Source organism: Eucalyptus grandis, chromosome 10, assembly GCF_016545825.1.
Source record: "Eucalyptus grandis isolate ANBG69807.140 chromosome 10, ASM1654582v1, whole genome shotgun sequence".
In the NCBI taxonomy this organism is placed as follows: domain Eukaryota; kingdom Viridiplantae; phylum Streptophyta; class Magnoliopsida; order Myrtales; family Myrtaceae; genus Eucalyptus; species Eucalyptus grandis.
In genome coordinates, this window is record NC_052621.1 from 37,709,569 (window position 1) to 37,773,640 (window position 64,072).

The following is a 64,072-nucleotide window of genomic DNA, read 5'->3' on the forward strand; positions in this document are numbered from 1 at the left end:
ACCTATCCTCATTCTTGCTGTTCCTTTTTTCTTGATGCAACTGATATAAATTTTGTTATAAATATTTGTTGCTGAAAAAGAAAAAAAAAAAAAAGAAGAAGAAGAAGAAGAAGAAGCTAATGTGGGTTAGTGTCGCTTTGTATTAGTTGTTAAAATAATAGCTTTTCATGGTATTGCTAATTGAACTTCAGAGAAGCTAAATAAAATATGATTTATAAATGCAGTCACATGACATGCCACAATCGCAGCAGTACTTATTGACACGAGCATGTCACGTGCGGCGTTAACCTATGAACAATTTTAACCTAGTTTTATCTTGAAAATCTCATTGGAGGTGGCGGCGCACTATGGCATTTCATCCCTTATAAATACCCAAATGTCCTCACTGTGTCAACTCACACATCGCACCTTCAATAATCTACTAGACTGATCTAGCTTTTATTCTTCGTCCTAGGTTTTGTATTTGTTTTGTTTGAATTGAATAATTTGCTGAAGGGCTCTGTTGATAAAAAATCCTTCAGATATAGGAGGAGTAGTACAGTTTATTGTCCAAAAGCAAGCAAGAAAGAGTTTGCAGAAATTTGGTTGGAGAAAGACTTGAAGGTGAATGTCTTTGTTATTAGGCAAGATACATATCTATCTTCATTCTCGTTCGTCGATATGTTACTGTGCTGATCACACTATTTTTCAATCTCTCTCTGTTTTAAATGCCTTTGCAGGAATTCTCCTTGTGTTACAAAGATAAGAAGAAACTCTCTATGAGGAGGTATCTACTATTTTTTTAATTTTTCAATTTGGAAAAGGAGCAGAGAGCTTTTGTTTATTAACAGTGCGCCATGCATATAAATTGCTATTGCTTCCAATTTACATTGAGATCACTTGCAGATCTAATTGTTTTCAGAATATTAACATGATGTAAGAACCAAATCTAACAGCTGAGACCACAATTGTGATTTTTCAGGATTTGTGAATCTTTTACACATGTTCTAAGTCTGAATGGAAATTTGGAACTGGAGGTCACGTGCATCTCTAAGCAAGAAAAGAATCTGATTGATTGAGACTATTACTGTCCATAATTCAGTAACTGAGGAAATTGATGTGACATATAACATGCACCTTGGAATCTTCATAACGTAGCTTATAATCTAGAGATGAATCTGATTGAAAGTACAGTCTGAAAATTATACAATTAATAGTTCATTGGTTTTCTGATATGCCGACTCACTAAGGTGAAGGTTAGTTTATTTTTGTTTTGTTTCAGAAAGGCAATAACAAGTTAAACCCTGCTATTTAGGGGTGTGGAGTTTATGCAATGCGCTGCTTGAGCTTAAAAACCTGGACAAATAATGTTTAATTTCTCATTTACGTGCTCTATATGTTGATTGAAGTTGAGTGGAGATGGACTGGGATCTAAACTATCTTTAATTTTGAAGAACTTTGAGCCAAGTTTGAGATGGATGCAATCTGAATTGAAATCTGGTTGCTTTGTCATGTTTATTAGCAATTTGCATCATATCCTCTGACTTTATTTAGAGCACAATTATTGCACATGGTGATAATGATTTTGTGTGAAAGAAGAAAGTCAAAATCGAATCAAATCATTTCAATCATGAGTCATTGTGCTTTGTTCATGTTAAAACTTTATCTGTGTTTGTGGTCATTGCTGTACTTATCTCCAATTTGGTTATACCATTGTCTGTTCAGAACTATCAGCTTAATACCAATATTCTGGAAAAAAGAAAAATTATAAAGATGTTGGATGGAAAGACTGTTCATGCTAAGTGGAGTTGGTCATATGAATCCTTTTATGTTCTTTGCATCTAACCAATATTAAGACATGTATATTCGCATGAATTAAAATCTAATGCATTAGTATTCATGAAAAATGCGCATTGAACCAAATATCCAAGTCAATTATTTGTTGAGTGAGTTCCAGTACTCATGAGCAGCTCGATTTGTTTGCACTCTCAGGATTGGCAAAAATGAAGCCTGGAGCAACCAATTTTGGCAGAAAGTACTTGATGGCAGAGACCTCATGTGATTGCCAAAATAATTGGAGAAGCAGTTTGTGTGAGTTTCCTATTTTTCTCTTTTAGCGTTTTATAAATATATTGCATTTGGTAATAGATCAAATAAGTTAACCATAACCATGATTTGCCAGTCATTTGAAAATGCATCTGAATCAAATCCTAGAAAGCCGTTCCTTCTTTACCCTGACCAAATTTTTCTCCTCCTCCAAAAGAAGAAAACATAATCTATTTGATATGATTTCAACCTTATAAGTCAGTCAGCACATACACCAAATTGTAATACTTGCATCTGTTCACGTTTGGCATAAAATGTCAAGCTGAAATGGTGGTGCCTGCCAATACCCAAATATTGTACATGGATATAGGTATATCACTGTGATTTTTAATAACTGTTTCTCAAAAAAATAACCCAAGGATGTAATAAAAAAATTTGATTTGCTTTTGCATAACAATCTTTCAAAACTTGAATTTATTGGTTGCATGTCTAAGTCTTTATTTCATTGATATAATACACTTTGTTCTTTTTTGACAAGCTCGCATCATATCTTATGGATTTTATGATTCTGTCTCGGTTGTTAATATATAGATCCCATTTTCTCTTTTTGGTCAGTCTATAGAAACCAATATTGAGCAGGTTAATAATTAGGAAAGCCAGAAAAATCAAATTCTGGAGCAATTTAAGAGTGATTAGGTACAGAATCCAGTGCACAAGCCAATGGAATGGCAAGTAATTGATCCTCCTAAGTTCCCAAGATATGAAATACCATTTGAAGCTATCATGTTCATTTTTGTCATGATAGCAAAGAGCACACAGTCAGACCCCAACCAAGAAACCAAAATTGACAGCTAAATCAGAAACCAAGGAATAAGACCAGGTTCATAGCAAAGGTGGAAACTTACTGTGTTTCCGTTTTGTCCTCTGAATTGCCAAGTTTTGTTTTCCCTATAAATTGTAGATGTGTTTCTGCCTACTTTCTGTGCAAATCTGCAATAGCATACTAGTACTCTCTGTGTTCATTTGAGCTGTATAGCGTGTGTGGCCACCCAAAGTAAAAAGAGAATAAAATGGCGTCATCTTCTTCTTCTTTCGAGAGGACTTTGGCAGTGCAGCTTAGATTGGTTGGCAATGGCCTCCTCAATGCCCCTTCTTCTGTTGATGAACTCCTCACTCTTCTTGATGTATGCTGCCTCGATTTACCACTTCATGCATACAATGATTTACTGAGCCGTGAAGCTTTGCTTGCATTGGGATTTCTTATTTGTGTTTCATTGGGATAAATATGAATGCTTGAGGATGGTTGATGTTTGTTTGGGGGATGATTGATTTTCTGTCTTTGGGCTTATCATCAATTTGCTCTCATCATGCATCTTTGTTGTTTTAGTTGGTCTATATATGCTAGGCATCTAGTTCATATGGAACAGGAGAGTGAGTTCATATAATGGCTTTCAAACTCCTTTCTAAACTATAGAACTTTGGTTTCAGCATACTACATTAAGCGAGTTAAACGGATTTCGTTTAAGCGTTGCTCCTTGTACTTGGTGTTCCTTGCTGTCTACTTCTCCATCTGCTGGTATTCTTGTGCTACCATGAGCTTCAAAGTCAAATCTCTAGTTTTATCTTTCCCGCCCCACTTTGTTTGACCTCTTAAAGGACATACATCACCAATTATTGAAGCATCTGAAAGGGGTGTTCTCTTTCTACATTTCCAGAAACATTTCTGTACTCTTTAATGTTGCTTATTTAGATGTAGAAACTGACTTTTGCTTTCATCTACACATCCCCCCTACACAGAATGCTGAGGATGTCTTGGTGAATGTGGAGCAAGAACCATCGGACTTCCTCCGGGATGCCCTTCTTCCTGTCATGAAGGGTCTCATAGCTGAAGCTCTGTTCAAACATTGTAATGAGGATGTTAGAGTTACAGTGGCATCTTGCCTCAGTGAGATTCTGAGGATAGCATCACCGGTTCAACCATATAATGACGATCAAATGAAGGTATATAAAACAAAACTCTGGAGATTTTCTAATATGATGAACTCACTCCTCCCTAGATAAAATTTTGTTCTTTCACAGTTTATTGAGTATCCATTCATGGGCAGGAAATTTTTCAACTGATCGCGGAGGCTCTTTCAAAGCTATCTCAACCGTCAACACGGTGTTATGAGAAGGCCCTTTCCATACTTGAAACCATTGCAAGGGTCAAGGCATGCCTGCTAATGCTTGACCTTGAATGCGAGGCACAAATTCTTCATATGTGCCAACATTTCTGGGTATTTACTAGGTAATATTATCATTGGTAACATTTTACGCCCTTTTTTTTTTCTTTTCACATAAAAGTTTACCAGATATCATAAGAAAAGGACGGCTTTCTAAACCTTTGACCAATAACAGTAGTTAATGGAAATTGCTCTTTCGAGTTTAATTTTAGTTTTTGGGATTATCATAGTGTGGCTTGTCTTGCTGTCTAGTATCCTTTCTAATGACTCAAAGATGATAGTTGTAGTTAGTTAATCGCGGATAAGTTTCCATGAACATCAGTGTTCATTTATAGGTTAGTTTGCTTTTCATGATTGGATGAATCTTTCGACTGTTTCATGTTGGTTTTGTTTTGGTACTTTAAACCTTTCAATTTTGTTGAAGAATCTCCTGCTAAACTCAATGTTTTGCTTGGTGTAGCAAGGACTTTTTATGTAAGGTGTTACACTGCTATCTTTACAAGAGAGATTGAGATTTAGCGATATCTGTGCAAGCTCTTGACCTTGATTCTAGGGTAGGGAAAAATAATGGCACCTAAATGGCTTTCTGGTAGTTGGATTATAACTTGACTTAACAGTTTTGTTACGACAGACCGCAACAACACTCTTATGACTTTACTAAATGATAGTTCTCAACATCTTTTTATTTTTGACATTTTAGCATTTGCCTTTTGATGCTCTCTTATATCTTGATGGGTGCTTTCGTTATTAAGGTCAAATCAGTCTGCTGATGAATGCTGGGCTGTGGAACAAATAATGGCCGACATCCTCGCTGAAAGGGATGATATCAGCTCAGATCTTCTGATCCGTCTCCTGGATAGTGTGCTCAAGGAGAATGAGGTTACTGTCAATTTTTATGTTTCTGCTGGTTTAGCTTGGTTTTGTTTTGTTCATTCTCTAATAAGAGATATACCATCTTGCAGAAAGTGCCACCTTCCAGTTGGAAATTGGGAGAAAAACTGATCTTGGATTGTGCAGCAAAGCTGAGACCACTTAAGGGAGCACTTCATTCAATAGGCACCACTTTGGATGATTATTCTTCTGTAGTGGCTTTGCTATGCCAAAATGAATGTACTACAGTGAATAATGCTACTAGTGGTTCTCCTGAACACGGCATCGCTGATCTCCTAGGCTCCAAGGGTTCAATACTTCCCAGAAAAAGGGAACCAAAACCCAATTCACTCATGAGACCTGAGGAAGGTTATGTTCTTTCTTGGCTGTACAGAGAGGGTCAAACTACTGAACAGCGCCATAAAAGAAGGATCTCCATGAGCAGAACTGATCTTTCAGCTATGCCCACAGTTTCTACAATAAATGTGGAGACTTTGCAAGGCGAGGCAGCTCTGCTCCCTGTTGATCTTAGAGATCAAAAAACGAAGCTGCCAACTGAAGGAGGAAATGACACGAGTAAAGGCACCTCAAGGGTATGATTGTAACTGTTGCAGTACACTTTTCATATGCTAATTGGATCTTATCTTATATATCTACTACATTCTTTGTCGTTATATTATTTAAGTATGCCTTCTTCAATTTTTGTTATTATCATTGTCATTATTATAAAAACGAAGTATCTTGCAAAGCTCTGCTGAAATTTGTGTTTACAGTTAGTAAAGAGGGTTCGCACTCAGTTTATTTTTTGCTTTTTCCTAATTGCAACGATGCATAGTCTTTGTGCCTTTTTTTTAGTTTTCATAAAGTCATGTATTTTTTCTTAAACAATTTTCAGGATTCTGAGGTGCTTGCCGATGGATTAATTGGTCAGAGAATAAAGGTCTGGTGGCCGTTGGATGAAATGTGAGCACTCTAGGACCCTCACTTGGAATACTTTGTTTCTGTTTCGGTTGTGCATGTTATTTTTCAATTCTCATCTCCTTCTTGCACTTGCTACTGCTGTTCCTTCAGTGATGGCTAGCTGCTGCCGTCACTTCAGTGATTGTCTGCAGCAGTAGGGTTGTTTATATCATTTTCTTTCTATTCCTAATCGGTTGTTTTACAGGTTCTATGATGGCCGAATTCAATCTTACAACCCTCTAACAAAAAAGCACAAGGTGCGATACTATCATAGTCTTTGAAAGTTTATATAACTGTGACCTGCCATTTGTTTTGATCAGCTCAGTTAGCTTCTTGGGTGTATCTGCATTATGCGGATCAGTGCTTTTTTTATCCTCAAGTCCCATCTGATAGCTAATTTTCTACAAATTATGTAATTGTTTGAGCTGGCGTCTCTTGCTCTATTTGCTGCTACCTCTTTCCTTTAATTGTGAGATCTTGCAGCTGCATTTTCTTTGATATTGTGCTAAATATATTTGGCCTGATTGGGACTATAGGTTTTGTACGATGACGGGGACAAAGAAATCTTAAACCTTGAGAAGGAACGGTGGGAGTTCATTGAAGATGATTTGCCAGATGAAGTAAGTACTCACTTTTTTTTTTTTGGTCTTGTAGCAAGTGTTGACTTTAATTTGTTATCATTCCGTGTTTTGTATCATTAAATTGGAAATAACTTCTTGCTTATGTGTTTTTGGATATCTTGTAGCATCAACAGGTGGCTGTTAATCCCAAACCATTACATCATCCGTCACGTAAGTTTTGCCTTTTTTGATATTTGTGCTTGCATATGTTTCTTTCTTGTCCTAATGAAACTACCTGTCTTGTTTGGTCCCGATTGTCATTATCAGACTGAGAAAGTTGAATGGGAATGAAAAAGTTTTCAGTCAACGAAGATATTGAACAGCAAAGATGATGTTATAAGGTTAGATTTTGATGCATATGATTTTACAAATTTTATTGTTTGCGCTGGCTGCAAGCTTATTTCTCATGTTCTTATTAGGGGTGGAAGCAACCACCGGATTGCTAGAAGTTGAAGAAGCTCCAAATATGGGCAACAAAATTATAGGTCAAGGTGAGTCCAGTAATGATGAAAGCTCTGAGGACAACGTCTTTGAGTTCCGGGCTCGATCAAAGGATGTGCAACTTCAAAATCATAGTACAAGCACATCTGATGGTGACGAAAGCTCCGAGAATAATGTCTTCGAGTTCAAGGCTCGATCAAAGGATGCCCAGGTAGAAAATCCTAATATGGGCACATCCGATGATCGACAGAAGCTAGCCTGCCAAGAGTGACCAGGGTTGGATCAAAGGATTTGCAACTCAGAAATTTGGGTACAAGCATGTCCGATGATTTGACTCCAGAAGCCAGCCCGCCTAGAGCGATCGGGGTTTGTTCAAAGGATGCGCAACAAGAAAATCCCAGTACAAGCACATCAAACGATTCGACTCCAGAAGCCAGCCCACCTAGAGCGATTAGGGTTCGATCAAAGGATGTGCCACTAAAAAAACCTAGTACAAGCACATCGGACGATTCGACTCCAGAAGCTAGCCCACCTAGACCTTGGGGACTGATGCGGAGCCAATTTCGGCGTCACTAACTTGGAAGCTAGGGGTGCAGAGCAAGGAAAACAGCTATACTTTGGGTACAATAATAGATGTAATAGATCTTGAGAAGGCATCGATATGATAGAGCTTACAATTAGGCCCGTGTACAAAGATACAGAGGTTAAAACAGAGGTTAAAGTTCCTGATGTCTGGGAGCATTTAGTTATAGCCATCCTATTGGCATAGGTTTTTTCTTGCTTTTGTAAATGTATGATGATTATAGTCCTTAGCCACTACAATAGAAATGCAAGCTTGTATATGGATTACATTTATATGGATTACATTCGTTTTGTCTAAAATGAAAGTTACATTCTTTTATTGGTCATACGCTGGGAACTTTAAGTTGACTCATTTAGTCATTACTCTCATCCATCCCTGGTAATAAAACAAATAATGTCCGAAAAAGGATATAGCAACTCTACATTCTCCTCCCTCCTGCCCTCCAGCTCTTTCATGAAGTTGTGGTGTCGCTGGAAAGAGGGACTTGATGACCAAAAAGAGAGAGAACGAGGAAGATAGTCATCACTTCGTCCCACCCTTAATTCTCAGTTTCTTTATTTTCTATTCTTGAGCTTTACTGGTGGCTCTCTTCGACAACGTGTAATTTCAAAGAGGGAGCCAAACTCAAGAATTCGCAGGTTCTTATTCTTCGGTGATGGTACTGTATTATATCCTTTTCTTGCATTTTACCGGTAGCTTTCTTCAATCACAGAAGATTCAGAGAGCGAGGGGATGTTAAAGAATTGCCACCCCACACGGTCATCTTTGTTCAGTCAGATTGTCCAACGATACCATATGCATTAACGTTTTCAATAGCAGATTAGAAGTTGATCATCCATCTTGTTGATGTAGGTGGTTATATCTATGGAGTCGACTTACTATCTAATTAAATGGTGAGGCTAGTGCAGGAATATAACTGTGTACTTTGTACCGTATTATATTAATGCGTCCTCTCTTTTTGTCATATTACATCATTTTTCAATCCTTTTTTCGCTCCTGTTTATATCTTCTCATATTCACATGCCGATCTAAAAGTCACGTAGCTATTACGAGAAAAAGTTTTATGTGCTTGGTCTCTAAAAACATTCTCCTCTCTAAGTGCCCTGTATGCATCAGCTGCTGCTAGTTCTTATTAATCTCAGGTTTTCACGCCAGCCCCAAGCCTAAAAGCCAAACTTCGAGTATGGCCAACCCCAGAAAAACAGGGGGAAAGCAGCTCCTCTTACTTTAGCCTCGTGCTTTGACTTTTCGGTTTAAGAATAGATCATGTCATATGACATGCACTAATTATATTAATGAGGTAATTCTCTAGAAAATTAGATTTCTTTCTTGGACTCTAAGATAAATATTCTATTTTAAAAACCGAAAAAAAAAATATATATATATATTCTATTTTAGCATATGTTTGATAATCATTCCATTGGCAATAATAATTTCTGTTCAGAAATAACTGTTTTTTATTCTGCGCCATTTCCCATGGGCTGTGTTATGATCTGAACTGGCCCATCTACTGAAAATACTAAAAGATTCAAGAGAGTCTCGTCCTCCACTCCACAGTCCCTGCTGCTCTTGCATGAACTGGTGGCGTCTCTCAGAAAAGAAGATGACGATGGCCGTAAAAAGAAAGAAGAGAAATGATGGAGATGATCTCGGTCGACTGCTTCGTTCCTCTCTCTCTCTCTCTTATCAGATTCGTATTCATCTGTGATGGTTGTCGATCCTTTTTCCTTTTTTCTCTGTTTGTCGATTGGCATTGCCAGCTTAGTTTCATCTGCGTCAGGTACTTTGGAATTTTCTTAGTTCCTTTGTCTATAATAATAATAATAATAATAATAATAATAATAATAATAATAATTCATCTTAAAAGATACCACTATTCTGCTTAAATTTTGCCTTTTTTTTTTTTGGCCATTTGCAGGTAAAAGTAGGCTTTTGCTACTTATTATTGATAAAGCTAAGCGGCAGACTTTTCTTTCCAGTATGCTTCAACAAGTACGTGTGCAAGCTTATGTTGATTTTGGACTTTTCCCATTGAGTTCGATGAATTTTTTTCTTTTTGTTTTCGCGTTTGTATAACTCGTCGATGGAAGCTTCGTCGATTGCAGACCATCAGCATTTGTTTTTTCTTTTCCTCTGAGCAAAGGAACTACACCCATATAGGTTTCCCTTGATATGAATAATCATAATTGGATATATTTCCTTTGTGGATTGATGTTTTGCTTCTCAAAGTTAAAAGTCCCTTCCTCTGTTGGCTGTGTTGCATATGACTTTTTTTTTTTCTGTGAATTATGACATCCCTTCTCACAGTAGTATGGATTCTGGTTTTTTTCAAATGGTTCAAGGAAAAGCTGATATGAGTCTGTAGTTTGGCTAGTTTAGTAGTATCCACTGTCCTTACACCGACCTATTATGGATAAATTTTTGGGTTGGAGTGGAGACCAAAAAGAGTCCTCCTGATCACCGGGTTAGGGTTCGACTCCCAAATGCCGCCACAACTCCCAAAGTAGTTCTGTGACTTAAGTGGGGGGGCCTGGCTGGTGGGTTAGTCTCCCCCGAGATATGTTGGTGATGTGCTCCCGTAAAATGAGCTAGGCCAGGTCCTCGGCATAAAAAAAAAAAAAAAAAAAAGTCTATCCAAATTTTCTATTGAACTGAAATCTATTGCATTTTCAGATGTCAGTTTCAACAAACACCTGATAAATCTGGTTCGTCGATAATAACATTTAAACCAGCCAGTGATCTCGCAGAGTTAGTAGTAATTGATGCCATGGGACTTGACCCGGAGAACAACAGTAAGGCACAAAGCTTTAGATTGAAACTTTTGCAGCTAAGAGACATTTACTCATTTTTCCAGTTGAACTTGCTTTTTTCCTCCTACAAGCATGGCATTGTTTTCAGAAATGGCATTCGGCTAATCTTGAGATCTCTTTTTTTTGGTCACAAATTAGCAGAAACTGTGAAATTGGAACGTCTGGTGAACTTTAATAGGGGTTAATCGTCAATGCACATTATTTGCAAATTGTTTGCTACACCAGCTACCTCCAGCACCTTGATATAGGTTGCATATCTTTTGGAGTTTACCAATTAATGATGAGGCTTGAGGCTTGTGTAAAACGGCAGTTTGAACATATTGCAGTGTCCGATATTTTCACTCAGATTACATCTCCAAATATTTTTTTCCAAGTATTTATTTTTTATTGTATCTCAAGTATTCATGCTCCATTTTGGATGACTTCTAGCTATTATGGGGAAAATTTTTTCCTTGGTATCCAATAACGTTCTTTTCTGAATAAGAGCCTTGAATGTATCCCTCCAACTTCTTCTGAATTTTAGATTCTGTAAGCCAATTCAGACCCATGGGCCAACCTCTTGAAAGAGACAACACCAGATAAATAGGAAGAAAGCTGCTCCTCTTATCGAGCCTCGTGTTTTGCCTACTACGCAACACGAATTTCTATAAATGGTCAATGCAAGAGAAAATGTAATACTTATACTGCCACTTGGCTAACTGTAATCCTTCCTTCCTGCCACTAGCACCACTGGTCTGCGCTAGTAAGATGTGTCCACTAGTCAAGTCCTCCATTATGCGGCTTTCCCTCTGTACCATTGCTTCACCACTCCTATGCACCGATATTCTCCAGAATGATGATTTTGACATCACAAACCTGTGATGTTTAGTTTTGAGGTCATGGGTTTTAAAACTGTGACATTGTATGGCCATATCAAATTTCCTGCAATTAGGCCAAGTGCCTCACACATGGTTTTGTAACAACTTATTGGTGGTTTGTTCCCAAGATAGCCTATTTTCAATACTTTGAAAACACCCGTTTTTGAATCATCGACTATGCATATTCATTTTTGTATGTTGTATTTAGCATATGGAATTTTAAAATAGAAGATGTAAAATTGTAATTGAATTGAAGGTCCACATGGAAGGTCACAGGTTTATATATAGGTATACACATATATAATATATATGTATATGTATGTATACATATGGAACATAGAGAATTTAATCTGATTGCTTTCCAGGCATATGTGAAAAGGAAAATATTAATTCGAGCTTTTTCCAGTTGTAGATATTTAACACCTTCTTGATATGCTTATGTGGTTTTCTCAATTTTGTTTTGCTAGTAATGAGGTATCATTTTCCAAATGAGTTGTATATCCAAACCGTCACCCTCATATTAGATTGCCATACATGTAAAGGGAAAAATATTCAGATATTATACTAAAATGAGAAGTTATCTTTCCTTTTGACACCTACGAAATAGGGTAAGTTAGAAATCAACCATTGATGGACCTCCCAAGAGTAGATAGTGGATAAAGTTTCTTTGATGCGGCTTTCAAATTTTCCATAAATGATGAGATTTTGTATTTTAATTGATGGTATATTTAACAAACATTTTTTTACCAAAAAAAAAAAAAAATATTTAACAAACATTTCCTTCTAACACACTTCTTGCCAACAAAAGGCTGGATTGCCAGTCTTGCACCCTTGTGAGACTTTGTCACCTTATACTTGCTGACATCTTTTGTAATGAGGTTTGCTAGTAATGAGATTTCATTTTCGAAATGAGTTGTATATCCAAACCGTCACCCTCATATTAGATTGCCATACATGTGAAGGGAAAAATATTCAGATATCATACTAAAATGAGAAGTTATCTTTCCTTTTGACACCTACTAAATAGGGTAAGTTAGAAATCAACCATTGATGGACCTCCCAAGAGTAGATAGTGGATAAAGTTTCTTTGATGTGGCTTTCAAATTTTCCATAAATGATGAGATTTTGTATTTTAATTGATGGTATATTTAACAAACATTTCCTTCTAATGCACTTCTTGCCAACAAAAGGCTTGATTGCCAGAGTCTTGCACCCTTGTGAGACTTTGTCACCTAATACTTGCTGACATCTTTTGTAACGAGGTTTGCTAGTAATGAGGTTTCATTTTCGAAATGAGTTGTATATCCAAACCGTTACCCTCATATTAGATTCCCATACATGTGAAGGGAAAAATATTCAGATATCATACTAAAATGAGAAGTTATCTTTCCTTTTGACACCTACGAAATAGGGTAGGTTAGAAATCAACCATTGATGGACCTCCCAAGAGTAGATAGTGGATAAAGTTTCTTTGATGCGGCTTTCAAATTTTCCATAAATGATGAGATTTTGTATTTTAATGGATGCTATATTTAACAAACATTTCCTTCTAATGCACTTCTTGCCAACAAAAGGCTTGATTGCCAGAGTCTTGCACCCTTGTGAGACTGTCACCTAATACTTGCTGACATCTTTTGTAACGAGGTTTGCTAGTAATGAGGTTTCATTTTCCAAATGAGTTGTATATCCAAACCGTTACCCTCATATTAGATTACCATACATGTGAAGGGAAAAATATTCAGATATCATACTAAAATGAGAAGTTATCTTTCCTTTTGATACCTACGAAATAGGGTAAGTTAGAAATCAATCATTGATGGACCTCCCAAGAGTAGATAGTGGATAAAGTTTCTTTGATGCGGCTTTCAAATTTTCCCCAAATGATGAGATTTTGTATTTTAATTGATGGTATATTTAACAAACATTTCCTTCTAATACACTTCTTGCCAACAAAAGGCTGGATTTCCAGAGTCTTGCACCCTTGTGAGATTTTGTCACCTAATACTTGCTGACATCTTTTGTAATGAGGTTTCATTTTTTAAATGAGTTGTATATCCAAACTATCGCCCTCATATTAGATTTCCATACATGTGAAGGGAAAAATATTCAGATATCATACTAAAATGAGAAGTTATCTTTCCTTTTGACACCTACGAAATAGGGTAAGTTAGAAATCAACCATTGATGGACCTCCCAAGAGAAGATAGTGGATAAAGTTTCTTTGATGTGGCTTTCAAATTTTCCATAAATGATGAGATTTTGTATTTTTATTGATGGTATATTTAACAAATATTTCCTTCTAATACACTTCTTCCCAACAAAAGGCTGGATTGCCAGAGTCTTGCACCCTTGTGAGACTTTGTCACCTTATATTTGCTGACATCTTTTGTAAAATAAACAAAAAGCAGTAAGAAATTGTATCATGAAAATGTTTATACAACGTGTATAGTAAAGAAGATAATCCCATTCAACAAGTTTAAGCTGTGAGGCAAGTTTTAAAATTTTTTAGCATAAGTTTGAATAAAATTATAAGGCGAGTCGTCCAAATTTCACCGAAATCAAGGCGTAAACAGTTTGGTCAAGCATCGTCGTCTAAATTTCATTGAAAATCATCTTAGGTTGTGAGGCAAGTTGAAAAACTTTTTGACCCAACCAACGAAGGTGCTAAAACTAATCTGTCATAAGATTGAATAAAATTATTATCGACGTTTGGTGTCATCTAGGAATAGAAAGACTAATCTTGCTACTAAAATTTGTCGATGAAATCCACTAAAGGAGGATGTCTTGTTTTAAGAATTGATCGACTTCTTTCAGAAGTCACTATCATCTTGGCTTATGATCTTCAGAATTTCTCCAATCACTCCTTATGCTATGCTTTCTCCCCAACGTTCAAAACCTATCCTAATTCTTGCTGTTCTTTTTTTTTTCCTTGATGTAACTGATAGAAATTTTGATATGCATAGTTTTAACCGGGGAAAAAAAGCAATAGATACTGTGGGGTATTGTCACTTTGTGATAGTTGTTAAAAGTAATAGCTTTTCATGGCATTGCTAGTTAAACTAAAAAGCTAAATCAAATATGATTTATAAATGAGTCACGCAACATGCCGCATTCACAGAATTGCTTATCGCTTATTGACATGAGCATGTCACGTGCGGAGTTCACCAACAAACAATTTTAACCTAGATGTGTCTTGAGAAATCACATTGGAGGTGGCGGTGCACTATGGCATTTCATCCCTTATAAATACCCCTATATCCTCACTGTATCACCTCACACATAACACCTTCGATAATCTACAGGACTGATCGAATTTTAATTCTTCATTCTAGTTTTTGTATACTTTTTGTTTGAATTGCATAATTTTGCTGAAGGACTCTGTTGATCGAAAGTCATTCAGATATAGGAGTAGGACAATTTATTGTCCAAAAGCAAGCAAGAGAGAATTTGCAGATATTTGCTTGGAGAAAAATTTGAAGGTGAATATCTTTTTTATCAGACTAGATGCACATCTCTTTTCCTTCTTGTTCGGTAAAATGTTGCTCCACTCATCACACTGTTCTTTTTTATTTCTCTCTGTTTTAAATGCCCTTCCAGCAATTCTCCTAGTGTCACAAAGGTAACAAGAAACTCTCTATGAGGGGGTACCTCCTCTTTTTTGATTTTTCAATTTGGAAGAGGAAATAGCACAGGGAGCTTTTATTTATTAAAGATGAGCCTTGCATATAAATTGATATTGATTCCCATGTACATCAAGATCACTTTGTACATCAAGATCACTTTCAGATCCAATTCTTTTCAGAAACTTCACATGATGTTAGAACCAATCTCGCAACTGAGACTAGAGTATGATAATTTGTAAATCATTTACACGTGTTCTGAGTTCTAGTGGAAGTCAGGAACTTGAGGTCGTGTGCATTTCTAAGCAAGAAAAGAATCTGATTGATTGAGATTATTACTGCCGATAATTCAGTAACTGAGGAAACTCAGATGACATGTAATATACACATTAGAATTTTCATAGCATAACTTAAAATCTAGAGATGAATCTGATGAGAGTACAGATCTGAAATTTATACAGTTGAATACTTCATTCATTTTCTGATATGCGATTCACTGAGGCAAAGTTAGTTTATATATGTTTTGTTGCAGGAAGGCAATCACAAGTTAAAGTCTGGTTCTCAGGGGTGTAACAAAGTTGAGTCGATGCACTGTGCTGCTTGAACTTAAAACCTGAACAAATAATGTTTGATTTCATACGAGCTCTGCTCGACAGTTTAACTTGACTTGAGATGGACTTGGTTATCTTTAATTTGGATGAATATGAGCCAAGCTTGAGATCGACCACTTCTGAATTTAAATTTGGTTGCTCTGAATGGAAAGCCTTTTCATGCCAAATGAGTTGGTTATATGAATCCTTTTATGTTATTTACTTCTTACTTATAAAAGTCTAATGCATTAGTATGCATAAATAATGTATATTGAACGATAATCCAATATTTTAAAGTAAATTATCTAGTGAGTTGTAGTAGTCATGAGCAGCTCGATTTGTTTGCACCCCTCAGAATTGGCAAAGTCAGCGTTAAGTGCGGAGCAACTAATTTTGAGAGAAAGTACTCGATGGCAGAGACCTTCTCATGCAATTGCCAAAATAATTGGAGAAGCAGCTTGTGTAAGTTTCCAGAAATTTTTCTCTTTTAGTGTCATAACATATATATAGCAGTTGTTGTTAGATCAAATGAAGTAGCTATTACCTTGATTTGCTCGTCATCTAAAAAAGTAGGAGATGAGAGTTTGTTGTGATTGAAACCTGCATACTTTCTCTTTATTGTTTGTCTGCAATCCTGGACATACCTGATAAAAGGGACGAAGGTTGAGCTGTATTAGGTTGGAGAAAGCTGTATGAAAAAATGCTGCAGGTACTGGGATCGCTTAAAAGTTGCTGCATAGAACTTTATCGAAGCTTATTTAGGCTGTCAATTTTTCTACTGATACAATTATATATAATACTTACCTAGATTAGTATGTGATATATTTCTTCAGAATCAGTTAAAAGGGCATACTGAAATAGCAATTGACTATAATGGTAATTGCCTCAGGACAAGTTGTTTTGAAATGGGGGAAATGTATTCTTTCTATCTCATTCAGGAATATAGAAACCAATATAGAGCAGGTTAATAATTAGGAAAACCTGCAATTGAAGAGTTATTATATACAGAATTCAGTGTAAAGAGCAATGAAATTGTAAGTAATTTTCCTCCTAAGTCCCCAAGATTTGAAATACCATTTGGAGCTATCATGTTTAATTTTTGTCAAGAAAGCGAAGAGCACACAGTCAGAGCCCAACCAAGATACCTAAATTGACAGCTAATTGAGAACACGAGAAGTAAGACCAAGTTCATGGCATAGGTGGAAACTTACTGTGTTTCCGTTTCTTCCTTTGAATTGCCCAGTTTTGATTTCCCTATAAATTATAGATGAGTTTCAGATTACTCTGTGCAAATCTGCTTGAGAATACTTGTACTTGCTGTGCTTGTTTGAGCCTTTTTTAGTATGTGTGGCCACTCAAATTAAAGAGAAAAAATGGCGCCATCTTCTTCATTTGAGAGGACTTTGGCAAGGCAGCTCAGCTTGGTAGGCAATGGCCTCCTCAATGCCCCTTCTTCTGTTGACAAGCTTCTTGTTTTTCTCAAAATGGTGCCCAATATGCCCATTCATGCATTTGCAAATGATGATCTGATGTGCTGTGTTTCTTTGCCCTACTTACGGTATGCTGTGCTCCTTGGGATAAAAAGAAAGCTTGATGGTGTTTGATAGTTGTTTGGTGCTGTGCAGTATTTGTGCTGAATTACTCATCAGCATTCTTTTCCTTTGGAACTGATTTTCATTTCTGTCTTAAATTTTTTTCGATGATACCTCTTTATCAGATGTACTGTTTCTTCGTATGGTTTTGTAGATTGTCCTTTTCCTCCAAGATTTCTGCTTTAAGCTCATTTAATCACTTTTCTGGCTACATACGATATCTCTTGTCAGCTGATGTTGTTGCTCTACTTAAAAAAATCAACAGTTTGCTTTGACTTACATGTTCCACTGCATTTCAGGAGGCGGAGGATTTGTTGGCTAACATGGAGCAAGGAGCATCAGAACCTCTGCTAGATTCCTTTCTTCCAGTCATGAAGGCACTAATTTCTTATTCTCTTTTGAAACATTCTGTTGAGGGTATAAGAGTTTTTGTAACATGTTGCCTCACTGAGCTTTTGAGGATAAGTGTACCTCAAGAAATGTTCAATGATGACCAGATGAAGGTGCAACATCTGTTATCCTACTCTATAATGGCTATTTTGATGCGGCCAACACTATTCATTCCAGTAAAGATCAGCCTATTGGTATTGAAAGGTTTTCTCATCAATTCATTTCATTGACGTTCAGGTGATTTTTGAGTTAATTGTGGAGGCAATTTTGAAGTTATCTCAGGCATCCGGGCAATATTATGAAAAGGCCCTCTCCATACTTGAGACTGTTGCACAGGTCAAAGCATGCCTTCTTATGCTTGACCTTAAATGTGATGCACTAGTTGTCCAGATGTTTCAAACTTTCTGGGAAATCATTAGGTAAAAGGCTTACCAGTTGCATTTATTTTCTAACTTACATTCTTCTTTCAAAACAATATGCGGAATTTTTTTGAAAGACTGAAAGCTCTCCTATTGATGACTCTTATTTGATAGGACTTGTGCATTAAGTAGTGATCCTATTCATCTCGGAGAAAGACGTTACTTTCTAGTGTCAATATATGTCAATTTTCTTCCTATTCCTGATCGTTTGTTTTACAGGTTCTATGATGGCCTAATTCAATCTTATGACCCTCTAATGAAAAAGCACAAGGTGAGGTGACTATCAGTCTTTGAAATTTTATCTAACTGGACTTACCATTTTGTTTTGATCAGCTCAGTTAGCTTCTTGCGTGTATCTATGGAGATCAGTCCTTTTGTTATCCTCAAGTCCTATCTGTTAGCTAATTTTTTATAATATCGTAACTGTTTCAGCAGGCGTCTCTCGCTCTATGCTCTCTGTACCTCATTTTTTAACTCTGAGATCTTGCAACTGCATTTTCTTTGATCTTGTGCTAAATATATTTGGCCTGATTGGGGACTATAGGTTTTGTACGATGATGGGGACAAAGAAACCTTAAACCTTGAGAAGGAAAGGTGGGACTTCATTGAGGATGATTTGCCAGTTGAAGTAAGTGTTCACTTTAATTTATTATCTTTCCATGTTTCGTTTCGTTTTGTTAAGTGACATAACTCCCTGCTTGTGTGCTTCTTGGATATCTTGAAGCATCGACATGTGGCTGATAATCCCAAACCGATTACTTCACCTGTCATGTAAGTTTTTCCTTTTTCTGATATTTGTGCAGCGTGTTTCTTTTTTGTCCTAATGAAATTACCTGTCTTATTTGGTCCTGATTGTTGTATCAGACTGAGAAAGCAGAATGGGAATAAAGCAGAATGGGAATAAATGGGAATAAATGGGAATAAAGGAAGTTTTCCGTTAATATAAAATTAAAAAATATGTTAAGAGGTTAGATTTCAATACGCATTATCTTACTATTTTTATTGTTCTCTTGGCTGCAAGCTTATTTCTCGTGTTTCTTTCCAAGGCCGGAGCAACCACTAGATTGCAAGAAGTTGAAGAAGCTCCAAATTTGGGCAACCAAAATATAAGTCGAGACGAGTCTAGTGATGATGAAAGCTCTGAGGATAATGTCTTTGAGTTCTGGCCACAATCGAAGGATGTGCAACTCAAAAATCCTAGTACAAGCACATCTAATTCAACTCCAGAAGCCAGCCTGCCTAGAACGATCAGGGTTCGATCAAAGGATGTGCAACTTGAAAATCCTAGTACAAGCACATCCGACGATTCAACTCTGAAAGCCAGCCCACCTAGAGCAATCAGGGTTCGATCAAAGGATGTGCAACTAAAATATTCTAATACAAGCACATCAGATGATTTGACTCCAGAAGCTAGCCCGCACCTTGGGGACTGATGCTGAGCCAATTTTGGCATCACTAACTTGAAAGTTGGGGCTGCAGAGCATGGAAAACAGCTATAGTTTGGGTAAAATGATAGACGTAATAAATCTTAAGAATGCATCGGTATGCAAGAGCTTCCAATGAGGCCCCTGTACAAAGATACAGAGGTTGAAGTTCCTGATGTCCAGGAGCATTTAGTTATGAGCCCTTGTATAGGCATAGGTTTGTTCTAGCTTTTGTAAATGTGTGATGATTATAGTCCTTAGCCACTACAATAGAAAGGCAAGCTTCTATATTTGATTACATTCGTTTTGTCTAAAATGAAAGTTACATTCTTTTATTGGTCATAAAATAGAACTGAGAGTCAACTCATTCAATCATTACTTTCCTCTATCCTCCTGCGTAGTTGTGGTTGTGGACCATAAACAAATAATGTCTGAAAAAGGATAGTAACTTTACGTTTCTCTCTCCCTCCTGCCCTCCGGCTGTTGTATGAACTTGTGGAGTCACAGGAAAGAGTGACATGATGACCAAAAAGAGAGAAAAAGCACAAGGAGGAAGATAGTCACTGGTTGACTACTTCGTTCTACTCTCAATGCTCAGGTTCTTCATTTTCTTTTCTTGAACTTTACTGAGAGCTCTTTTCGACTACAGGAATTTTTTCAGAGTGAGCCAAACTCAAGAATTCCCAGGTTCTTATTCTCCGGTGATGTTACTGTATTCTCTCCTTTTCTTGCATTTTACTAGTAGCTTCCTTTTTTTTATTTTTTATTTTTATATATCAGTCCTACTCTATTCCTACTTTTAACTCTTACTCTCAAACTTTTACCATGTCTCCTTGCAGGGCGTGAGAGTCGAAACCCACACTTGAAACTAATTCGTCCCCACCCCAATCCTTCTGAGAATGAGGGATTCGAACACTCCACCTCCCCCTTCTATGTTGAAAGGGTGGCCATTGGGGCACTGGTAGCTAATCACCCCAAACCCAACGCTTCACCTGTCATGTAAGTCTTGCCTTTTATTCAATATCTTTGCCTGCATTCACTTCTTGTTTTGTATGGGGATGTAACCTATTTTGTTTGGTTCTGATTTCCATCAGCCTGCGATACAAAAAGGGCAGTGGCAAGAAGTCAGAGTCACCAAGGAAAATACCGATCGAACAGAACGTTGAAAGGTCTGATCTGGATACTGTGTATATTCTGTTTTTCACTCCACTTGGCTGGGGGCTTATTTCTAATGCTTTCATTCTAGGGCTGAAGCATCCTCCAGATTCCCAAAAGTGGAAGTTCCACATTTTGGTTCCCAAAATGTGGGCAGAGATGAGTCCAGTGATGATGAGAGCACCGTGTTAATCAGTATGAGATAAGGTGCCGGTCAAAGGATGTCTAGCCCGTATATCCTAGCTCAAGCACGTCGGAAGATTCTACTCCGGAAGCCAGCCCACCTGGATGTATTAGGGCGAAATCAAAGGATGTTCAACTACAAAGCATATCCAGTGAATCAACTCTGGAAGCCAGCCTGCATAGATATATCAGGGCGAAATCAAAGGATGTCCGACTACAAAGCACATCCGATGATTCAACTCCAGAAGGTAGCCCACCTAGAGCTTGGGGACTAGCACGGAGTCACTTTCGATATCCTTAATTTGAAAGTCGAGGGTTAAGAGCATAAAACAGCTATAGTTTAGGTAAAATCATATAAGTGAAAAATCTTAAGAAGGCATCAATATGCAAGAGCTTACAAGTAGGCCCCTGTACAAAGATACAGAGGCTGAAGAAGTTCCGGATGTCCTGGAGCTTTTAGTTATCTGCCCTTGTATAGGCCTAGATTTTTTTTCTTGCTTTTGTACATTTGTGTTGATTATAGTCCTTAGGAACAACACAAAAATGCAGGTTTGTAATGAGCCATGGCTCGTAATAAACATTGTCTAAAATGGAATTTCATTCGTTTATTCCGTCATTGCTTCCAACTTCCTCCCTGCATAGCTGTGTTGTGGATCTTGAGATGATCCCTGGCAACATAGCCAGGGGCTTTGAGAATAATGAAGTCCTTCCCTGAAAAATAATAACATTAATATGTATTATCTAACTTATTTCCACATTGATAATGTGAATTCACCTTTCCGCGCCTTCCGGTATGTACCATTTCATTAAAAAGAATCCCGGAACTTTGGGAAATTAGTAGCTCTCGTAATTAGTGATTTCTCCAAATGGCAAGATATGAAAATGAAGAATAAGAAAGAATTCCAAAATTTTAATTTTTTTTATTGTGATTAACATTTTTATAATGAGAGTTTTGGTATTAACAATAAGTGAATTTTTATACATGATCAATAATTTTGAACTAGAAAAAAATCGATAAAATTATGTATAATCAATAATAAATAATGCCATATTAATGATAGTAACTTTTCATATGAAAGAAAAAAAATAGTTTAACCACTTCAGTATTCATAGTGAAGCTTATTATACCCCATATTAAAAAATTCATCTCTCTCTCCAGGGCTATTGCACGAACTTGTGTAGTCACGGGAAAGAGAAACATGATGGCCAAAAAGAGAAAAAGAAGGACAAGGAAGATGGTCATCGATTGAATTCTTGGTTCCGCTCAGAATTCCCTGCTTCTTATTCATGGGTGATGGTCATGTATTGCCTTCTTTTCCTGAATTTACTGGTAGCTCTCTTCTATTACGATAGATTTAAGTGAGCGAGCAAAAATCAAGAACTGCCACCCGACTCAGTCATTTTTTAAGTTTTATTTTGGTCTCGCCTCAATCGTTTTGTCTTGTTGAATGGTTTTCTATTTATTGACAGAACATTGCAACTTTGTTTTAGTAGACTGTCCAAGGATTCGATATAAACTGATGTTTTGCGTAGCCCGTTAGAAGTCGGTCCTTCCTTTGCAATCCATATTGCCCATGATTTTTCCTGACAACTGCAAAATCCTTTTCGTAAAAACCGTGGACAATTGGTAGTCCTCACAAATTCAAATGGTTTGAGGAACTTTTGGAGTTGGTATGATTCTGTCGGTTGGCTGCTTAATCAAATGCCTCACTTTTGTTCTGAACTTTGGAGTTGGTTTGATTCTGTCGGTTGGCTACTTAATCAGTAACATTCTCTTCTAAGTGCCTTGTATGCATCACCCGCAAGTTCTTATGTGTTGCAGATTTTCAAGCCAACCCTAACCGAAAAGCCAGACAGTTTATGGCCAACACAACATAGGTAGGAAGAAAGCCACTCCTCTTATTTTAGCCTTGCGCTTTGACTTCTAGGCAACATGAATATATGAAAATGGTCAACCTTCGTTTAACAACAGACCATCTCCTATGTTATATATGATATACGCTTCCATATTATTTGGGAAAAATTTCACGGAAGCATCTTCTTAGGGGTTAGAACATCTAGAACATCTAGATTGTTTGGATATTGATGCATATGGGGAATAGTCGGAGACTAAGTGGGAAGGAATTTAAAGGTGCAAGATAAGTCTTGTATTTCATTTTCATTTTCTCATCTTCTTCTTCTTCTTCTTCCGCAACCGAGCCATTTTGTTTCAATACATAATGTCTCTTCAATTGGCGGAGGAGGAGGGCAACTTCTTCTTTAACAAAACAATAGTGGTCATGAAGGTGAAATTTCTCAAATATTGCAAGGACGTTCACAATTTTTATTTTTATTTTTGGCATCAACTACTGTATAAGATCCCGCATTCAAGTTAGAGGGACTCAAAGCTTTACTTATTCCACATTACAGGAATTTGGGACTTGATGAAAAGAGCCAAGCTAACAACAAATATTGATGCAATCTTGAAGTTGGCGAGCGTCCAAATATAACCCCGGAAAATTGATAAATAATAATCTACTGATTAAACTTAATATCCAACACGCTGCACTTCCTTCCACCCCCAAGATTGTATCAATACTTGCATCTTTCGTGCGCCAAACCCCCTACATTTTCCAGTGCTGTCCCAGCCAAGAAACATAGGGTCTCTGCTACAGAATTTCTGGCCTATGGGCACTCCTCAGCACTTCCTACGATTCAATGAGACTCCCAGTCCTTTAATTTCCTGCTTCCTTTGGGATTCGATATGGGAGCATTCATTCCAGCCATCTTCGCATTGTACTTCGCCTTGAGAGGCTCATTATAGGTCCAACTGCATCACAAGCAAACGTCAAATTAAGTTCCTATCAGCATCATGAATCGGTAATAAATTGTTCTCTTCGAACTTCCTGTCTCAGGTAACAGAATGTTGTATTCAGAGAAAGGTGGTATCAATAAAACCAAAAGGAGCTTCACCCGCAGTTAGTGAGATCGGGGCTCGCTCGAAGGATGTGTAGCTGGAATTTCCTAGCTGAAGCACGTCCGATGATTCGACTCCTGAAGCTAGGCCTCCTAGACTTTGGTGGCTGAAGTGAAGCTTCGTCGTCATCCACTTGGAAAATTTTGAGGCTGCATCAGAAGTAAATAGCTTTATGTATTGGTAGAACTACTAAAAGTAATGCGCAAGATCTTATGAATTTGGTTCCATCCACGAAGTATGAAGGTCTACGTGCAAGAACGTGCAGGTTTTTGGCCATTGTATAGGAATCGGTGGTTTTTCATTGCTTCTGTAAATGTCCGCAATGATGGAAATACAAGTATTTGTGAGGCACTTAGACGAGCGATGGCTTCAATTCATATAGCTATGTCGATGCCAAAAAAATGACTTACTTTTGATTAGTAATAGACATAGCGAATAATAGCAAATTTTGATGAATAATAAAAATCATTAATGAATAGAATACTCGATGACTTAAAGAGTATCGAGAACTCACGATAAAATTATCAACAACAAATATCAAATATCATGAGAATTTTCACTGGGTGAGCATGGGAATCAAACCAAACTGAATTGACTAGTTTATGGATGATTTTCAATTCCTAAAATTTAAAACCGGTGATAATCGATCCGGTTTCGAGGTTTCAGGTGTAAATCGGACCGATATATATATGTTTTATTGCCAAAAGGCCGGAGAAGAGAACAAAAACAACATTCATAGACACACTTGCATTTCGCAAGAGTGTTTCATTCCTTACAGGAGTTAAGAAACAATGTTCTTTCGAATCCCTTATCTGTTTCAATATTCCGCTCCCCACTAAGGAGTAGGAAAAAGAAGAAGAAATCACGCCGGTTCTCAAATCCACTCAGGAATTTGCGGACCAAGTGGGCCAGTTTGTATTTTTCCAAAATGGGAGTTGGGTCCTTCAGATTTGGTTTCCGATTTCTGAATGAAATCAACCCATCCTGAAATTAACGGTCTGGCCCATCTGCGAAAAGTACTGAAAGATTCAAAGAGATTCTCTGTCCCTCCACTCCACTCAACAGTCTCTGCTGGCTCTTGCATGAACTTGCGGAGTCTCTCAGAAAAGAGGAAGACGATGGCCAAAAAAGCAAGAAAAAAGATGAAGATGGTCTCGGCCGACTGCCTCGTTACTCTCTCCCTCTATTCCCAGGTTCGTATTCTTCTAATGATGGTTGTCAATCCTTTCTTTCTTTCTTTTTTTCTTTTTTTCTTTTTGGCTCCGTTTGTCGGTTGGCGTTGCTGCTTGGTTTCGTCAGTGTCGGGTGCCTTGGTGTTTCCTTAGCTCCTTTTTCTAGGAATAAGAGGAACAATACATTCATCTCTTTATGGTTCAAGGCGAAAAGATACCTGTGTTCTGTTAAAAATTGTTGATTTTCTGCCATTCGGTGATAAAATCAGGTTTTTTTTTCTAATTATTGACAAAGCCCATCTGCAAAACTTTCTAACCGAGCATGCTCCTACACGTACCTGTGAAAGCTTAAATTGATTTTGTCATTTTCCTTTTGAGTTCGATGAAGTTCTTTCCTTTTTTTTCGTTTTCGCGTATGTGTTAAATGCCCTTGCAAGCGATTCTGCTTCCGTTACAAAGATAAGGAGAAAATCTCCATGAACGGGTACCTACTATTTTTCTATTTTTCCAATTAGGGAAAGGAAATAGTACAGAGAGCTTTCATTTATCGACAATGCGCCTTGCTTATAAAATTGCTATAGCTCCCAATGTACGTCGAGATAACATTCGGATGTAATTGTTTGCAGAAACTTAACATGATGTAAGGACCAAATCTCACAACTGAGACCGGAGTTATGATTGTTCAGGATTTGCACATCATTTACACGCTTTCTGAATTCCAATGGAAGTTGGGAACTTGAGGTCATGTGCATCTCCAGGCGAGAAAAGAATCTGATTGATGGAGACTATTGGTGTCCACAATAAGTCGGTAACCGAGGAAATTGAGGTGACATACAATATGCACCTTTGAATCTTCATAACATAGCTTAACATCTTGAGACGAATCTGATGAAAGCACAGCTCTGAAAATTATATAATTGAAAGTTCATTCTTTTTCTGATACGCGACTCATTAAGGCAAAGGTTAGTGTATTTATGTTTTGTCGCAGGAAGGCAATAACAAGTTAACTCTGCTTCTTAGGGGTGTAACCGTGTCAAGTCACTGCAATGCGTTGCTTGAACTTAGAACCTGAACAATTAATGAAATCAAATTAAATTGGCACGTGGTAAGAATTATTTTGTTTGAAAGGAGAAAGTCAACATCGAATCATATCATTTCAATCTCAAGTCATTGTGCTCATGCCATTTTAAAAATTGTATTCACGTTTGTGGTTATTGCTATATTTCTCTCTAATTAGGTGACACCATTGTATGTTCAGAACTATCTGCTTGATACCCATATTCAATAAAATCCAAATATTAGAAACATATTTAATGGAAAGACTTTTCCATGCTAAGTGGAGTTGGTTATATGAATCCTTTTTCTTTGCTTCTCACCTTAAGACATATATATTCATGTAAATAACGATCTGATTTAATGCATTAGTATGCATAAAAAATACATATTGAACTATAATCCATATGCCAAAGTCAATTATCTGGTGAGTTCATTTAAGTAGTCATGAGCAGCTCGATTTGTTCACAGCCCTCAGAATTAGTAAAGTCAGCGCAAGGCATGGAGCAACTAATTATGGCAGAAGGCAGTCGATGGCAGAGACCTTGTCATGGGATTGCCAACATTATTTGAAAAGCAGCCTGTGTGAGTTTCCTGAAATTTTCTTTTTTAGTGTCATAACAATAAATATATCGTGTTGCTTGTCATTTGAAAAAGCAGCTGATGTAAGTTGGTTGTAACTGAAACCACAAATACTTTCTCTTTATTTTTCATCTGCAATCTGCCTGGACATACCTGAAAAAGGGATGAGTGAAAAAAGCTGTATGGCAAAACGCAGCAGGTATTGGGATCACTAAAAAGATGCTGACTAGAACTTCACTGAAGTTTTGTTAGGCTGTTGATGTTCTGAGGACATGATTATATGCGATACTCACCTAGCTCAAAATGTGACAAATTTCTCAAGAATCAGTTGAAAGATGTACTGAAATAGTAATTGACTACCATGATAATTGCCTCAGAACAAATTTGTTCTTTGACTCGCACCATTGTAAAAACGATGAAAGTTAGAAAAACAGTTTAAAGATGAGCTCCAAAACAACATAAATCTACTGATATCTAGATATTTTAATTGCTTAGATTCATGGTTCTTAGGACTTTGCAATCAATATTATGGGAAGTTCAAAACTAGTGCAAGAGGTATTCATTCACAGTTTTTGAAGCATATCTAAGCTATATGATAGGGCAGGTTGATGTCATTCTATTTGGCTTTAACCAAAACCTTAATATTTGTTGAAGCCCACTATGTACAAAAACCAAGAGAAAACCTGTTTGTTTAGTATTAAGTAAAAGCATAAAGCACATTTTTGTTTCCTGCCTAAATTTAAGACATTATCCAAATTTTTAAAAATTCTGAAGAATATATATGTGGATCTCTGTGTCCACATTTGAATTTATTAAATTTTGGGTGTTACAGTCTAAAAGATATTCATAGTGTGTTTGTTGCAAATTTAGACTTGCAAAAAGCAAACTGAAAAGCCTATCCAGACAGACCCTGGAATAAGACAGTCCAGATATGAAGGAATGGCACAAATTGACAAGAAGAGAATGGTAACCTCCTAGTAAATGACTTAGAAATATTTAATACATCCCTAATCATGTAACTCCTCAAAGTTTGTTGGTTTTTGCTAGTGTTAGGGCGATTTATGTGTATGCTTTGCTTTTCAGGTTATAGAAGAAGGTATTTTACTTTTGAATAAAAAATCCAGTCATTCTGATTATGATGCTCAGTTAGCGGAATAACACAAATCAGTCCCTCACAGAAAATGGAAATTTGAATTGTTATTGCATATAGTTCTCTTGGTAATAAAAAAGTTTTCAAGCTGTTTTAAAAAATGGATCAAGAATATACAATCTTAAGCTAAATTTGGAAGATTGGTTCTTGTAATTCTATGATGGGTCACAGAGCATGCATAAAACTTATCCTGTCATATTACATCTAAATCAAAACCTAGGGACTTTAATGCCTTTCCTACTTTACCATTACCAAAATTTTCTCTCCCTCCAAAAAAAGAATTTATAATCTATTTGATATGAGTTAAAAAAATGGAAATAATCTTGCACCTGTTCATGTTTGGCATACACCAAATTGAAATACTTGCACCTGTTCATGTTTGGCATAAAATGTCAAGCCAAAAAGGTGTTGCCTGCCAACATTCAAATATTGCGCACGGATATGGGAATATCACCGTAATTTTTAATAAATGTTTCTGGAATCTTTTTTGACAAGCTCATATTGTCTTATGATTAAAAAATGGAAATAATCTCTGCTTCAGCCTTGTAATATATAGAAACCAATATAGAGCAGGTTAATAATTGTGAAAACCAGAAAAATCAAAATCCGGGGTGCAATTTAAGAGTGATTGGGAACAGAATTCAGCGCAAAATCCTAATAAAATGGCAAGTTATTGGTCCTCCTAAGTCCCCAGGATTAATACCATTTGAAGCTATAATGTTTATCTTTGTTGTGAAAGCGAAGAGCACACAGTCAGAGCCCAACCAAGAAACCAAAATTGGCAGCTAAATCAGAACCCAAGAAATAAGACCAGGTTCACGGCATAGGTGGGAACCTACTGTGTTTCCGTTTCTTCCTCTGAATTGCCCAATTTGATTTCCCTATATATTGCGGATGAGTTTGTGATTACTCTCTATGCAAAACTGCAAGAGAATACCAGTACTCTCTGTGTTTTGTTTGAGCTTTATAGCGTGTGTGGCCACCCTACGCGAAGAGAGAAAAAATGGTGTCATCTTCTTCATTCGAGAGGAATTTGGCAGAGCAGCTTAGATTGGTTGGCAATGGCCTCCTCAATGCCCCGTCTTCTATTGATGAACTCCTCACTTGTCTTGATGTATGCTGCCCCAATTTACCAATTCATGCATTAATAATTTACGAGCTGTAAAGCTTTACTTGCTTTGTGATTTCTTGTCCGTGTTTCATTGAGATATATTTGAAACGCTTGATGGTTGTTGATGGCTGTTTAATGATTCCTGTGTTTAGGTTTCTCATCAATTTGCTCATCAGGGATCTTTGTTCATTTAGTTGGTTGATATAGGCTAATCTATTTGGTGATTATACTTGCATTCAAAGGCATCTAGTTCATACGGAACACTAGAGTGAGTCCATATAATGGCTTTCAAACTCCAAACAATACAACTTCGGTTTCTGTATTTTACTTTAAGGGAGTTCAACGGATATCTTATGGCATTGCTCCTTGTACTTGGTGTTTTTTTGCTGTTCGCTTATTCATCCCGTTGATGACTATTGAATGTTGTTTATTTAGATATAGCAACTGACCTTTGCTTTTGTCCACATCTCCTTACATAGCATGCTGAGGTTCTCTTGGCAAATACGGAGCAAGAACCATCGGACTTCCTCCTAGATGCCCTTTTTCCTGTCATGAAGGGTCTCAGAGCTGAAGCTCTGCTCAAACATTCTAATGAGGATGTCAGAGTTACAGTTGCATCTTGCCACAGTGAGATTCTGAGGATATCATCACCAGCACAACCATTTGATGATGATCAAATGAAGGTGTATAAAACAAAACTCTGGAGACTGTTCTAATACTGTGAACTTTCTCTGCTCTAGATAAGATTTTGTTCTTTCACTGTTTCCTAAATATTCATTCATGGGCAGGCAAGTTTTCAACTGATTGTGGAGGCTCTTTCCAAGCTATCTCAACCATCGACACCATGTTATGAAAAGGCCCTCTCTCTGCTTGCAACATTTGCAAGGGTCAAGGCATGTCTGCTAATGCTTGACCTTGAATGTGAGGCGCTAGTTCTTCAAATGTGTCAACATTTCTGGGTAATTGTTAGGTAATGTTATTATCAGCAATATTTTTATGCATTCTTTTCTTCTTTTTCTCTTAATAGTTTGACAGATATCTGTTATTTTTGGGGACTGGAAACGCTTGTATAATAAGAAAGGAGAGCTTTCTTAACCTTTGATCAATGACAGGAGTCAATAAATTGCTCTTTTGAGTTTCATTTTAGATTTATGGAACATCGCAGTTTGGCTGGTCTTGCTGTCTAGTAACCTTTCTTACAACTTAAAAGTATGATATTTTTGTTAGTTAATTGCGGTTTCCATGTGCATCAGTGTTCATTAAAACTATGCATGATTGGATGAATTTTTCAACCATTACATGTTGTTTTGTTTTGGTACTTTAAATCATTCGATTTTTTCGAAGCCAGAATCAATATTCTGCTTGGTTCAGCAAGGACTTCTTATACGAGATGTTACACATTTAGATTCATTATGAAAGAGATTGGGAATAAATGATACCTGTGCAAGCTCTTGACCTTAATTTGAGGGTAGTGAAAATTAATGGCACCTAAATGCTTTGTAGTAGTTGGATCATAACATGGCTTAACAGTTGTTTTATAACAGACTGCAATACCACGCTCTTGATGACTTTTCTAAATGATAGTTCTCAACATAATTTATATGCCCTTTGTTACGGTGTTAATCTTTTGATACTCTCTTATTCTTTTCTTCTTTATTAAGGTCAAATCCCTCTGCTGATGCATTTTGGGCCGTGGAACAAATAATGACTGACGTCCTCACTGAAAGTGAAGATATTAGCCCGGATCTTCTCCACCCTCTCCTGGCTAGTGTGCTCAAGGAGAATGAGGTTACTGTCTTTTTCAACGTTTCTGCTGCCATAGCTTGGTTTTTATTTGTTCATCATCTAATGGGGTATGTACCATCTTGCAGAAAGAGGCACCTTCCTGTTGGAAATTGGGAGAGAAACTGTTTTCCAAATGTGCAGCAAAGCTGAGACCTATTCTTAGGGGAGCACTTAAAGTGAAAGGCACCACTCTGGATGATTATTCTCCTGTGGTGGCTTCTATATACCAAGATGAAATCTCCGTCAGCAGAAGCGATCTTTCAGCAATGCCTGCAGTTTCTTCGAGAAAGAGAAGAGGCGCACTGAAGTCAGATGTGGAGCGTGCGCGAGATGAGGCAACTCTGGTCCCCCGTGATCTTAGAGATAAGAAAATGAGGCTGTCAACCAGAGGACGAAGCAACCCCAGTGAAGGCCCATCCGGGATATGATTGTAATTGTTGCAGCATAGTTTTCGTATGGTGATTGGATCTGATACCATATATTTATTACGTTTTTTATTATCATATTATTAGGTAGACCTTCTTCAATCATCATCATCACCATCACCATCAAACTGAAGTAAGCCCTGCTGAATTCTGTGGTTACAGTTATCAAGGAGTGTTGACGCTCAATTTCTTCTTACTTTTTCCTAATTGCTACGTGGCACAGGCTCTACGCCTTCTTTGCTTCTTGCATAATGTCATCTATTTTCTCGACAATTTTCAGAAGTCTGGTGGCCGTTAAGTGAGAAGTGAGCACTCTAGGGACCTCACCAACCTCATTAGTGTCTTGGTTGAGAATGTTATTTCTCTTTCATATCCTTCCCACCATAACTGGTGACTTTTTTTGACCTCACGCGCGTGTAAAGTACCATCGGTTCACATTCTCACTGGCCAACAGACCTTAGAAGACAATAAGTCTTAACTTGTTTGCGAAAATTAAGAAATGGTTGTTGTGCTGCATGATTGGACACTCTCCCTTAGTATAATTTGTGTAATCGTTGTTAGGACAACCACTACATGTAGTACTTTTTCAACTTATTTAGAAATGTACTTGTGTTTAGTGCTTTTAATTAAATTTTGGTAATTAATTCTTTTCAATATTATTACATTTCAAAAGAAATTGTTTAATCTTTTAAAAAGAAAACCAAGCCGCGCCCGGTGTTTAGCATTCTCTCCCTCCACGAATTGCCGTTTTTCAAATCAAAGAGAATCCATTCTCAATCATCCTTGCAACACTCGGAAGCTCCATGTGACCTGCTTCCCAGGCCTCTCTCCCCTGGCTCCCCAACTTACTATAGCATAGAAAAACATACAGGGAAGGCACCGAAAGCTGGCGAAGCATTACAAATGTAACGCTGGAAAATAGATATGTCGAGACTAATCAGTAATTAATTAAATACAATATCTAACGAGCTGGACTGCTTCCAACCATCAAGATTGCATCAATATCTGCATCTTAGGGGCAGTCAACCTCTCTACATTATCCAGTGCTGCCTCAGCCAAGAATGATATGTTCTCTGCTACAGAACACCTAAGGAGGATATCTGGCCTATGGGCACTCCTCAGCACTTCAACAGATTCATCGAGACTCCCAGTCCTTCAATTTCTTGCTTCCTTTGGGTTTCGCTATGGGAGCATTCATTCCACCCATCTTTGCATTGTACTTTGCCCTGAGAGGGTCATTGTAGGTCCAACTGCATCACAAGCAAACATCAAATTAAGTTGCTGTCAGCATCATGAGTCAGTAACAAAAATTTTCTCTTCAAACTTCCAGTCTCAGGTAGTGCACTTGAAACCAGATGCAATGCCATAATCATTAAAAGAATGACATGAATAGAACCAGAACAGACTTCCCTAAGCAATCAATGACTTTTTAGATGTCCAGACCAAATAAAGGCACTTTGTTTCTCCATGAAGAACATGGGAATGAAAAATGAGTTCTTGCATACAATTCCACTTGAACGACATTAGTTCGACCATTTACTAAAAACTAAACATTTTGTAACCAAAATAAGCAGAACAATGAATAAACTCCCCACACTTCCTATCAACAGCAGCAAGTTTTTTCATAAAACAATGACAATAAAATTAATAACTACAACAAGCATGATGTCCAGTTAACTTTGCTGTAAATACCGTCCATAGCCATCAAATTACCATCAATGCACTTCAATCTCAATTATGCAAACAAGAGAGGCATACACAAAGTGCGGGTAAGTAAGGAAGAGAAATAGGAGAGCTGTGTCAGAGTGAAACAATCAACAAATAAGTAAGACTTACGGATTGTTCCAGTCAGTTGTATCTTCATTAACAAGATGAGTCCACTTCGTCCTTCCACTCCGACCAAAGTGCTTGACTTGCATGACTTTCGGCAAAATAGTTTTGTCCATTTTATCCTCCCCGGTTGGAGCAGAGAAATCGCGGCCGTAAATGTAATCCGATCCAGCTGTTCCAGCATGCTCATCAACTTCTGATTGGAAGAAGGCACCCTTGTGGTAATACTTCTGCATGAACCTCCACTTCTGCTTTGGTGCCGAAGAAGGTTTGGGATTCTTTCGTTCCCACTCCCTCCTTTCCTCCTCTGTCATGTTTCTCACCTTTTCAATCTCTTCCTTCGCCTTCAACATTGCTTCACGGTCCTCTCTATCCCTCTTGATCCTTGCAATCTCTCTTGCCTTCCACGCTTCATACTCCTCAGCCTCGTTAAGCTCATCATCAGTATCCACGTCGGCAATGTTTGCTTCCATTTCCAGATTCTTTTGGATTTCTTCGTCTTTCCGGATCTCCTCAACCACAATCTGCTTCGTCTCCGCCTTTCTCTCTTCTTGTCTTCTCTTCATTAGCTCCTCAATGGCTCTTTCTTCTTCCTCAAGTCGCTGTCTTTCAGCAATAGTATCCCTCTCCGACTTGACGACAAAAACTGGCTTCACCATGGCAATACCTTTCGTCTCTTCTTCCGAGTCCGTCTCATACTCAGATTCCTCTTCTTCCTCCTCCTCTTCCTCCTCCTCCTCCTCTTCGGGAAGGAGTGCCGCCTCTTCCTGTTCCCTCAGAAGCAACTTCTCCCTTATCTTTCTCCTCCGTTCTTCTAAAGCCTCTGCATCCTCTTCTTCTGCCTCCAGGCCCTCCTGTCTTCTGTTTTCCTCTTCAATGGTAGAAACAATCTCAGCTTGCCGAATGCGACGGTGATCCGCTCTGATCTCATCGCGGTTATCTATCCTGCTCTCGGCCAGACGCCGCAACCTGGGATCATCTTTCTTGCCAATATCTGAACCTTCATAAGTAGGGAAAGCTTTATCCAGGGCAACTGCCCTGGCCATCCTGATATCCCCATCTTCATCAGCTTCGTCTGCCCACTCAGGAACTTTACCAGGCCAATATCTTTTGACCTTGGTCTGTCCAATTTTACCCCTAAGTTTATCCCTAACGGCAATTACAGTGTCACTCACTCCTGCTGTCACCGACATCGTTGTGTATGTCGCACGGCACAATACGAACGAGAGAAAAATATAACGATCAGCAGACCACTTGGTGCAATTACTCCTCCAGGACCAAGTTATGCCTCAATCAGAGCTGTTTCTGTGCACAACGAAAGAAAGAACCTGTAAATATACAGGGGGATTATATGGCAATGAACCTCGTTTTCGACAAAATAAGAAATTTGAAGGAAGCCCCAGCTCAGGGACGAGGAAGGCCACCGAAGGTTTTGACTCTAATTCATTTTCAAGATTTCAGAGCATTGTGGACTGGAAATCCAACGCGAGATTGCACTCTTCTCGAGACAAGCAACTGCCGATTAGGGCTGCCAAGGAAAACGATTGGCATTACCAAACAGTCGATGATCGACGACTGATGTCGCGAGCAATTCGTGAAGCAGGAAGTACCAAAGAACCGCCCCCGAAACCCTAGCATCGGCGTCGCAGGCAACAGTCGAACCGCAAGCCGCCAAAAATTAAAACTAAAAAAGGCTACGGATTCACCGCTTCGCAATGATCCAAGGGGCAATCGTATGAACGATTCACGTCCAGCAAATTTCGAAAAATCGAGCTTACCTGATGTAGAGTTGCAGGTCCTCTGCTTCTCGTTGGCGAAGAAGAAGAAGAAGTAGGGGTATGCATTGGACCCGGAACCGCCCGGACCGCCCGGAACCGGACCGGAACCGCCCGGAATTGGCGGTTCTTGAGGGAACCGGTCCGGTTCCCGGGTCCAATTGTTGAGAACCGGTGAGAACCGGTCCGGTTCCCGGTTCCGTGGGCGGATCCGCCCGCCCGCCCACCGGACCGGACCGGTACTATTTATAATTAAAAAAAAAAAAAAAAAAAAAAAACAAAAGTCGCGAACAAAGCCCCTACCCCTAATTCGCGAAGCCCTAATCGCGTTTCTTCTTCTTCAACCTCCGACTCTCTCTGTAACTTCCTTTCCTTCTCTTCATCTTCGATTCCATGGTCCCATCGGGTTTCCTTCTCTTCGTCTTCGATTCCACGGTCCCACGGTCCACCCCAAGTATCCACGCCGCCGCCGGCTGCTCCTCCCCGCCACTGCCCCGCCCCCGTCGCGCCGGTCACCACTCGCCGGCGGCAACCAGCTGCTCCTCCGCCTCTGCAAGAACACTTGACCGAGCTCAAGCGGCGAGCCCCTTTTCCGTCACTCAACAAGGTAAGAAGCCCTAATTTGCTTCTCATCTCTTGATTCTCTTCCGATTTCTTCCTCGTTTTTGATTATCTCTCTATTTCTTCCTCAATCTCTTCTCCTCGTCTTCGATTCCTCACCAAGCATTCGCGCCGCCGCCGTTGCTCCTCCTCCGCCACTATCCGCCCCCGTCGCGCCTTTAGTCTCTCTCTCTCTCTCTTCGCGCGGGAGTGCGTGGGTGGGATGCGAAGGATCTTGATCAGATGGAATAAAGTGAAAAGAAAGAAAAATTTTACGTTTTCATGTTCGTAGTGTGGGTATACGGGCTTTATCTTGGCAAGGTTTTATCTTTTTGAGTTTTGGGTATGTGGGTTGCCACCGATCTTGGAATTTTAGAGCTCAAAACTTCCGGACCGGCGGTCCGGGAAACCAAAATTGTTTTGCTCTTGAAAATCAGAATTTTTGGTGTCAAAATCGGTTCCATGGATCCACCCGGGAACCGGACCGGACCGCGGTCCGGTTCAGGTGGATCCACCCAACAAACGGGTGGATCCCGGTTCCGAAAAATCGGAACCGGTCCTTAGCGGGCGGTTCCCGGTTCTAGGTGGGAACCGCCCGCGACCATGCACACCCCTAAGAAGAAGAAGAAACGACGTCGGAGGACGACGGTATTTCCATGACCCGAAATGGAGAGAGCGGGCCAAGCTCGGCTCGGTTCGGTTCGGTTCGAATGCCGGTCCTGCTTTAGGCCCAACTGCGTGATCGAATGGATCGAGTTCGCTTTCATCGATTTTCTTTTGGGTTAATACCTTAAAATTCCAAACTGGTATACGTATGACAAATTTACTTAAAATTAATTTTTGATCATAAAAAACTTCAAACCGATACACCTATGACAAATTTACCCCGACTAACCATAAAAAAAAACCTAAATTGACAAATTTACCCAAAACTAATTTATTCGACCACCAAAAATCCCAAACCGGTACATTTGTAACAAATATAGCCCATGCTAAATTGGATTAATACCACAAAAGAAATCATAAAAATTATAAATTATGATAAACGGAGAGTAAAATCCTAAATTGATATACCAATTAATTGTCACATGTCATTTAATTTAATAATTTAACAGTAAAATTTAACAAAAACTAACAGAAGGTAAATTTGTTACAAATGTACCAGTTTGGGGTAAATTTGTCAAATATGTATCAGTTTAGGGTTTTTTATGGTCAAAAAATTAGTTTGGGGTAAATTTGTCACAGATGTATTAGTTTGGGGTTTTTTTAGAATATTAACCATTTTCTTTTTATTGCATGAATGCAATATTTTTATTTAATTTATTAAACATTAGGTTTCGTCAAATACCACATACTCCCCACCATTTGAATAAAGTTTTACTAAAGATTGCATTTAGCATCATAAAAATCCATCTTTGGATTAAACCTAAACCTGAATGTCCCAGTTAAAAATAAAATAATAATATTAATTAAAAAAAAAAACCTAAACCTCAATAATTAAAAAATCATAACAAAATTTTAAATAGAGACTCGAAGTGCTCTCCTTTTTCTCAAAAGATGACTTAAAGTGAAATCAATCTCAAATAAAAATCCAAAATAGTCATTTAGTCTAAAGTAATGGCCTAACTCACCAATCAATGAATAGATGCATCTCCAATATGTATTTTGGTGCTCTAGTTAGGGGTATTTTTATCCAAAAGCATTTCTTTTTTTTTTTCACTTCATCTTCTTTGTTTAAACAATATATATATTCTTCTTCATTAGGCATTAGAGTATAGCCGTCCAAATCAAGACCTCACAAAGAGGTGCTCAAGGGCAGAGGGGTAGTTGGAGAAGCCATCAATCTAGAAGCAGTGGTGTGAGGAAGGGATAAAGAAGGCGACATGGGCATCCCGGTCGTAATTCTAATAAAAGATGAGGTTGTTGGTGGAGTGACTGAGTGGCTACCTCCAACAAGGTCACCCCTCATCGACCCCAAACGAGTGTTCGCCGACTTCACCAACCGCTAGTAAGGGCTTGCAAGCCCTCGCTCATAGCCAGCAAGGGCTCAATGCCCCTGGCCTACCGTGGGTGAGGCCACCCTCACTAGTTTTGACGAGGATTGGCCTACAAGCCCTCGCTTGCAGCCAGCGAGGGCTCGACGGGCCTCGCCCACTACCGGCAATGGGTGTCAAGCCCTCACTAGCCCGAGGCGAGGTCGACGAGTGTTTGTAGGCCCTCGCCGACCCTTCTAAGTAGCCATCGGCCGACGCCGAAAAAGAAAAAAAGAAGAAAAGAGAGAAGGCAGATGGATGTGATAGTTCCTTATTAGCATCCACAAATTCCTTGCTCTGTAAGAGAGAAAAGATGAAACTTCCAACACTAAACACCAGGACACGGAAATTTTTGCATGATGATATTGCTACTCAAGTACCTTCGTGAGATGAAAGATATCACGGAAGTGCTCACTCATTTGCTGCTCATACTTACACCATAGTCGTGGGGCAAACATAGATGTCTCTCTCTATTTGTTTGCCTAAGAGAATGCAACAAAATAAATTTATTTGCGGTGTGGATAAAAGAAAAGGTTGATGTAAAGGAAGATTTGGGCTCTTTTTTCTTTCATTTCATATTGAAAAAGAAAATCAGAAAAAAAGAAAAAGAAGAATTTTCTCTATCATATAGACTGAACAATTGTATTGTCATAGGAATGAATTATGAATATTCAATATAAATTGTAAGGGTTTCCTGGGTTCCTCAGGTGGAGATATTGGCTTGTTTTGTGTTTACAATCTTATGTTGGAGCAAGATGATAACCCCAACTACCATGGAACTTGAAGGCCCACTCGTGATAGCCCAATTTCAAAGATGTTTGGGTGGCCGTCGCTTACAAACATCTAATCAAGTAGCAGATTGGATAATCAAAGTCAATGGACAGAAAACCTTAGATTGTTATTAGGTCGAGAAAAATTCAATTGATTTTCAATCAAAGCCTTTCTTCCAGTTGAATGTGATTACCTGCCGGGCTTCAAATTGATCGCTATCGCTCATATGTGGTGGTTGTGCGTTGAAAAACTAGTCAGAAGAGGACCAAATCCCAAATCAAAACCGTAAGAAAATCGCAGGCCAAAAAGACATTTTATAAGATATATGGTTTGACCAGGCCTTAGCTGTCCGGGTCAATCTTTAGACGCCATTACATAGATTTCAATGACTCGCCGATCGGGGGTTGGTGTTGTCAAAGATGTCGAGTCTTCCCAATCCACCAACCATCAACTTTCAAACCGCTCTCAGGAACTTTCCGGGAAAATTAGAGAAGGGAAGAAAAAACAGCCGAGGAAATTGACGCCCCGGGAAGGAAGGAGATGGGTGCGAAGACCGCGTAAAAGAAATTTGTTGGGTTATGAACTTATGGTATGGGAAGCACGGGTCAAAGATGAAAGCACGTACCAAGATCCAATCTCCACATGAATAGTAAATTTATGAGTTGTTTTTGTTTTGTAAAATATAAATATAAGAGAGGTTATCGTTGGCCAGTCTAGATACTTGATTGAGATTTTGATAAGAGAGATGATAGCACGTCGAGCAAGGTGTCTAACACAATCTTTTATTTCCCTAAAGACGTAAAAGGATTCCCCTTTGTGTAGACAAATCAATTAGATCGGGAGTTCTTTTTTCTAGAAAAATCCAGGAGAATTATCTAGTCGATCCTAAATCTATTGTGTCTATGTCAATTCACTTTTAAAACCTATTATATAGATGTGAATTCAGTCATAAGCTTTTTTAAGTTAGCAAATTTAGTTCAAAAATCATATAAATCATATAAACGGAATATTTCCGGCGAAAATCGGCATAAATGATTACGTTGGAACTTCACGCAAAAGTTTAGAACTAAATCTGCTATATTAAAAAAAATTATGATTGAATTGACACTCGTATAATAAATTTAGGATTGATTGAATAATTTTTCCTAGAAAATCATATTTTTACCATATAAAATGCCCGTGATGTTACATAGAAACGGTTGTGCCCTCCACGTCACGGCCTTCTCCCCTATTACTTAATTTGATGAGATATGATGATATAAGAGATGAGGTCATCAGTGGGGAGTTGGACACAAATCACGATTTATAAAGAGAAAAGGCACATCAGGTATTGTTGGGAGTAGGGCACCCTCAATCCAAATCAGATTCTACCGAACCCCCCTTGTGTACACTTGTCAATCGAGGGGTCATTTCATAAGAAAAACCACGTCTGACTATGTTACACCTGTGAGGTCGAACGGGGGCGTGCCCTCACCTTCACGGCGTTCTCTCCAATCGCTCCATTTTGAAGAAGGTGCGATCTTGCCCTCCCACCAAAAAAAAATCTTTGGAAGCTTCTCTTACAAATTAGAAAATGCCCGTCCGATTCGGGGAACATGCCACGAGAGCAACTCATCTTTCGTTGTCCAATCCATCTCGACGCATGCTAGAGCACGCTCGCCAATCATTTATTTATTTTTTTAAAACATTTCGTGTCTCTCGGACTTCGAACAACTTTAAAAAATTTTGCTCCTTGATTTGTCTTCGATGAACTGCCGTTTGAGGGACGAAAGGATATCTTCTTTAGGAACACTCTCGCTCACCCCTCCCTTCGTTTCTTTCCTCCCTTACAAGTAATTTTATGAATTCAAGTAATTACATTGGAGACTCTAGCCATGTCGAATGACATGTGTATATGCTCGATCGATGGCATGTGCAGGTAACGTCGTTTTTCACCAACCAATCTATGTCCTATTGATTATCGACCCTTGTTCTATATCGAGTAGGCTTCTGAGTAGGTTTTACCCTATTTGAACGATATTGTGTAGTAATTAAGAGTTGCTCTGGACGTGAAGGATTTCCTGCCACTTTTGACTTCTAAGAGACAAAAGAGGGCTTAGCCCCCTCCTTATTCGAACCTGAATGACGCAAATGTTCGTGCTGTTTTAGGTAGGGTTTGTTCCTGAATGTCGAAGACCCTCATTTACAACATTGCAACATTTAATGTCTTCAAGGTGAACCCGTGATGATACCTTTCGAGGAAATTCAATCAGAATGATTCACTTTCCTTATATGCTCGACCATCACCAAAATTCCAACTCTTTCTGCTAAAATTTGGACTTTTCTTTTCCTGTATACTTATTGAATTAATCCAACAAGGGCTTTGATTGCTTACGCACACATCTTAAGAAGGATTTTCCTTTTCTATAACGCTCTCGGCCGAAAAAATTATTCTTTTGAGTACACTGAATTTTTTCCACAATATAACCCACGTTATCAAATTTTTTTTAAAGTAAAATATCCTCACTTAACAAGTGCTACTAAAAGTACTCGTTGAAAATACTATTTTCATAAGAACCTTGCCACAATTGTCATAGAGGTACCAGATATGATGACTAGTAAAATTAGTAAACACACCTCTTAAAGCATCTCAAAAATGAAAATTTAAATAATTTAGGAAAATGAATATCTTAGAATAAAAATTATTGCATTTCAAAGCAGAGTACTCTTTGACCTTTTTCCTTTCGATAGTTGCCTTTTACTCCTCCTCCAACTGACCTAACAAACGGGTATGATTTAACTTACACGGCATGGATCACACGCAAAAAAGAAAAAGGAAAGTCGATCCTCAAGGGTTATGACCATTTCTCATTTGGCTGCCGAACTCCTCCAGTAAGGACATTTAATAAAAGATCCATAGTACGTTCATTTCATGAAAAAGTAATGATTTTAAAAAAAAAAAACACTTCACTAAAAGAAATTATTTACATTATTCAGAAAAATTAATCAATGAATTTTTCATTTAACAATTACAATTGGTGCCTTACCATTATTGTTCCCAACTAAATAAACAATCATTTCTTGGAAACGCTTTATAATTTTTTGTGAATTTTTTGTGAAGTAAACACACCCATTAACACTAATATATATATATATATATATATCTCCAAGTACTACAATCTCATCCTTGAACCATGGAAAATAAGGCTTATCCCAAAAAAAAAAAAAATGGAAAATAAGGGCAAATGCTCTCTGTCTCTCTCTCTCTCTCTCTCTCTCTCTCTCTTAGAGAGAGGAGTGGTCCTAATAGGGGAGCGGGTCATTTCGTGCGGTAGGTGAGTCTTGGTAAACATTGTCTTTTTCCCTTCTATATATATGTCTTGAGTGCTAGCCACCTTCGACTCAAGCCGTCCACAAGCGTCCACAAGTCCTGCCTTCCCTGTGCATGCCCGACAAGCGGCCACCCTCCTCTCCTCCTCCTCCTCCCTCCCCTCTCCAACCACCGCCCCTCAAACGTCAGCACCTCCCTCCTCCTCCTCCTCCTGAACCCCTCTCCCCCTCGCCGGCAATCCCACCATGCCCGTCGACGCCCTCCCCGGTTCCGGCCAGACCGTCTGCGTCACCGGCGCCGGCGGCTTCATCGCCTCCTGGATTGTCAAGCTTCTCCTCGAGCGAGGCTACACCGTGCGAGGAACCGTCAGGAACCCAGGTATGGATAGATAAAAAAAACCAAAAAGAAACGCGAATTCGATGCGGTGGATATGTTTTTCCTTCCGGAGATAATCCATGTTGATTATATGCGTGTAGACGACCCGAAGAATGGGCATCTGAGAGAGCTGGAAGGAGCCAGCGAGAGGCTGACGCTGTACAAGGGTGATCTGATGGACTACGGGAGCTTGGAAGAAGCCATCAAGGGGTGCGACGGCGTCGTCCACACCGCCTCTCCGGTCACCGACGATCCTGTGAGTCCCCCCAATTATCCCAATCATCCCCTTCCCCGTCCTCGTCCTCTCTTAGCTAGTCCTGTTTCCGATTCTTGCCACGAGTGTGTCGGCAGAGTTGGAGTGAGGTGTGCTTAAGCTCCACGCATGGCATATCCCTCGGTCTTTTCCAAGGGACAGATGGCCGAGACATGGTCCCTGTAATCCCTTCCAGTTTACAGGGACCAAGTTTTGGGATTAATCACAAGAATGTGCGATGGCGAACCGATGAATTCGCATAAAAAATGGATCTTGTTTTGGCAATTGCATCTAGCGAGTATACATGCCTCGAGAGATTTTCAGACGATTGGGGAGGAAATAGGAAATAGAATAAAGTAAAGATTGATCGCCTGTCCTCTTTCTTCTGTATTTTTTCTCCTCCACCAACCCAACCATATCGACCCCGGACCAAACCTTAAAAAATGACATCAAAATCTTAATTCGTGCCGGCGCGCGATTGGCTTTTCTCGAAAGGTGGTCCCCACGTAAGAAAGAGGGACCGGCATCCTTCTCGCCCTTCAATCATATCCGCACATTAGTGACATTTCCTTAATTCTACATTAAATGTTATGGGCGGCCGTACTGCTGTCTTTTGCTGCCTTTATAACGTTCCGGTGATCTCAAATTATTGACTTGTTCGAATGCGAAGGAGCAAATGGTGGAGCCAGCGGTGATCGGGACGAAAAATGTGATCGTCGCAGCGGCGGAGGCCAAGGTCCGGCGGGTTGTGTTCACCTCCTCCATCGGTGCAGTCACCATGGACCCCAACCGGGGTCCGGACGTTGTGGTGGACGAGTCTTGTTGGAGCGACCTCGAATTTTGCAAGAGCACTAAGGTCATATTTGATTATTCTCCTTAATTCTCGCATCCATTTCTGGGCTGACCAAGTCAACGCGTCACTTGAGCCATTGTTGACCAAAGACCTAGTCACATATCTAGCATTTTTACCCAAATGTGTTAAATCCCCATGGTTAAAATAGATCCTGTATTTGGTCCCGCAGAACTGGTATTGCTACGGCAAGGCAGTGGCGGAGAAGGCCGCTTGCGCAGAGGCGAAGGAGAGAGGGGTTGACCTCGTGGTGATTAACCCTGTGCTCGTGCTTGGACCACTCCTTCAGTCGACGATCAATGCGAGCATCATCCACATCCTCAAGTACTTGACTGGCTCGGCCAAGACCTACGCCAACTCGGTCCAGGCATACGTGCACGTCAAGGACGTCGCGCTTGCCCACGTCCTTGTCTTGGAGACCCCATCCGCCTCAGGCCGCTATTTGTGCGCCGAGAGCGTCCTCCACCGTGGCGATGTGGTGGAAATCCTTGCCAAGTTCTTCCCTGAGTATAACGTACCGACCAAGTAAGTATTCTTTGATGGACAGTCCAACTTATATTATCAACTCTTTCGCTATGACCCGCAACAAACATTTTGATAAGAGATTGCTAAAACTTAGATAGATAGTCCCGCGATTGATTGTTGGAGGTGTACATGATAGTTAATACCAAAATAACTTCAATGTTTAAAACAGCTTAAACAATAATTTAATAGAATTACTCAAGCTGATGTGGTCCAAGCGTCGATTTTGCATATGTTTGGACATACTATAAATGGAAGACTGGACCAACTGCAGGTGTGGGTTGTCGGTTCACTCTTGTGAGTTCCAATTGCCAATTGGTGTCATTTTCTCTCTCTGTCTCTGTGTCTAGAAGCCACAGATATCTAGTTGGTGAGGGCAAAAGGGAGGAAATTGAGAAAATTCTGCAGAGGGCTTCATGATGCAATCCTATCATCATTATTAAAACTTAAAAGATGAACAGAGAGACGGAAAACAATAGTAGTAAAAATTGAGAATTAAGAAAAAGGAGGAGAATCAGGTGGACGGACACATTACTGTCCTAAGGACACCGTCATCATCGTTCTCTCTTGAGGTCGTGGCGCAGTTGGTGTACTGACCCTTTTGACTTTCGGCAGAAAAGATGTAGGACGAAACATTGACGCACGATCTTAAATGTCCTTTGTGTGGACGAGGAGTATCCGCACCTACCCTCCCCAACCCAATCCATGTCCGTCGTTCTCTGAATTGGGCCCTCCCTGTCTTGAATCCCTTTAATCAATCATTCTCTCTTTTCTTTTCCTATCCTTATGAGACATATCACATGTTGGTGGACAACTTTTCATTGATCTCGAACGAATGGAGTCGCTTTAATCCTTGTTTGTTTGTTGAATCCATGTGATGTGTCGAGATTACGACTGGGTCCGTTCTCAGCTGAGGTTGCAATGGCCCCTCTGTGCAGGTGCTCTGATGAGGTGAACCCAAGAGTAAAACCATACAAGTTCTCCAACCAGAAGCTGAAAGACTTGGGGCTCGAGTTCACCCCGGTGAAGCAGTGCCTGTACGAAACTGTCAAGAGCTTGCAGGAGAAAGGCCACCTACCCGTCCCTCCCCCGCCGGAAGATTCGGTGCGTATTCAGGGATGATCTTAGATCCATCACGGTGCGCATTTGTAATCCGGAGAAATGAGAGAAACATGTGGGAATTTGTTTGTACTTTTCTAAGTCAAACCTGGAGATACCAACCCTGAGTTCTGCATTGGAATGGAAGTTGTCAATTGATCAATCGTCGCAAGTTATCGTTGGCAGAAACGGAATGTCAGTTACCATCCCGAGCAGCATATTCACACATTAGATTCTTGTCTTTCCTGTATGTCGTGTAATGGGATATCGCAGATATAATTATATCTCTAAAGCTAATTTCCGTGTTGAAGGTTAGTCTATTGTGTTCTTCCCTACTGTCCAGATTTTCTTCCTCAGATCTAGACCTTGAAATACATGCGATTTGTGGCCTCGATTTGTCTGTTCATGGAAGTATTTCCCACTCTCTGAGTCGTCCAAATTGAAGAACGTCTCTGGCCACGGCTTGATTCCTAATCTCTCAAACATACCACTATAATACATCAAGTTAAGTGGTTGAATACCGACCGACTTAAAATCTAAATTACACATTCATAAGAATTTGAGAAAATTATTCAAAAAGTCCTAAACTTATTACATTTTTGTCAATTCAATTCTAAATATTTCAAATTTGTCAATTCAGTTTTAAACATTTTTCACTTCTTGCTAATTCAATCAATTCGGTTAATTTTAGCTTGAAATTGCTGTTGCAGATGGTCAACGCTAACATGACACTTTTTAAATAATATTTTAATAATATTTTCATTTTCATTTTTATTTTTTTTTTTTAAACTTTTTTTGCTTTTTCTCAAGGGTGACAAGGGCTGGCCGACCTCACCAGCTTTGGGCGAGGGCAACATGCCCCTCGAGATGAACTCTGGGCTAGGGCCGCGATACAAGCCGTTGCCCAGAAACGGCGAAGGCAATGACACCCTCACCTGGCCAGATCTAGTGAGGTGTTGCAGCCCTATCTTGTGGCTAGCAAGGTTTGTCGGCCCTTGCCTGTGATCAGCAAGGGTCGGCTAACAACCTTGCTGGCCAAATCTAAAACCCAAAAAAAAAAAAAAAGAAAAAAAAAGTCAAAAAAAAAAAGACCATAAAAAATATTATTTAGAAAGTGACACGTTAACGCCGGTCGTTCATATTAGTAATTTCCGGTCAAAATTGATTAAATAGACTCAATTGGCAAGAACTGAAAATATTTAAGACTGAATTGACAAAATTGAAAAAATTAAGAACTAAATTGACAAAAGTGCAATATATTTAGAACTATTTGGACAATTTTCTCTAAAAATGTTTTGACCTCGTTTTCGGTAGTTGTCCTCGTGAAATCCAGTCGTGTTGGTAGGTGAAAACGTGATTAGGACAATTAACCGGCAAAGACAATGCCTTACCCAATCAACAATAAACCACAGGAGCTCCATTCTGAATAATTTAATCTCCATCATATCCACCAATTTATGTCATTGATTTGTAAGGAGGGTTGGTGGGAGAGCCGTGTGGTGTCTTGTCTGTATACTCCATCTTACAGTCTTTGGCACTGTCAGCATTGGACGCGCAGGGTGCAGAATCTGCCCCCAAAGAGTCGAAAGTACCAAGGTTTCAGGAACGAGAAAATGTACTCTTAAAAGTGAAGGGACCGTGGCTTCTAATGGTCTAATACTCATTGATTGCCTCTAAATATACTGCCAAAGTCGAAAAGTCATTCAGAAAACGAAAACGAAAAACCTTGCTATTTCATACTGGACTCAACAGTGACTAATGTCACGATCATCTTTACTCCTGAAAGTTAAAGCTGCTCTCTCTCTCTCTCTACATTCCAGGAATGATTAGTCAAGATCCACTGGGGTCCTTTCAGGCAACTGCATGCTTACTATATCTTCTCGTCTGCACATCGATGCATCCCCTTGTCCATTTTCTGATTGCTGGCTTTCGGCTGTTGTCAATGCCAGAAGATGAGAAGCCTCCTTATTCTTGCGGAGTACCAAGTATGTGATTCCAGCCAAGTAAACGGCCATCCCTGAAAAGCCCAGAATTCCACAGACAACCTTGGCCCCGAGTTTCATAGGGCTATTAAGGAGCAACTTAATGAACCCAGTCACGAGGTAATATACGTTTATGCCCATTATCAGAAAACCAATTATCCAAGTGACTGCAGCTACCTGGAGAGAATACAAAATCAATGAGAGGAAGAAGACAAAACATGGGGGACGAGAGAGAGAGAGAGAGAGAGAGAGAGAGAGAGATGGCAAAGGCATGAGCAAGTCTGTAGCTTCTCTGACGCCTGCCTCGAGTAATCAAGAGCACGAGTCACCTATATCATCATGCTTAGTACAGGTAACCATGCAGACTTCCAAATCCACTTGAGAGGGAGATCATTAACCTTCTACTCTAATTAATAATAAAACATCCAGTATAGTAGCATTTTTAGCCGTCTCAGGCATTAGGCTTTACCATTGTTTGGTTTGCATATTGCCCCATCTTGGTCTTGCTGCTGGTGAACTTCAGAAGTGGAACGAGAGCAAAAGGAAGTTCAAATGATAAAATCATCTGCACGAACAAATCGACCAATCGAATATGAGATAGTGGCACCAAAAGAAATTCATGCACACTCAATTCTTTTGGGAGTCAAAAAGCTTTGATGCCCCTAGGACACCTCATCAATTGGCTAAACTTCAAAAACTTAAAGCCAGTTATTTGTCATATTACCAGAGTAATAGCAGTCAAAGTGAATTATAAGGCAAGAATGCTACCGATGCAATAATGATTAGTTTTCCAGCTCCAGCAGAGCCACCAATTAGTGCAACAATTAAACTGGGAATTATTGCTAAGCATCTCGTTAGAAAGTTCCGAACCCATGGTGTCAATCGTAAATCTAGAAAGCCCTGGCAATGACATACAATAAGCAAACATTAGTACACAAACTAAAGATTCAAGAAAGGCCACTAGAAAACTCAATCACAAAATGCACAAGAACTTGCAGGAAACAAAAGGCTTGTCAAATAAATTCATTGTGGAAGGTATCTTTTACTGCTCTGAGCCCTAATTTTTATTCAAGACTGTTCAGGTAAGATAAAGATATTCCACAAAAAGTAACTATTTATCACCTGATTATAAGTAGACGACTTTTCATTGCTCTTGTATTACACAAATATAAACAAACAATTTTTTTTTTCCTGATATCTCTCTCGTTTTGACCGACCCCAACACCAAGTATATTCGAATTTCCAATGGCAATGCTGAACTTCAGAAACAGAAGCAGAACTAGATTATTTCACTTCCATACTGTAGAGAATTAACTCGTTACCTGCATTACATACTGCCCTGCATATGTTCCTGTTATGGTAGAACTCTGACCCGATGCCAGCAAAGCAATTGCAAAGAGTTTAGAACTCCAACTCCCTAAAACATTCTGCAAAAAAAAATCATTTAAATTATGGCCATACTTCCTTCAATTGACAAATGCATAACAAAAAATCCAAACAGCATTTGGAAGATATTTCCTTTTTAATATCTGCCATTGCTAAAATCACATACTCTTAGCAAAAAGGAGGCTTTGTTCAAGTCCAAATCCTGGCAGCTAGCCTTATCTTGTGGATTCAAGCTCGTTGAGTTGCAAACTGCACCACTTACGGATATTACTGAAATATTAATGAGAAATGCCACCATGAGAGCAAAGGCGCTTTCTATCGTATAAAACCTGCAAGCTTCCTGCCCGAAAGTGCCATAAATGCGTATCATTAGTTTGCTGAACTAACTATCACAGCCAGAGAAAAAGATTTCGAGATATAATATAAATTTTTCTATGTCTCTCCACTAACCTACTATATGAACCAAAACAAGTGAGGATCTTTTTGGGGTCAATGCATGATTGTTTTTATAATGAAGTGCATGAATTTGTCAGCAAAGAGCAAAGCGAATGACTAAATTTGAGTCGATCTAAGATATTTGAGGGAAATGGAGTAATACGGCGATATTAATTGTCTCAGGGTCTTGGGGATATCAACATGGACTTTACCTTTGATGAAAAGGACTTCTCTAAAAGACGATAGATCAATCAAGCCTTTGGGCAACTCAAAGAGGTACAGGCTAAAAGCAAAAGAAGGTTACACACTTAAGGCATCACCGCATGAAATTACTACAAATACACTGTAGAAACTGTATAGTTACAAAAGAAATTACTTTGATGCCACGAACAGATCGTGGTATTTTCCGCGAAAGCACCAATGCTGAATGGAGGAACAGATTATGCCTGAACAGAACCCAAAAAGTATCAGATGAATTTTAAGCAGAAAAAGATCATAAATATATCTGCACAAGTAAAAAACTTACGGCATAACCATAGCCCCAAGCAATGATATCGCAAGTCCTGTGGCGCCATTTCCTTTTAGTTGGGGAACAAAAAGCCCATCGAGAACTTCACTAGCAACTGGTTTTGCATAGCCAAGCTCCCCAAAAAAGCAGGCCGCAATTGTAAATACGAGAAAAGCAATCAAGAACTCAAGTTTCCTGACCTGTAAAATGTGAAACCCCATGAATGGTAAACCCAAAATCAAGTTCAACCTTCTTAATCTATGATATTCTCACAATATACACCTGCATTAACGTACCTGCTACTGTACTTGTTTCTATCTTATTAGATATCGAGAATCAAGGAAATAAACTTTAGCCTGAAATGAGATGGACACGAGAAATTGTCAACATACCCCATACTGCTGTAATGCTAGAAGCATCAATGTGCTGAGCCCCGTCAATAGAACACCACACCATAGTGGAATTTTGAAGAGCATGTTTAATGCGAAGGCGGTTCCAATCACTGAAAACATATAGACAGACACTTAGAAGTCCAGTTAATAAGCTGCATATCCTGAAAAATAAATATAGGCAATGAATGTTGAGCATGCGATGTGCGTAGGTGTGCAGCCATGGTCATTGCAACAATCAAAGCCTTTGACTGGTGCCACAAATTAGATTCACTAAAATCTGCTGGGGCCAACAGAGAATATTACCTTCAGGAATGTCACAGGCAACTATAGAAATTTCAGCGAGAACCCATAATATGAAATTCGGCACCTTCGGGTATTCCATTCTGAAATGTTCTGCTAGATGCTTCCCTGTGGCAAACAGTTTGAGAAACAGAATTTTCTGAATTCATATAGTGGGACATGAAAGAAGAGCATGCCAGCCAGCATTTGCAAAAATGCAGAAAGTAACTTGTCTGGAGATCCTACCTGTGACGACCCCTAGTTTGGCTGCAAGAGACTGAATAATTAGAGCAGCACAAGAAGCCACTAAAATGATCCAAAGTAACTGCATAGAATGAAGTAATTTTAATTATATATCACATATGGATGAACCTTACAGCAAGCTCCCTATGATTCTCTGCTGGCAACATCATTATTTGATGTATCAGGCCATCTTATATCTCATCAATGGCGAAACTTAAGAGAGCCATTCAATCATCAGTCAGCATGAAGCATGGCAAGGACCTCATGCTCACATACAACTCTAGCAATATGTCTATGGGCGGGGGATCCTCACAATTGGTTTTGAAGACTACGCTACAAGGAGTTCCAATGTTTCTAAACTTTGGAGTCAGAATTCAACAAAAAGAGGGTTCGTGAATGGATAAGTTACACATACCTCATACTTGTATTGGGCTCCAGCCTGTAGATCCGTTTCAACTGCATCATTGGACACAAAAGCTTACTCTAAATACCACCGCACAAGAGTTCGTGAGTCGTAACATAACAAGAATTCTTGAATGATATCTTACAGTTTCCAGGATCAATATAAGCTATTGATACGAGAAATCCTGGACCCATATATGCAAATAGGTTCTTCCAGCTCTTCCTCTGCATAAATTGTGCATAAAGTAGTTAAGCGACATCAAATTTATTGTTCCTAGAAGTTGCTGGGAATAAATGATTGATTGGGCAGGCATCGTCCTACTAGGAAACCCATCCTATTTGAACTCAGCAAATTACTTATAGAAAAGCTAAAACTAGTGCATGCCCAACACAAAACTCTATCTGCTTTGCGAGTGTTTTTAAATTTGAGATATTAGCTAGAGTTCCCCAGCCCTCAAGGCGACTCACCAAAAGATGCAAACACTGAAATTTCCAAATTTGTTCGTACTATATAGTTTATCTCTTCATGTTGAAAATCCATCACCTTTATGTGTGAATTCTGCAGTAGACTTTGATAACGAGTATCAGCATACGACAACCTACCTAATGGACTCTCGTCATATTCAAAATTCTCCACAAGACAGTGCTTCACTGTTCTGTGCTACAGATTGCATAAAGGCACAACATTTAAGTCGACAGGGTATTATAACGTGATCAAGCACCTCAAGCTGAAAAATTACTTTAAAAAAAAAAAAAAAAAAACAAAAAAAAAAAATGGGACGAAAGTGACAACACTCAAAGTAACGGTTCTCACATCAGGCACGACGATCTGATCTTCGGTGTTCGGGATCAACGGGGCATTGGAGAAGCTGCGATTCCCCGTGCTCGCGATGAACTGCGGCTGCCCGGACGCCGAAGCCATCGAAAGACTCGTGCTTTTGCTGCTTTGTCCTCTAAGCCTAGGACGAGGAATCAAGCCCGAGAGAAGCAGAGCGTGAGAAATCACCCCAATCAAACCAGCGGGACGGCCATGCAGTACGGCTAAAGCTCTAGCCAATTAACTCACTGCTCTATCAAAAAGCAAACACGCGGACGGCATCTCGCTCATCAATCGCTATCCTATCCCATCAAAAACCAAACACCGAAGAACTATTCTCTTCCCGCGACTCTTGGCGACTATATTGACTTGGGAAAACGCAAATTATTCATTGCAAAACCTGGGTTCTCCGTCGTCGTCTTCTTCTTCTTCTCGGTCTCCAATTTGAGTGTTCTGTCTCTTTCTCTCGCTCTATATATAGATAGATATATATATATATATATATAGATATCTATATATAGATACACGTGTAGATGCTTGACTCACTCTGTTCGTGTGAACTTGAACTCAGGAGTTTTTAGTTGTTCAAGTCCGCGTAGGAGTTTTAGTTGTTCACGCCCATCCTCCCCCGTTGCTTCCGCTCCCACGGGCCCCGCAATCTCCCGCTCGCGCTCGCGTGCGTCCAGCCAGTAAGAGCCCGCCACGCAAGAAAATCCGCCACGTGGGGCAAAATGGCCCCCCAAAAAAAAAAAAAAAAAAAAATTAATTACAAAAGAAAAAATTTCCAGATCATACCGAATACATTCTCATTATTTTTTTATTCCGAAAATTAAAGTTTTGTGTAGTTATCAGACACATTCTTTTACTTAAAAATTATTTTTCCAAACGGAAATGTTACCAAATATATTCTAGGAGCCCGCCATGCAAGAAAATCCGGGAGGGTGGGGCCCGGCACGGGGCCAAAGCGAGTCCGCTGTCGCGAGCAAGTCAAAGGGGGTGGCTGTTGTTTTCAGTTGGCGGGCCGCCTCTGATGTTGCGCATCCGATCCCTCTGCAGCGCCGCCGCTCTTTAAGTCGCGTACTCCCGCGGGAGGGACGGGGAACAAATCTTCGGGGCCCACCCGACTGTACTTCGGCCCATCGGACGGCCCAGATTGGCCGACGTACCGGCGGACCCGGGCGTGCGAATGATCCGAGCCGCGAGATCAAAATCGGGGGGGGCCGAGATGGACTCACGACCGGTGGCGATGGCGTCTCCCGATTTGATTGGACTGGACTGGGGCTGAGTTAGCGGTCTTGTCGCGTCGCTAACATTCCCTCCCTTTCATGCGCAGATGACATCTTCCTTTATCGATCGTGTCTCTTTGTTTTCGACAGTGACAAAAAGCTCTCTAAACGAGGAAAGCACGATGGCTTATAGGGCTTGCCAAAAATCATAGGGTGCCAAAAATTTTAAAAAGGAGGACCACTTTTGTTAAATACTATGGAGAAGTTGAGATTCTCTAATCACTAATTTAGTGGGTGCGGTGCAATGTTTACTACTGTAGACTACATTCATGAACCTTTCGCACGTTCCGAGATTGGCGCATGCCTATTTGAATTCTAAAATGACCTCGTCACTCTTCGCTGGAAAGATTTAGGAGATCAGAGAGATAAGGACACCCACTCGAGTGCACATCGATGCCTTTGAAGCTGAATGGGACTGCGAATCTCATCTTCGTGCTCTCCTTTCGAATTTGCTCGCCAAAAACAAAATCCATTTTCCCTGAAAAATTATTTGCATTAAACTATAGATGGAGACTCTAGGGCAAAAGGAAAGAAATAAAATCAGAAAGAAAAGGGGAAGCTAAAAAAAAAAAACTGTGGCTTGGGCTCGTAAAATTGTCTGGTGATGTTTAGAGAGCTGATGGCTGAGGTGAAGCACGGAATAAGTTGTTTATAGCATCCATCGCAGTTAAATGGGCCGGTTTGTAATTATGCTCCTTCGTTCTTAGTTGCATGGGCCTCCTGATTGCAATCGGGCTTACAATGCCTTCAAAATGGGCCTGTGGGGTTAATTGAGTCATCGGCCGATGTTAAGAGGTTTGGGCCGCTTAGGCCCGATCTGCTTCCCGCGTGGCCCAATCCATTGGAAAGTCAGGCCCTGTTGGGTGGCCTCTTCTCTCTAGTGCTCAAATGGTTAGCGCTTTCACTAATCTAATCTCATCGAGAGAAAAGATTCACGGGCCCTGTACATGTTTTAGTGGTAGCTACATGTGATGTTATTATATGATGGTATTGGTTACTCGTGTAAAAGTTACTATTCAGATCACTATCATTTGCAGATACGACAAAAACTACCATTCAATATTTAAATAAAGATTCAGTATTTATCATCGCATGTCACAATAAGGGACAACAAAGTCGTGTTTTGCGCTCTAATCCTCGCACTTCAATTTCAATTTAACTTCACTGCTTTGACAAACTAGTCACACTTTACGTCATAATAAATAGACTCACCTAAAAAAAAGAAAAAAAAAGGAAATAGTTTCAATTTAATGAGTTGCTTAACAGGAAATCAATTACAAGATCTACACGTACTAAATGATCAAATTATATAGTAGCTCGACCAACTTAACTATAACCCATTTTATCATTTGGTTCTCGGATAAAACATTTAGTCGAACGATCATATTGAAATACATTACGGGCATGGATGTCAATTTCTCCCAATAGGATTGGCCCTAGTCATACGTAATCACTTTGTTTATGTCAGTCGAGATCGCACAGGTGGCAAATACATGGAGCCCCTGGTAATCAACCAGGCAAGCTGCTTCGGTCATTCTTCTTATTTATAATCAAGGGCAAAGCCATCATTCATTGATTTGGTAGATGGGTTTTGGTTATCATGATCCGAATCGAATCCGTTGCTTTGTCTTCTCCCCTTCTCTCTCCTCAACTTTTTTCCTTTTATGCAATCAACTCAAATCTCTTCATCATCCTATTCCTCTGCAATCATGCTTGCTTGACATGATCCATTTCCTGATGAACCCTTGGATGGATTCGCATCTTCCTTCAATCAAAGCTTCATTGGTTCTGGTGAGCCAACAGGTGACAGCTCCATCCCACAAGATTCCACACTGCCACGCCTTGTGGGGTCCCCAACATTTGTGGAGCCACTAAGATTATTGACTCAACATATCTTGATGTGACATGACATAATATTACATAATTCAAAACTGACACGAATCACTTATTTTTAATGAAAATGATTATGTAATTACATTGAAACGGATTGACACATGTAGTCGACACGAGCATGATTAGGAAAGACGAATCGCCGGCTCACAAATGTCACATTGTGATCTCGCCAAGTGCTTGCTCTTGCAGTTCTATATGATCAAAACTTTGAGAATCATCGTGGTTAAAATACAAGTGGTGCCCACGTTAGAAAGGCACCTTCCTCCCATGTACCAACCTTGGGCCAGTGATTCTGGGAAATTGGTTCATGTGTTCATGTCGTACTATTTTCCTCGTTTGGTTGTTTCCGTTCCCATTACACAACTCTCATGTATTCCGAGGAAGTTACACCAAGCAATGTAATCATAAAAACAGTTAAGGTCGATTTGCTTATACTTTTTACTTTTCCTCACAAAAATTCAAAAATAAGAAAATGACATTTTAAGTTTTCAAAGATCATCATAGAAAATTAGTATTTTACATGTCAATATTTGTATATATTAAAAAAAGTGTTTGAATTAAATAAAAGTTAAATCGTAATGTCGTAACATTTGGAAAAAAAAAAAAAACCAATGACAATTAATATTAAAAATCACTCTCGATAGACCCTTAAAGTTAAGTGTAATTCGACAAGATGACTCAACTATCGTGAAGAGGATTTTCAATATGCACATAATTTTTTTTTTTTTAAAAAGTATCATTTTTAATGAACTAAGATTAGCATACACTAGAGGAACTCAAATTTTGATTCAACTTATTCTAGGAAATTTGAGTTAATGATTTGGTCATTTTGTTAATCGTGTTGTTAAAACGAGCATGGAACCCTCATTAGAAATCGAACTGAATAACGCTTTGAATCATAAATTTCAATCATAAAAATTTCAGTTATATTTAAAGGTATATGTATCTTTTCATTTTAAAGTGAGATTCAGTTCAGTTTCTAACGTAGAGACCTGGCACATCTCCTCTGCAGAACTGAAATAAGTAACCTTATGAATCTGAATGTCATAACGCAATCCCCATCCTGATGAAGGACTCTAGTAATTCACAAAGAGACTGTTCAGAAATCCGAAAGGAGAAGGACCGAAATTGCAGCTGTGGCTGGCAAAGCTGGCTACCACTTGTCTTCAGGATAAGCAAGGAAGGCCATGCCGACGAGCCTTTCTTTTCACACTTTCTCTGTGGTCCTTTCTCCACATGCAGGCATGGACCAGAGAGGGTTTGACAAGTGAGGCACCTCTCTTTCTCGGGGCCCTTTCGCATGGTCGACACCCTTTCGATAAAGCTTTGATTCTTTGGATGATCAGTTGCCACCGCATGACATGGATAAGGTCCAATCATGGAGGGAAACATTAACTGCCAGTCAATCCTGCAAACTCTTGCTGTAAGCATTAGCAACTACCAGTCATGGAGAACCACTTTTTTTATGTCTCTCTCCACTTTGGTTTCTGCAAAGCCCTCGTCCTGCGTCATGAACAAAGTCTCGGCTGTTAGGAAGGAACAGGACAAGAGACCGGACCACAGATTGATTGCTCACTGCTCTTGTTTAGAATCTTCCAGGAGGATGTCACTAATTGTAGTACAAAGTGCCGTTAGAAATATGGCTGCTCTAGATTTGCGTTAGATCAGATGTATACGCGAAAATACCGCCATGACTGAAAGGGACAACCCGTTCTATGTGCCGGCTGAACAATCCATCTGATAAGCTGTGAAAGATGTCTAAGCAGAGAAGAACAAGAAAAGATAAACTATAAAGAAAAGGTTAGCAGAAAACAGAAGTCATGAATGATGTGATGAGCAGCACCGTTTTGATTCTGAGATAGCATGATTAACTGATTAAATATTAAGAGCTAGGTTTAGTGGAGCCATATCTTTTTCTACTTTCTTAACAGCAATTTGTCTTCAGGGCATCATTTTTCAACAAGTGTGCTTCTTCAGGAGATCAAATTCTGTAGCCTTTTCTTCTTAGCCTAATTTCCACTGCACCCACCAAAAATTTGATTGATGGACTGAGCCCTCCATGGAGGCCCCAGATGGCAACGCAAGACGAAGCATCTCAGCTCCGTCCGTCGGCGAGTCAGCCAACGCCAGAGATATCAGATAAGATTTACATGACTTTAAGGGCCAAACTTACACGGAAAGAGAGCGATCATCCACAACTATATTTCCAAAAACCAGTAGATTACAATGAAGATCACCCAAAAAAGCTATATTCCCATTCCCCTGGAAAAATCTGTGCTGGCTTACTGACCACACGAGTTCGATATGAACGATACGAACAATCGGACTGGCATAAGAGCAATATTTACATGGAACAAAACCACTGCAAAACCATGGATAAAAATGAAAGTCGAAATTCCCAGGAATGGAATGTGAACTGGTTATATCCGGTCTACTTTAAGCTACTACTCTAACGGAAGGCCCCTTGAGTCTTTGACCTCCCAATTGGTTATTGACATTCATTCTCCCCCTGCCAACTCCACACGATGTCCTTGAGCGCAGGCCTCACATCCTCCTCGCAGAACTTCTTGTACTCGAGGGTGTCGCCAGCACACTTTGCGAACTCGACCACCACGACCTCGGGCGCCACCTCGAATACTTCAGCTGTCACCGCCAGCTTCCCTTTCCTCCCTTCCTTCTTCCCCTGCAGCTTCAGCTTGAAGTCCTTCAAGCTCACCACCCCGAAATTGAGCCTCCTGGCCAGCGCCTCTAGCTTCCCAACTATCCCCGAGGCCGAGCACTTGGAAGTGAACATGGAGCCCGACTTGCGTTTGCTCTCAAACATGCTGGACAAGTCGAACCCTGAGGACATGGACGATATAAACTCGAACGCGTTGTAGAAAGGCGGCTTTGAGTTTGATCTCACCAGCTCCGACTCGCAACTGCAGTTCCCATCATTTTTCTCCGATTCCTGTTCCTCAATAGAGATACCCACGGGCCTGGTGAACCCCTTTTGAAACCATGAGTTACTCATAATCTCTGGAATCGAGATTCTCTTTTCGGGGTCTGCAACGAGAAGCTTGGAAACTAGTTTCTTGGCATCAGGCGAGAACCAACGTGGGAAATCATACTCAGCCTTGAACACCTTCCTGTACATTCTCATCACGTTCTCTTCCTGAAAAGGCAAATACCCTGCGAGCAGCACATACAGAACCACCCCACAAGACCACAAATCCGCCTTCGCCCCGTCGTACCCCTTCCTCCGCAAGACCTCCGGCGCAACGTACGCTGGAGTCCCACACTGCGTGTGCAACAACCCGTCATTCCGGAGCTGCTCCGGCAAAGCCGAGAGGCCAAAGTCGGAGACCTTAAGGTCCTCATTCTCGTCCAGCAGGAGATTCTCGGGCTTCAAGTCGCGGTGCGACACGCCGCGGCTGTGGCAGAGATCAATGGCGCTAACCAATTGCTGGAAGTACTTCCTGGCCACATCCTCCTTCAACTTGCCCTTGGCAACTTTGGCGAACAGCTCGCCGCCCTTCACATACTCCATCACGAAGAAGATCTTCTGCTTGGTGGCCATCACCTCCTTGAGCTCCACTATGTTGGGGTGACGCACCAGGCGCATCACGGAGATCTCCCGCTTGATCTGCTCCATCAGACCTTCCTTCTTGACCTGGTCCTTGCTGACGACCTTGATGGCCACGCTCTCCTGGGTCAACAGGTTCTTGCCGTAGTAGACCTTGGCAAAAGTACCCTTACCCAACAGCCTCCCCATCTCGTACTTCCCAAACAGAACGTTTCTTGGAGACTCTGTATTGCCATTCGATCCACCGCCGGGCTCTGCCTGGTCACCCATCTGGGTTCCTGAGGGGACAAAAGCTCGAGAATTATCGACGGAGTCCCTGTGAAAGTAAGCAGAAAGCTGATGGGTTTTCGGGTTTTAGGACAAAACTCAAGAGAAAGCTCATCGGCGGCGGTTGTAAATCATCTGTGGGTGAGGAAGTGGATATAGAGGGAAAGAAACGGTGCGATTGCTGTCCTGTATCCATTGGAGGACATGGTTTTTTTCTCAGAGCAGTGGGTGAACCTGGAGGCTAGCGGCGAGCCCACAGAAATATCTCATAATTTATAATATCTGGGAATAGAAAAAACAACAGTTTTGCCAATTGGGAGGTGGACACTTGGCGGTTGGGAGGGGACAGGAGGGATTGATGACATCCTTTGGACTCTCTGTTCAGCCATTCGAGTCTTGAGGGTGCGGCGAAGCTTCCCATCCAGGGGAGTGAAGTTGCGCCGGATGCCGTATCCACCATTATCAGAAACACCAAACTTTTCGATTGCATGGACATCATTATTCCCTGGTTCTGGTTCTGATTCTGAAGTATTGCGGGTTTACTATGACGGTTCACTTCAGTTAGTACTATTAATTTCCGTCCTAAGTTAGAATTATCGTACCGCTCTCACTTATTCGCATTAGCATACTCTTTTTGTTACATGAATAAACTTCTTTGACCTTTTTTTTTTTTTTTTTTAAGTTTACAAAAAAGAAAAGAGATTATAAAGCTCATTGGTCACCCTCTTGCCTCTCGGACACTCTGGCCCCTTAAGATATTAAATCGTGATTTAGACACAAAACTAACTATGTGACCCGATAAATGCAAGTCCCTTCTCGTCCATTATTTTTGTTCTCCTCTTTGTCCCTTTTCAGAAGCTTTGGTCTCTGATGTATGAGTTGAATCATTTCATTTCATTCAGCTGAGTTGACACTGCAAAAGAGCCTAGGGAATAGTAGGATATTACGAATAACGTGATTTGGAAATGGTTATGAAATCTTTCTGAGCAGAGACCAGCCCTCTCACATTGTAAGGGCTTGTTAAGATACTCTTCATGTTATACGAACAAACTTCTTTAACTTTTTCTTTTTTAAAATTATAAGAAAGAAGAGATTATAAAGCTCGTTTGTCGCCCTATTTGGGCACTCGGCTAGAAACGATTGGCCCCTTAAGATATTAAATTGTAATTTAAACACAAAGCTACCTATGTGACTCAATAAGTTCTTAGCCCCTTCTCAGAAGCTTTGGTCTCTGATGTCATTTCGTTTCATTTAGCTAAATTAACACAGCAAAAGAGCTTAGGGAATAGTACGGATAACATGATTTGGAAATGGTTACGAAATCTTCTCCTGAGCAGAGGCAAGGCCTCTGACATCGTAAATGCTTGTTGAGAACTCCTGTAGCTACATCAATTAGCTCTGCCATGTGGGTCACCGATCACCGTCACCCTTGATTGCTCACCACTTCCGATGGAAACCTTTTTTTTGATGGTGGAGCCTATTCACAGAATGATGTCGACAAGCTTTACAGTGGCTGGAGTTTTGAGTCATCATAACATGGTACCGACACGTATAAGTTGCTAGTAAAGGTTCAATTGAATGGTGGACTTGGATATAGGAAGTTGGAAGTTCTTGTATCCCCATCTCATGCCACGAACCCTCTAAACTTTTAGCCTCCGGAGGTGAGATTGGAATTAGAAAGGCAGAGCCCGGTCGAAATCATGACTGTCAAGGATGGTACTGGTAACTAACCTTAGGGCCTCATCTGGGGAAACAGATTCATGGCATGTTTAGGGGAGTGAGACAATAATACAGGGCATGTCATTGGACTTTACTGACCGGCCCACGCATCTATAACCCGGCGTCGGGGTCCCAATTCGGGTGCTGGGCTGAACATCTGAAACACAGGTCAAGTGCCAAAGGCTCGAGTCTAGCGTTGGGGACTTGGGACCTGACATCAGGACCCATGTCGGGGTGACCGAGAGGGCCGACGATGGTGGTAGAGAAAGATATTAATATGAGGAATCGATCTTCACGTTTCCAAGGCAAATGTTCGCCCCTAAAACAAAAGCACCTAAAAGTGAACAATTGTCATTGTCAAGTGATGGAATTAAAGTACTCAAAGATAAAAAGGACTCCCTAAAAGCATATTGGACGCGCGTCTAACTATGATAAAAGCAAAGGATCTTTACCGAATAAAGGACACGTCGAACCATGTGCAATTTTGTTCTGTTGGTTCAGGCCCCATCTTTCTACCAAAAATCAAGGGGACTCACGCGATGTAGACCTATTGGAAGTTTTGGAATACGGAATAAATCTCAGTTCATTCTGAAATTGAAATTGGATAAAAAAAACAAAAAACGTGCATGGTTTTGGTGGATGGCAATAGTGGTTTGAAATTACATGTAGATAATATTTTGATGAGGATAGAGAGCATTTGGGAATTAGCGCAGAAGGTATGACTGCACCAACCCAAAACAAGCTATCAGATTAGGAGTGGTTACTTAGGACATGAATGATAACCGTTATAGTCAAGAATTGATTTTTGGAAGAGAAATAGATTTTTCTATTTCTATTTCTAGATGAGTTTCTAAGCAAAAATACTCGTTTGATAACGATACAAAATTTCTATTCTAAAAATATGAATTCGTTTGATAACAACACAAACTTTCTTCCTTTTGGGCCAGGTGTGGCAACCGCGGTCGGCAAACGGCCGGTGGGCGAAGACGCCGGCGACGGTTGGTGACCAACTGATGGTGAGCGACCGGCGAATGATGGACGACGGCAACGGATGGATGACCAATTTGTAGTAAGGACGAACAATAAGAAGAATTTTTATTTTTCATTTCTGGAACTCGTCCATTCGTCGTCACCGACCACCATCCATCGATGGATGCCGCCATCGTTGGCCAATTGCTAGCCGCCGCCGCCGCCGCCATTGGTTGCTACCATCCGAAATGAAGAAATTTTATGTCATTACTAAACGTATTTCTATTTTTAGAGTAGAAATTGTATGTCGTTATCAAATGGATATATTTGCTTAGAAACTCATCTAGAAATAGAAATAGAAATTTAGAAATTAATTTCTAGCCATAATGGATATCATTCGTGCCTTTAATTTTTTATATACAATTATAAACTCATTAAATAAAATAATTAGAATTTTAATAAACGTTGAATATGGTTCTTGGAATGAACACAATATGGACGGATAGATGCAAAAATGATAGAATCACTAAAAAAAAAGCCATCTTAAAATCAATCGGACTAGGATGACCAGGTTCTCCTGAGGGTTCGGTAAAGCCCATTAACGAGAAAAGGCCCTTCCAGCGTCCCCAGTGGAGCGCCGAATTCAGAGACTCGGGTCCTTTCTGCTTTTACTTCTCCAGCTCGTTAGACGTACAAATTTATCCTGAAGAGAATTCGGATTATAGCGCGATGCTTCCATGTGCTTTCCATTAGGGCAATAAGCACTTCAATCATCAAGAGATCAGAGGGAGAAATCCACATTCAGCGTTTTTCAACAACGTTTTAAGCTTCACAGCATGGCTCGTCAAGTCCAGTCAAGTCATTGTTGCACATTCTACGGTCTTAATTCGTCCCGCGTGCTCTCGAGCTAAATTTCGAACATGTGCTACACCTCGTCGAATAGTTGCTCGTGTTGCACGAGAAACGGGGAGCGCGTGTCTCCCTCTTCTAAGCCCCCCGTGTATGTGGATGAAGACCCTTTGTCAACCCCAACTAAGGAAGATTTGGCTACTAGGAAACAAGAACAGGTATCTGCACTTTCCTTTGCCTAAGTTTTCGGACTCTCCAAACAATAATTGCAGCATTCAAGAGATTTTTTTGGGTGTTCCATGCCTACCAAAAATTAAGTCTCGACTGTAATAAAAACACAAAGTAAATGATAAAAGTCTTATATATACGTTTTCTCATTTTTTGTGAGCGACTTTTATTCTCAAATCTTTATGTCTCTTATAGATCAGACTTTATTGGGTACAATTCAGATTGAAGCAATAGCTCTTACGAACTTGAGAGTGCCGGAAGTCGGAGTCTCATAACTATGAACCGATGATTGAGGTGTTAAGCGCAAATCAAATTAAATGGAATGCAAGTGTGCTTATCAATAAGGCCTGAGCCCGTTTAAAATTCTTCTTTGATCCCAATCTAGCCCATTGAGATCATGAAGCCGACCGAGTGGTGGATTGGGTAGGTAAAGCCCAAAGACAAAATGTTTTTCCTTTAAATTGGATGTCTCATCCCACCTCAAGTTTTTTGAGCTCTTATCTATTCTGAAACTTCTATTATGTATGGTTTTTTCTACGAGAACTATCTTTATGACAAACAAAAAACTTTATTGAGTACGAAATGTACGGGACCTACATAATTACGATTATATCATTTTATGCAGAATGTTACATATCTTCCACCAATTTTTGCAATTTCAAACAAATTTTAAAGGGAAGGGAAGGGAAGAAAATAGAATTATCTGGGAGGATAAGACAAAAGCCAAGAGATGGCTGACCTTATCCACATTCAAAAAGAGCGATGCTGAATTCTTCAGAGGTTTGATTTCCAATTGAACTTTTCTCGAGGACCACGGGGTTTGAATGGGAAAGCCGCTGTCCTTTCCGCCATTACCGTCCTTTTCAACCCAAGAAGGTGGATCGGCCACCAACTTGGCCACTTGCTGGTGCGGTGGGCGTCACTATTCGGTGAATCTGGGGCCTCCTCTGGTCTTCTTACGACTTTTCACTCCACGGAGATCGAAAGGAGATGGTTTGACTCGGGATACGGAATGACCGATCAATTCCAGACCCCTCAATAATGACCTCAATTCCTAATTCGTGCAACTTCAACGTCCCCCATTTCAATTATAAATATATATATACACACACGAAATTCGATATAAATCGTGCCCTCTCGAATAGTTGCAGTCTCGACATATATTGGGGCCCAATCCAGTCTACTTACGACTTTTCACTTCTCAGCGATCGGGAGGGGATGGTTTGACTCGGGATACCCGACTGATTCATTAATTCAAGACCAACGGCAAACTTTCTTCTTACATTAGCGACGACTTTTCACTTCTCGACGATCGGGAGGGGGTGGTTTGACTCGGGATACCGACTGATCGATTAATTCAAGACCAACGGCGAACTTTCTTCTTACATTAGCGACGACTTTTCACTTCTTGGCGATCGAGAGGGGGTGGTTTGACTCGAGATACCGACTAATCGATTAATTCAAGATCAACGGCGGACTTTCTTCTTACATTAGCGACGACTTTTCACTTCTCGGCGATCGGGAGGGGGTGGTTTGACTCGAGATATCGACTAATCGATTAATTCAAGATCAACGGCGAACTTTCTTCTTACATTAGCGACGACTTTTCATTTCTCGGCGATCGAGAGGGGGTGGTTTGACTCGGGATACCGATTGATCGATCGGCGATCGAGAGGGGGTGGTTTGACTCGGGATACCGATTGATCGATTAATTCAAGACCAACGGCGAACTTTCTTCTTACATTAGCAACGACTTTTCACTTCTTGACGATCGGGAGGGAGTGGTTTGACTCGAGATACCGACTGATCGATTAATTCAAGATCAACGGTGAACTTTCTTCTTACATTAGCGCCGACTTTTCATTTCTCGACGATCGAGAGGGGGTGGTTTGACTCGGGATACCGATTGATCGATCAATTCAAGACCAACGGCGAACTTTCTTCTTACATTAGCGACGACTTTTCACTTCTCGACGATCGGGAGGGGGTGGTTTGACTCGGGATACTGACTGATCGATTAATTCAAGACCAACGGCGAACTTTCTTCTTATAGCTTTTCACTTCGTCACGATCGCGCTAGGATGTTTTGACTCGGAATGCGGACAGTTTGACTCGGGATATGGAAGAAACCACTACTAAATATCGATTAATATAGAGTTCGTTTGTTTCGCCAAAAAAGAATGTTTATAAAGTATTTTCTAAAAAATGATTACTTATATTGCTTGCAAAAATAAACGAACAAAAGTTATTCTCATTGATCACGAAAATATTCAGACATAAATCACTGTCGATAATGAAAAGATTTTCCATTAGTTACTTTTTTTAAGAGATACGAACGATAATTTTCAAAGAAATAGTCTTCCAAATCATTTACTTTTCATGAAACAAATAGAATTATTTCGTTGAAAATAAATGATTTAAAAAGTATTTTTCTAAAGAC

At 39.8% G+C, this 64,072-nt stretch overlaps 7 protein-coding genes and 2 long non-coding RNA genes across 18 annotated transcripts; 6 read left to right on the top strand and 3 right to left on the bottom strand.

Moving 5' to 3' along the window:
* Positions 1-213: 213 nt before the first annotated feature.
* Positions 214-5,716, top strand: LOC108955722 (sister chromatid cohesion protein PDS5 homolog B-like). The gene is made up of 7 exons (XM_039303057.1): positions 214-603; positions 720-766; positions 1,972-2,070; positions 3,823-4,026; positions 4,131-4,312; positions 5,000-5,126; positions 5,210-5,716. The coding sequence occupies exons 4-7, from the start codon at positions 3,895-3,897 to the stop codon at positions 5,714-5,716; spliced, it is 948 nt and encodes a 315-aa protein (XP_039158991.1). The 5' UTR covers positions 214-603; positions 720-766; positions 1,972-2,070; positions 3,823-3,894.
* Positions 5,717-6,010: 294 nt separating this feature from the next.
* Positions 6,011-6,655, top strand: LOC120289048. Its single transcript, XR_005546994.1, has 3 exons — positions 6,011-6,080; positions 6,283-6,334; positions 6,614-6,655. It is a non-coding gene; the product is annotated as an uncharacterized LOC120289048 (long non-coding RNA).
* Positions 6,656-14,612: 7,957 nt separating this feature from the next.
* On the top strand, positions 14,613-18,916 carry LOC104431124 (sister chromatid cohesion protein pds5-like). 3 transcript variants are annotated; one of them, XM_039303505.1, is made up of 9 exons: positions 14,613-14,867; positions 15,541-15,585; positions 15,954-16,060; positions 17,490-17,693; positions 17,818-17,999; positions 18,219-18,270; positions 18,544-18,627; positions 18,724-18,770; positions 18,864-18,916. In XM_039303505.1, exons 4-9 carry the CDS (start codon positions 17,514-17,516, stop codon positions 18,901-18,903), a joined length of 585 nt encoding a protein of 194 aa, XP_039159439.1. In that variant the 5' UTR covers positions 14,613-14,867; positions 15,541-15,585; positions 15,954-16,060; positions 17,490-17,513; the 3' UTR covers positions 18,904-18,916. The 3 variants fall into 3 exon arrangements, with proteins under 3 accessions (XP_039159439.1, XP_039159438.1, XP_039159437.1); XM_039303504.1 differs by having other exon boundaries at positions 15,520-16,060; XM_039303503.1 differs by having other exon boundaries at positions 15,541-16,060.
* A 1,361-nt stretch (positions 18,917-20,277) lies between these two features.
* LOC104432088 lies at positions 20,278-21,377 on the top strand. The gene is made up of 3 exons (XR_723081.3): positions 20,278-20,422; positions 20,518-20,592; positions 20,670-21,377. It is a non-coding gene; the product is annotated as an uncharacterized LOC104432088 (long non-coding RNA).
* Positions 21,378-24,747: 3,370 nt separating this feature from the next.
* LOC104423216 lies at positions 24,748-31,202 on the top strand. Its single transcript, XM_039303502.1, has 7 exons — positions 24,748-24,910; positions 25,516-25,715; positions 26,414-26,527; positions 29,265-29,468; positions 29,574-29,755; positions 30,447-30,573; positions 30,657-31,202. The coding sequence occupies exons 4-7, from the start codon at positions 29,337-29,339 to the stop codon at positions 30,996-30,998; spliced, it is 783 nt and encodes a 260-aa protein (XP_039159436.1). The 5' UTR covers positions 24,748-24,910; positions 25,516-25,715; positions 26,414-26,527; positions 29,265-29,336; the 3' UTR covers positions 30,999-31,202.
* A 680-nt stretch (positions 31,203-31,882) lies between these two features.
* LOC104423224 (microfibrillar-associated protein 1) lies at positions 31,883-34,659 on the bottom strand. Of its 7 annotated transcripts, none has more exons than XM_039303823.1 (4): positions 34,604-34,643; positions 34,250-34,353; positions 32,832-34,130; positions 31,883-32,245 (listed from the first exon to the last, which is right to left on the bottom strand). In XM_039303823.1, the coding sequence occupies exons 3-4, from the start codon at positions 34,016-34,018 to the stop codon at positions 32,131-32,133; spliced, it is 1,302 nt and encodes a 433-aa protein (XP_039159757.1). In that variant the 5' UTR covers positions 34,019-34,130; positions 34,250-34,353; positions 34,604-34,643; the 3' UTR covers positions 31,883-32,130. The 7 variants fall into 7 exon arrangements, with proteins under 7 accessions (XP_039159757.1, XP_039159758.1, XP_010034026.1 ...); XM_039303824.1 differs by lacking the exon at positions 34,604-34,643 and adding an exon at positions 34,436-34,597; XM_010035724.3 differs by lacking the exon at positions 34,250-34,353 and having other exon boundaries at positions 34,604-34,659.
* A 6,714-nt stretch (positions 34,660-41,373) lies between these two features.
* On the top strand, positions 41,374-44,802 carry LOC104423225 (cinnamoyl-CoA reductase 1-like). Its single transcript, XM_010035725.3, has 5 exons — positions 41,374-41,692; positions 41,791-41,945; positions 42,613-42,798; positions 42,965-43,317; positions 44,253-44,802. Exons 1-5 carry the CDS (start codon positions 41,560-41,562, stop codon positions 44,434-44,436), a joined length of 1,011 nt encoding a protein of 336 aa, XP_010034027.2. The 5' UTR covers positions 41,374-41,559; the 3' UTR covers positions 44,437-44,802.
* A 1,231-nt stretch (positions 44,803-46,033) lies between these two features.
* LOC104423226 (metal transporter Nramp6) lies at positions 46,034-51,327 on the bottom strand. Of its 2 annotated transcripts, none has more exons than XM_039303243.1 (14): positions 51,106-51,327; positions 50,854-50,998; positions 50,186-50,264; positions 50,053-50,093; positions 49,641-49,719; positions 49,419-49,523; positions 49,116-49,225; positions 48,742-48,923; positions 48,592-48,661; positions 47,947-48,120; positions 47,717-47,821; positions 47,163-47,294; positions 46,864-46,959; positions 46,034-46,571 (listed from the first exon to the last, which is right to left on the bottom strand). In XM_039303243.1, the coding sequence occupies exons 2-14, from the start codon at positions 50,959-50,961 to the stop codon at positions 46,239-46,241; spliced, it is 1,614 nt and encodes a 537-aa protein (XP_039159177.1). In that variant the 5' UTR covers positions 50,962-50,998; positions 51,106-51,327; the 3' UTR covers positions 46,034-46,238. The 2 variants fall into 2 exon arrangements, with proteins under 2 accessions (XP_039159177.1, XP_010034029.2); XM_010035727.3 differs by having other exon boundaries at positions 51,257-51,311.
* A 4,841-nt stretch (positions 51,328-56,168) lies between these two features.
* LOC104423228 (CBL-interacting serine/threonine-protein kinase 25) lies at positions 56,169-58,132 on the bottom strand. Its single transcript, XM_010035730.2, has one exon. The coding sequence runs from the start codon at positions 57,868-57,870 to the stop codon at positions 56,524-56,526; it is 1,347 nt and encodes a 448-aa protein (XP_010034032.1). The 5' UTR covers positions 57,871-58,132; the 3' UTR covers positions 56,169-56,523.
* Positions 58,133-64,072: the final 5,940 nt, after the last annotated feature.

Bases quoted from the DNA above. Each gene is read 5' to 3' on its own strand.
- LOC104423228 (XM_010035730.2), bottom strand. From the start codon at position 57,870: ATGGGTGACCAGGCAGAGCCCGGCGGTGGATCGAATGGCAATACAGAG.
- LOC104423216 (XM_039303502.1), top strand. From the start codon at position 29,337: ATGAAGGGTCTCAGAGCTGAAGCTCTGCTCAAACATTCTAATGAGGAT. The intron at 29,469-29,573 runs GTGTATAAAACA...ATTCATGGGCAG, and splicing joins TTGATGATGATCAAATGAAG to GCAAGTTTTCAACTGATTGT. The intron at 29,756-30,446 runs GTAATGTTATTA...TTCTTTATTAAG, and splicing joins CATTTCTGGGTAATTGTTAG to GTCAAATCCCTCTGCTGATG.
- LOC104423224 (XM_010035724.3), bottom strand. From the start codon at position 34,018: ATGTCGGTGACAGCAGGAGTGAGTGACACTGTAATTGCCGTTAGGGAT. The intron at 32,246-32,831 runs GTAAGTCTTACT...CTTGTGATGCAG, and splicing joins ACAACTGACTGGAACAATCC to TTGGACCTACAATGACCCTC.
- LOC104423225 (XM_010035725.3), top strand. From the start codon at position 41,560: ATGCCCGTCGACGCCCTCCCCGGTTCCGGCCAGACCGTCTGCGTCACC. The intron at 41,693-41,790 runs GTATGGATAGAT...ATATGCGTGTAG, and splicing joins AGGAACCGTCAGGAACCCAG to ACGACCCGAAGAATGGGCAT. The intron at 42,799-42,964 runs GTCATATTTGAT...TTGGTCCCGCAG, and splicing joins AATTTTGCAAGAGCACTAAG to AACTGGTATTGCTACGGCAA.
- LOC108955722 (XM_039303057.1), top strand. From the start codon at position 3,895: ATGAAGGGTCTCATAGCTGAAGCTCTGTTCAAACATTGTAATGAGGAT. The intron at 4,027-4,130 runs GTATATAAAACA...ATTCATGGGCAG, and splicing joins ATAATGACGATCAAATGAAG to GAAATTTTTCAACTGATCGC. The intron at 4,313-4,999 runs GTAATATTATCA...TTCGTTATTAAG, and splicing joins CATTTCTGGGTATTTACTAG to GTCAAATCAGTCTGCTGATG.
- LOC104423226 (XM_039303243.1), bottom strand. From the start codon at position 50,961: ATGGCTTCGGCGTCCGGGCAGCCGCAGTTCATCGCGAGCACGGGGAAT. The intron at 49,720-50,052 runs GTATGTGTAACT...CATTCTATGCAG, and splicing joins GAGCCCAATACAAGTATGAG to TTACTTTGGATCATTTTAGT. The intron at 48,924-49,115 runs GTATGTTGACAA...CACATTTTACAG, and splicing joins TAGCATTACAGCAGTATGGG to GTCAGGAAACTTGAGTTCTT.
- LOC104431124 (XM_039303504.1), top strand. From the start codon at position 15,923: ATGAGCAGCTCGATTTGTTTGCACCCCTCAGAATTGGCAAAGTCAGCG. The intron at 16,061-17,489 runs GTAAGTTTCCAG...ACTGCATTTCAG, and splicing joins TAATTGGAGAAGCAGCTTGT to GAGGCGGAGGATTTGTTGGC. The intron at 18,771-18,863 runs GTAAGTTTTTCC...TTGTTGTATCAG, and splicing joins CCGATTACTTCACCTGTCAT to ACTGAGAAAGCAGAATGGGA.